The 72,089-nt window shown below is 40.6% G+C and overlaps 3 protein-coding genes, 1 long non-coding RNA gene and 3 pseudogenes across 5 annotated transcripts in view; 6 read left to right on the top strand and 1 right to left on the bottom strand.

The window, feature by feature from the left end:
- The first annotated feature begins 11,305 nt into the window (after positions 1-11,305).
- On the top strand, positions 11,306-13,593 carry LOC115555913 (uncharacterized). The gene is made up of 7 exons (XM_030372962.1): positions 11,306-11,473; positions 11,690-11,970; positions 12,291-12,355; positions 12,482-12,630; positions 12,916-12,945; positions 13,049-13,131; positions 13,275-13,593. Exons 1-7 carry the CDS (start codon positions 11,419-11,421, stop codon positions 13,347-13,349), a joined length of 738 nt encoding a protein of 245 aa, XP_030228822.1. The 5' UTR covers positions 11,306-11,418; the 3' UTR covers positions 13,350-13,593.
- Positions 13,594-15,757: 2,164 nt separating this feature from the next.
- LOC115555844 (5-hydroxytryptamine receptor 3E-like) lies at positions 15,758-21,174 on the top strand (annotated as a pseudogene).
- A 1,901-nt stretch (positions 21,175-23,075) lies between these two features.
- Positions 23,076-27,039, top strand: LOC115555846 (5-hydroxytryptamine receptor 3E-like; annotated as a pseudogene).
- Positions 27,040-28,461: 1,422 nt separating this feature from the next.
- Positions 28,462-32,643, bottom strand: LOC115556339 (uncharacterized). Its single transcript, XR_003978967.1, has 4 exons — positions 32,304-32,643; positions 30,827-31,031; positions 30,376-30,465; positions 28,462-29,409 (listed from the first exon to the last, which is right to left on the bottom strand). It is a non-coding gene; the product is annotated as an uncharacterized LOC115556339 (long non-coding RNA).
- Positions 32,644-33,506: 863 nt separating this feature from the next.
- LOC115556334 (uncharacterized) lies at positions 33,507-41,905 on the top strand. The gene is made up of 11 exons (XM_030373541.1): positions 33,507-33,642; positions 33,727-33,776; positions 33,874-34,000; positions 34,162-34,233; positions 34,320-34,405; positions 34,848-34,990; positions 35,421-35,556; positions 39,357-39,450; positions 39,565-39,643; positions 39,861-39,940; positions 40,122-41,905. Exons 1-11 carry the CDS (start codon positions 33,620-33,622, stop codon positions 41,098-41,100), a joined length of 1,869 nt encoding a protein of 622 aa, XP_030229401.1. The 5' UTR covers positions 33,507-33,619; the 3' UTR covers positions 41,101-41,905.
- On the top strand, positions 41,124-50,502 carry LOC115555847 (5-hydroxytryptamine receptor 3A-like; annotated as a pseudogene).
- Positions 50,503-51,994: 1,492 nt separating this feature from the next.
- LOC115556335 (uncharacterized) overlaps positions 51,995-72,089 on the top strand; it is a 25,929-nt gene continuing 5,834 nt past the window's right edge. The window contains exons 1-11 of one of the 2 annotated variants that reach the window (XM_030373542.1): positions 51,997-52,149; positions 52,233-52,282; positions 52,380-52,506; positions 52,668-52,739; positions 52,827-52,912; positions 53,345-53,484; positions 53,909-54,044; positions 57,835-57,928; positions 58,043-58,121; positions 58,339-58,418; positions 58,601-60,250. In XM_030373542.1, coding sequence (XP_030229402.1) covers positions 52,127-52,149; positions 52,233-52,282; positions 52,380-52,506; positions 52,668-52,739; positions 52,827-52,912; positions 53,345-53,484; positions 53,909-54,044; positions 57,835-57,928; positions 58,043-58,121; positions 58,339-58,418; positions 58,601-59,579 — 1,866 coding nt within the window. In that variant the 5' untranslated portion in view covers positions 51,997-52,126 and the 3' untranslated portion in view covers positions 59,580-60,250. Of the gene's footprint in view, positions 52,150-52,232; positions 52,283-52,379; positions 52,507-52,667; positions 52,740-52,826; positions 52,913-53,344; positions 53,485-53,908; positions 54,045-57,834; positions 57,929-58,042; positions 58,122-58,338; positions 58,419-58,600; positions 60,251-70,352; positions 70,425-70,510; positions 70,597-72,066 lie in introns of those variants that run through there. The other variant, XM_030373543.1, reaches the window with a different exon arrangement.

Raw genomic sequence — 72,089 nt, forward strand, 5'->3', positions numbered from 1 at the left:
CCTATGGACCTTGCCCAGCAGCACCGAGTGTTACAGGAGATCAACTCTTTTCTGTTTAAATCTTTTCCTGCTGGCCTCTGACTGTCTGTCCAGGACGGACTATCCTGTAAAGGCAGCTGAAGCCCGACTGCGTCTCAAACCCTCTTTTTTGTTGGAAATGAGCGCCATAAAACTCTGACTAAAAAGAACAGCGAAGGTCTGCCCACTGTGGTGGCTTTAGAAAGTTTAAACATCAGAATGAAACAATAAAATAATTGAGGCATTTGCTCTTACCAATACACATAAAAAAAATTGCCTTGGGGTAGAAGATAACTTGGCACTACAACACTTTGGGTTTCTGATACAAACAAATGTGGTTCTAGCGCTAAGCTCGAAGGTCTTTCCCCTTAATATTTGCATCCCGGCAAACATTGATGATTGGGAAAGACTGCATAATTTCTGCTCTTTGGAGGAGGGGATGAAAAGTAACTCGTATGAAAAATCCCTCGATGATTTGACCCTCTAACCTCTTCTACAGTGGTCTACAACCCAGCCACCTGTTACATGTATTCATTATTTCTGTGTGCCGTTGTGCCTAAGATATGTTTGTGTTTCGTCTATCTGTTTCATGTTGCGTTGAGATGTCCTCTGTGGTTTTATTCACACAGCGTGCATAACATACATAGCATTTGTTAGTTTAGCGATCTGGGCCCGAGCACTCAGCTCTATCCAGGCTCGTCAACTCCAATGACCTTTGCCCTGTGCCCACTGTGGGTTTTAGTCTGACGAATTGAAAGTTGTTACATCACCCCCCGCTCCCTGCCATCCTTCTCTTCACTCTCTCCTTTCGCCTTCAATTGACTCTCTTCATAGCAGCCTCTCTCTCTCTCCAGGCAGTATCCTGTGCTGACCTACTGGGCTGGAAAACCTGCTGACTGTGCGCTATTTATTTGGCTTTGTAAACCTCTCAACCCTGAAAGCACAATGTAAGAGAAGCAGCCAGTGTCTTATACGGCGATGTTTTGGGGCATTTTTGTTTAACTTATGTTGTCTTTTATTCACAGGAATTTGGTCGCTTTTTTTTTCTGCCTTATTTAGGTTATTTTATATTATTTTATAACCCTGTGATCTCAGGGTTCGAGATATAGATATAGAGAGACAAAGAGATAGAGAGAAAGAGAGAGAGAGAGAGAGAGAGAGAGAGAGAGAGAGAGAGAGAGAGAGAGAGAGAGAGAGAGAGAGAGAGAGAGAGAGAGAGAGAGAGAGAGAGAGAGAGAGAGAGAGAGAGAGAGAGAGAGAGAGAGAGAGAGAAATGTATATTTGTGATCGAGTTATGGTACACATTTCCAAATGAGCATGTCAATCTGCTGTCCCATTAATATTTCTAACTATCTGCACACTATTTTGCCGAAGACTTAAACTTTCTGTATGAGAGAGATAAAACAGGCTGTGCACTTGGAAATCAACTCGCAAACTGTCTGTGACGTTGATTTGGTTCAAATGTAAGTGCTACAATAAGTAACAGATCAAGAGATAAAATAAAATATCATATCATTAAAAAACAGCAGGGGACGCAGTGGCTGTACATTCCCAGTGCTGTCTTTCCGTTGGTGTTGGTTCACCTGGCTGAATGCCTATGGCTATTTCTATTATTATACATTTCGTTTTGGTAATTCTTTAAAGAAACTATGCTTTGGCATTCGTGCCACTTATCGTGTTCGAGCTCACTGCATTTCAGGCTAAACACATAGACGTACAGTGGACACAGCGTTTACAACAGGCAGACACCGCCACCTAGTGGAATAAATCTGCTAGAGTTTAAAGGAGACATATTATGGCGTTTTCCCAACAAGTAAACATAGTAAAAGAATCCAGAAAACGTGTTTTTGAAGCTGTTTGCTGGAAATAGCTTCATGGGGAAAAAGAATCTCGCCTACCGCTATTCCCCTCTGTTTCAGTCCCTTCAGTGTCTTTAGCATTAATGCAAATGAGCTGCTGCCCATTGACCAATGCAGTAGGGCCGAGCTCTCTGAGTGGCCAACGACATGCGTCGCGACGTAGGTCGCATTGGTCGCGACGTAGGTCGCATTGGTCGCTGTGTTGGTCGCTCGTCTGGCTGCTTTCAGTCGCTGTGGTCACTGGCTGGCTCGCTCAAAGTCTATATAATCAGTTGATTTGCATGTTATTAACGTTTTTTTTGCGACAGTTGAAGTACCAGAAAGCCATGCTCTCTGGCGAAAGCTACCTACAGCTCTTTATTGCTAATATTGTTTTAATATTTTTCTATTGAAGTACAGTTTAAATGATGAAATTGTTGGTCTATCAGTATCAATAAAATATATTCGTTGTAATTTGGGGCGCATTCAAATAATGTATTTTATATATAATATAGCCTATTTGTTTTGTTAAATGTCATTAAGCCTAATAACGTATATTATGCAAAGTTCTTCGTTATAGAGTGATAAAGATAAATATAAGTGCAATATTTTGAAGCCAATGCCACAGTGGTACTAGCGGTAGTCACGCTAGGTTAGTAATCATGTAGGCTGGTGTACGGTTCTCTCCACGGACGGTCATATTTTTGCTCTTTTAGTCAAACTTATTGACGCAATCGGCCTCTTTCATTTTAAAATTTTTGTATGTTTTAGTACGATGGTATGATAATTAGACGACGTAATGACGGGCTGCGACGCCTGGCTGGTATCGGCTGGCTGGCTGCGACGACAGGCCTGCCACGGCTGGCCGCTGTCTGCCGCTGGCCACTGGCCGCTGGCTGCGGCTGGCAGCTGGCTCTGGCAGGCTGACCGACTAGGTCGCAACCATAAAAGCGTCGCGACCCTATTGGCGGCAAATAGGTCGAAACCAACCAGAGGTATGGCTGAATGAGCGACCTGTGGCAGCCAGCCATTGTCACCATGGCTGCTACCATGACCAAAAGCCTATGTTATCAGCTAACATCTCATTGAACAGAATAAATATACGTGCGTCAGTGTAATAAAAACGTACATACAATAATATATAGCTTAGATATTGATAGACCAATAGGCCTTTTTATTATATGTATAAATAAATAGGCCTATTGGTCTATCCATCTATATTTAATTAATTTTGAATTAACTTTGTAATACAGTGATGTTTACAATATTTATATTGATATAGCCTATTGGTTTGATAAATGTCAAAGACTTATAAAATATCCTACGAAGAAAGTTATAGTGTAATATACTTTGATATAAGTTTAACAAAACAAATAAAAACTCTAATTCACAGACCCAATACCGTAAAAAAATAGTAAAAATAAATATATAATGTGTCACGAATCATGATAGTCAAGTATTCAAATGTATAAACCAAAGAACAAAATATGAAAATTGAAATTAAAGTTATTTTAATGCCCAGTGGGCATCTGGTAAGGATGCCCACTGGGCGCCTTCCTTGGGAGGTGTTTCAGGCACGTCCAGTGGGGAAGAGACCTCGGGGTAGACCCAGGACTAGGTGGAGAGATTATATCTCAAAACTGGCCTGGGAACGCCTCGGGATCCCCCCGTCAGAGCTGGTCAATGTGGCCCGGGAAAGGGAAGTCTGGGGCCCCCTGCTTGAGCTGCTCCCCCCGCGACCCGACCCCGGATAGGCGGATGACGATGAGGACGATGAGGATGAGGAAATTAAAGTTACAATTTTCTAAAAAAAAGTGTCAATAATAATAGTAGGCTATAGTAATAGCATAAATGCACAATTTAAAGGGGGCCAGTGACTATACAAATCTATAGTATATAAAAAGTGTGTGTAAAGTGGCCCAATCATCAAGTATGTATGCTAACTCAGAATGTTTTGCAGCCAACAGACCAAAAACAAAAACTGTAATATACTCTGATGTACAGCATATGATAGAATCCAACCACTTTCCATATTATAGGCACTATGTATTCCTGGGACCAGGGAGCACAATTCAGGAAGGTGGAATGAATAAATACGCACGTTTTGCCAAGGCCGAAGTTTGACTAAAAGAGCAACAATCGATCTAAAGAGAATCAATCACACAACCCCTTGATTGCTACCATAGCATCACTACCACTTACACCACTGTGGCTTTTATGTTAAAAAACAACAGTGTTACCCCTTATGGTTTTTTTCATGATGACCAAAGAAAAACGACAATGTCACCCCTCATGTTTCATTTGATAAAAACGACAGTGTTACCCCCTATGATTTAATTGATAAATATCGACAGTGTTACCCATCATGTTTTTTTTCATGACGACTAATAAAAAATGACAGTGTTACCCCTTATATTTTTTTTCATGACGAACAATAAAAAACAACAGTGTTACCCCTTATGTTTTTTTTCATGACGACCAATAAAAATCAACAGTGTTACCCCTTATGTTTTTTTTCATGACGACCAATAAAAAAACAACAGTGTTACCCCTTATGTTTTTTTTCATGACGACCAATAAAAAACAACAGTGTTACCCCTTATGTTTTTTTTCATGACGACCAAAGAAAAACGACAGAGTCACCCCTCATGTTTCATTTGATGAAAACGACAGTGTTACCCCCTATGTTTTAATGGATAAATATCGACAGTGTTACCCGTTATGTTTCATTTGATAAAAACGACAGTGTTACCCCTTGTGTTTTTTTTCATGACGACCAAAGAAAAACAACTGTGTTACCCCTTATGTTTTTTTTCATGACGACCAAAGAAAAACAACAGTGTTAACCCCTATGTTTTATTTGATAAATATCGACAGTGTAACCCCTTATGTTTTTTTCCCATGATGACTGATGAAAAACAACAATGTACCCCTTATATTTTATTTGAGAAAGACGATTTTTTCTTTTTTTTATATGTTTTTTTTCATTACGACCAATAAAATACGACAGTGTTACCACTTATATTTTATTTGAAAAAGACAACAGTGTTACCCCTTATGTTTTTTTTCATGACGACCAATAAAGAACAAGTATTACCCCTTATGTTTTTATTCATGACGACCAATAAAAAAACAACAGTGCTACCCCTTATGTTTTTTTTCATGACGACCAATAAAGAACAACAGTATTACCCCTTATGTTTTTATTCATGACGACCAATAAAAAAACAACAGTGTTACCCCTTATGTTTTTATTCATGACGACCAATAAAAAAACAACAGTGTTACCCCTTATGTTTTTTTTCATGACGACCAATAAAAAACAACAGTGTTACCCCTTATGTTTTTTTCATGACCGCCGATAAAAAACGACAGCGTTACCCCTTATGTTTTATTTGTCAAAGACAACAGTGTTACCCCCTATGATTTAATTGATAAATATCGACAGTGTTACCCATCATGTTTTTTTTCATGACGACTAATAAAAAATGACAGTGTTACCCCTTATATTTTTTTTCATGACGACCAATAAAAAACAACAGTGTTACCCCTTATGTTTTTTTTCATGACGACCAATAAAAATCAACAGTGTTACCCCTCATGTTTTTTTTCATGACGACCAATAAAAAAACAACAGTGTTACCCCTTATGTTTTTTTTCATGACGACCAATAAAAAACAACAGTGTTACCCCTTATGTTTTTTTTCATGACGACCAAAGAAAAACGACAGAGTCACCCCTCATGTTTCATTTGATGAAAACGACAGTGTTACCCCCTATGTTTTAATGGATAAATATCGACAGTGTTACCCGTTACGTTTCATTTGATAAAAACGACAGTGTTACCCCTTGTGTTTTTTTTCATGACGACCAAAGAAAAACAACAGTGTTACCCCTTATGTTTTTTTTCATGAAGACCAAAGAAAAACAACAGTGTTAACCCCTATGTTTTATTTGATAAATATCGACAGTGTAACCCCTTATGTTTTTTTCCCATGATAACTGATGAAAAACAACAATGTACCCCTTATATTTTATTTGAGAACGACGATTTTTTCTTTTTTTTATATGTTTTTTTTCATTACGACCAATAAAGAACAACAGTATTACCCCTTATGTTTTTATTCATGACGACCAATAAAAAAACAACAGTGTTACCCCTTATGTTTTTTTTCATGACGACCAATAAAAAACAACAGTGTTACCCCTTATGTTTTTTTTCATGACGACCAATAAAAAACAACAGTGTTACCCCTTATGTTTTTTTTCATGACGACCAATAAAAAACAACAGTGTCACCCCTCATGTTTCATTTGATGAAAACGACAGTGTTACCCCCTATATTTTAATGGATAAATATCGACAGTGTTACCCGTTATGTTTTTTTCATGACCGCCGATAAAAAACGACAGTGTTACCCCTTATGTTTTATTTGACAAAGACAACAGTGTTACCCCTTATGTTTTTTTTCATGACGACCAATAAAGAACAACAGTATTACCCCTTATGTTTTTATTCATGACGACCAATAAAAAAACAACAGTGTTACCCCTTATGTTTCATTTGATAAAAACGACAGTGTTACCCCTTATGTTTATTTCATGACGGCCGATAAAAACCGACAGTTACCCCTCATGTTTATTCCATGTTGACCAAATAGTAACGACAGTGGTACTCAAGTCAACATTTTTGCCGGGATCCGAACCTGAGCTGTTTAGAGCGTTAACCTCCGAACTTATCAATGCACCATCAAGACACCTGAAAAAGTCATCACAAAGGTTTACTTGACTTTATAATTAGCATGAAATAGAGATAAGAGTCTTCCAACAGAATACATCAACCGGACTAGAACCCAGGTCTCCAGGAGGAAAGCTCACAGCTCTCTCCACTTCCCACTGAGATTTGTAATAAAAATATGTCTGAGGTTATATATGACGTTTAAAATGAAAGATATTGTGTCTTCCACAAAAAATTGAGCCGCGGTCTCCAGTGGGTTTAGGCAGAGTGCACTCCACACAATAATCAATCAAGAGGATATAAATGACATTAAAATGTATCTGTGCATTTCTATTATTTCCCTTATGGTTTTTTTCATGTCGACCAATAAAAAACGACAGTGTTACCCCTTATATTTTATTTGACAAAGACAAGTGTTACCATTAATGTTTTTCTTCATGACGACTGATAAAAAACAACAGTGTTACCCCTTATGTTTTTTTTCATTACGACCAATAAAAAACAACAGTGTTACCCCTTATGTTTTTTTTCATGACGACCAATAAAAAACGACAGTGTCACCCCTTATGTTTTTTTTCATGACGACCAATAAAGAACAACAGTTTTTATTCATGACGACCAATAAAAAAACAACAGTGTTACCCCTTATGTTTCATTTGATAAAAAACGACAGTGTTACCCCTTATGTTTCATTTGATAAAAACGACAGTGTTACCCCTCATGTTTCATTTGATAAAAACAAGTGTTACCCCTTGTATTTTTATTCATGACGACCAATAAAATAACAACAGTGTTACCCCTTTTCTTTTTTTTCATGTCGACCAATAAAAAACGACAGTGTTACCCCTTATATTTTATTTGACAAAGACAACAGTGTTACCATTAAACAACAGTGTTACCCCTTATGGTTTTTTTCATGACGACCAATAAAAAACAACAGTGTTACCCCTTATGTTTTTTTTCATGACGACCAATAAAGAACAACAGTATTACCCCTTATGTTTTTATTCATGACGACCAATAAAAAAACAACAGTGTTACCCCTTATGTTTCATTTGATAAAAAACGACAGTGTTACCCCTCATGTTTCATTTGATAAAAACAACAGTGTTACCCCTTGTGTTTTTATTCATGACGACCAATAAAATAACAACAGTGTTACCCCTTTTCTTTTTGTTCATGACGGCCGATAAAAAACGACAGTGTTACCCCTTATGTTTCATTTGATAAAAACGACAGTGTTACCCCTCATGTTTCATTTGATAAAAACGACAGTGAAACTTACCCCTTGTGTTTTTTTTCATGACGACCAAAGAAAAACAACAGTGTTACCCCCTATGTTTTATTTGATAAATATCGACAGTGTTACCCCTTATGTTTTTTTCCCATGATGACTGATGAAAAACAACAGTGTATTTATATTTATAACCCTTATATTTTATTTGAGAAAGAATTTGTATTTATTTTTTAATATTTATTTTTTCATTACGACCAATAAAATACGACAGTGTAACCCCTTATATGTTATTTGACAAAGACAACAGTGTTACCCCTTATGTTTTTTTCATGACGACCAATAAAAAACAACAGTATTACCCCTTATGTTTTTATTCATGACGACCAATAAAAAAACAACAGTGTTACCCCTTATGTTTCATTTGAAAAAAACAACAGTGTTACCCCTTATGTTTCATTTGATAAAAACGACAGTGTTACTTACCCCTTGTGTTTTTTTTCATGACGACCAAAGAAAAACAACAGTGTTACCCCTTATGTTTTTTTTCATGGCGACCAAAGAAAAACAACAGTGTTACCCCCTATGTTTTATTTGATAAATATCGACAGTGTTACCCCTTATGTTTTTTTCCCATGATGACTGATGAAAAACAACAGTGTATTTATATTTATAACCCTTATATTTTATTTGAGAAAGAATTTTTATTTATTTTTTAATATTTATTTTTTCATTACGACCAATAAAATACGACAGTGTTACCCCTTATATGTTATTTGACAAAGACAACAGTGTTACCCCTTATGGTTTTTTTCATGACGACCAATAAAAAACAACAGTATTACCCCTTATGTTTTTATTCATGACGACCAATAAAAAAACAACAGTGTTACCCCTTATGTTTTATTTGATAAAAACGACAGTGTTACTTACCCCTTGTGTTTTTTTTCATGACGACCAAAGAAAAACACCAGTGTTACCCCTTATGTTTTTTTTCATGGCGACCAAAGAAAAACAACAGTGTTACCCCCTATGTTTTATTTGATAAATATCGACAGTGTTACCCCTCATGTTTTATTTGATAAATATCGACAGTGTTACCCCTTGTTTTTTTCCCATGATGACTGATGAAAAACAACAGTGTATTTATATTTATAACCCTTATATTTTATTTGAGAAAGAATTTTTATTTATTTTTTAATATTTATTTTTTCATTACGACCAATAAAATACGACACCCCCTATGTTTTATTTGATAAATATCGACAGTGTTACCCCTCATGTTTCATTTGATAAAAACGACAGTGTTACCACTTATGTTTATTTCATGATGGCCGATAAAAACAACAGTGTCACCCCCTATGTTTTATTTGATAAATATCGACAGTGTTACCCCTCATGTTTCATTTGATAAAAACGACAGTGTTACCACTTATGTTTATTTCATGATGGCCGATAAAAACCGACAGAGTTACCCCTCATGTTTTTTCCATGTTGACCAATAAATAACAACAGTGGTACCCCTGTTGAACCTGAGCTGGTTAGAGTGTTAACCGCCGAACTTATCAATGCACCATCAAGACACCGGGCCCCCCGGAGCTGCCGGACTGCCGCCAGACCTCCCCCCGCCGGAGCTGCCGGACTGCCGCCAGAGCTTTGGCGGAAGTCCAGCAGCTCCACCAGACTCCCTGCCAGGCAGTCACATGGCAACCTGACAAATTCCCTGCTTCGGAAATGCGCAAATATCTCCGCCCAGCGCTTGTCCGCTGTATGCGTGTGGGAGTACCAGAGACCCCAAAAAACACCCCAAATCCCAGGAAGTGTTGTTTTCATAATATGTCCCCTTTAAGATAATTCCGATTAACTGTAATGGGAACTGCACATCAGAATGCATAATTTTTTGTATTGACTCTACTTTTTTGTTGCCGTAAATATATTGTAACCTAGGCTAATCAAATCTTCGTTTTGCCCTGTCTCACATGAGAAATGCTGTGAATGTTTTAAACACAATGTCCCTCCCCATGATGACAAATCATGTCACGATTAATTACAAAATAATTTCCCAAACACAATTCTATACTACTTCCGAAATGGAGGCATTGGTTTACTTTGAGTTAGGCACTCAAGTGAATGCATATAGTATCTCCTTTTGATATAAATCTTTCTCAGGACTTTCACAAAGTATCTCACACACACACACACACACTCTCACCCCCTCGCTTTCTTTCTCACAAACACAGACACATTCCCATAGCCACGTACATATATACTGTTTTTTCTGTTCCCAATTAAAAAAAAACAGAAAAGTATGTGTGGAGAAAGAGAGAGACAGACACAGAGAGAGAGAGAGAGAGAGAATTTCAACAATGTCAACAAGGAAGAAGGACTGTAGAAACAGAAGTCCCCTTCTCAAATGTTTGTGTCCTTTGGTGACACAGAACTACCAAGTAATTTGGAACATCTTGATGCAATACATGATATAGGGTTAGAGAACAGACACACACACACACACACACACACACACACACACACACACACACACACACACACACACACACACACACACACACACACACACACACACACACACACACACACACACACACACACACAAACACACACAGCCATCCTTTCTTGTGACAACATCCAACACCTTTACACAATATTATCCAACACCTTTTCATAACATTATCCAACACACATTATCCAACACAACACAACGTTATCCAACATCTTTACACAACATTATCAAACACCTGTACACAACATAATCGAACATCTTTGCATAACATTATCAAACATCTTAACACAACATTATAAAACACGTCTGCACAACATTATCGAACATATAAGTTATTACGTAATAAACAAAACAAATAGTATATTGTTGACACAATATACTATTTATCTGATTGTAACCAGAAATTGTTCACGTTGTAACGTGAAACAATTCACGTGATAATGTAAGCATCCTTATCATACCGTACTCAATAACAGCCAAAGTGGAACTTAATCGTTTTAACAAGCCAAATTCCACGTTGTTTTCTATTTTATTCTATTTCTATTCTATTTTTCTATATAATCACGTTATAACAATATATAATGTATCACTTTATAACAACATACTATTTATCACCTTATAAACTGAAATGTTTCCCATTATAACGATATGTTATTAAGTGATAAATAGTATATTATTACAAGGCGACGTGATTGCATGTCGCAATAACTTAAAAATATCTTGTTATAACATGAAAAATGTCTTGATATAACAATAAACCATTCAACTATTAACGTGATACTAATACGTTGGTTGTTTCCGGGCGTGGCAGAACAACATAAAAAGCCATTCCTTTCTTCCAGTCGGGTGAGATTTGTCTTTCAGTCTGGGTTCAATTACAGATTTACCGGTCTTTCAAAAAGACCTAAAATAGACCTTCCAACATACTGAACCATACATTCCTGTTGTCCATTTGAAGATAGTGGTGTAGATGAACCGGTCTCGCAGCACATCTAAAACAGCCTTCCTTGAAACATTTCTATTGTCGAGCAATAGACACCTTGAGCTCTTCATTTTACGAGGTCGCTGGGATGTTTGTTAGACTGCTCTTCTCCATCTGCTTGCTGGTGGGGCAAAGGGCTCATGGTGAGTTATCAATGTGTTTGTGTTATTAATTGATGACTGTTGACTTGGGTTTCATTCATCTAACTTCCTCACAGAAATATCGAACTTTGAGCTTTCGATGTTTATTTATTAACCGTGCAACACGTCTGCTTATACAATGTGACCATTGCTCATTCGGAAGGAAGCCTAACCCTACTTTTCCCTCATGTCTATTGTTCTTCTAATGGGGGTATGTAGCCCAAACTACACCCTCTTCAAAAAACATAACAGAGGTCACTGCCCAATCGGTGTTCCTTTCTACCGATGGAACTACTCCTGCAACATTCAGCATCATCATATCCAACACAACATCTCCACCAGTGGATGAGATTCTTCTAACAACTCAAAATACAACTAATGAGTCAGCGACAGGAAGCAGCTTTCTTTTAAAGTTCACGCTGGTAACAGCTTTCGATATCAATCTGTTAAACAGATCCTCTGTGGAGTTCCAGACATTTAAAAACCAAACGGAATCTATTGTAAGTAAAACGTGGCAGAGTTCTATGCTGTGATTTGTAATACATATCCTCCATATATATATAGTAACTGTTTATGTACATGTGGATTTTGACGTGAAATGAGCTTTACCTAATTTCTTAATAATAATCTCACATTTTATAATCTCATATTTCAATATTATAATAACAATAAAAAACAATAATATTGACAACTTGTCTCCAAAAGATTTAATCAAACGCCATCTCATATATGATGAAAAACTGTTGAGGGAAACTTTGTACACATGTGAATCTTTGCTGTGTACATATTGAATTTAAACCCTTTCTTTTTCGTTTCACAGCTGAACTACATCTTATCTTCTCGATATGGCAATCTTTTCAATATAGCTACGGTCAACAGCTTCGGGTGAGTGATATAAAAGCTGTATTTTCCCATTGGAATCATGATTCAGTACTGTAACTATCCAATATTTGTGAATGTTTTTAAATGTCATTTCATCATTTGTACTATTATTTGTGTTTTTGTTTGCAGCCCGGGTTCTGGGACTGTGGTGAACGCTGACCTGGATTTCAACAATGAAGCTGGGATTTCAGCCGATGCAGTGAAAAACACACTGGCATTGGCTGCATCAGAACTAGATTTACCCATCGCAGTCAATGTTTCTTCCATCAATGTGATAGGTGTGTAGGAATTAATGCCTGGAATATCACAACTAAACGGTTTACAGTCCCATTGAATGTCTCTTCTATCGCTGTGAGACGTGTGTAGGCATTCGTGTCTGGAATATCACAGCTAACCCTCTCTCTCTCTCTCTCTCTCTCTCTCTCTCTCTCTCTCTCTCGCTCTCGCTCTCGCTCTCGCTCTCTCTCTCTCTCTCTCTCTCTCTCTCTCTCTCTCTCTCTCTCTCTCTCTCTCTCTCTCTCTCTCTCTCTCTCTCTCTCTCTCTCTCTCTCTCTCTCTCTCAGCACGGAGTCCAGTCATTGAACCAAGTCAAAGTATGTCCCTAATTATATGAAGTATGACAATCAGTGTGTTTTATTTGTGTGTGAGTGTGTATTTCAACGTTCCCACTAAATCACCTCCTCTCCTCCTTCCTAGATTCAACAATAAAAGTGTTTGCTGACGTGAGGATCTTCAGCTCCATAAAGCTGAATGCGAGCAACTTAGGCTTTATGATTGAGGTATTCTCAACGTACTTTATGCAGAAGAGAGATGGGCATGCATATATATATATATATATATATATATATATATATATATATGTACCCTATGTTGTGACTTGAGTTAAAGTGTTTGTGGGCTTTCTTTTCATGTCTCCTTTCAGGTATTAGGGAGCAACATTGGCCCACTGCAGGTCACTGTTAAGAAAATTGTAAGTTGCCTTGGAGACCAGTGTTGATACCAAGAGCCTGCTGAGTCTGCAACAACCCTTCAACCAGGGGGATCATATGAATAAACATTATTAAACAAAGCGTCACTGTGCTTGTAATGATACTATAATATAAATGCTGTTTCTAAAAGCTCAGTGATACCAGTGATCACTTTCATTCATTGTATAAATTAGCTTTGGCCTCGTGCCACTCGGCACGAGACACATTTGTGGGAGAATATATGATATTGAAATAAAGACTGCTCTAAAGTTCTCTGTGAGGATCGTTGTGTTTTTACAACTTCCAACAGTTCTGTAGAAATTTGGAAGGATAGCAATCCAGAATCAATCCCAAATATTGCAAACTCCGTTACATTCTAAACTTGCAGCCTAGCTTTTTAACACTTGGACGGCATGGCATGGAAGAGCTAATTCCCAGCTGATTTCTGAAGTAAGATTGTATTTACACAAGCTGCGTCGGTGTAATGACTTTGTCAAATGGACTCCCGTATGGCTGTAATTGAAGATGAAATAATACAGCTAAAGCGATGATGACATCTGCTGGACAAAACCCAAAACTGCATCAAAAACAATTATCTGATTTGATAAATCTTCTAAACCATTTCTATTTCACTCAACAAGCCAAATACAATGTAAACGTAGGTCAGATTGCAAAAATAATGAGATAGCGGATATGTATACATATATATATTTAACACAAATTGCTGGCCGAAAGAGAAAGGGTAGGTTCTGAGTTTATTTAAATCTCTAAACCTGTTTGGAGATAATTCTCTACACAATTGAATCACCATGCAATAACCTTTGTTTAATTGAATTAAACATGAAGGTTTTTATCAATAGCTAGCCTGGCCTTAATGTGAATTTTCAACACCTTTCAACTTCCAGTGAACACAGCACTTATTACAACATGTGAGCAGGCTTGGTTAAGTGAGTCGAGATTATCTTCATGCACAATATTAGGAAGTGGTGAAAGTCCAGTAGTCTGTTCAGCTTCTATCACGCCAGAGCTTTAAATAATCAAAATGCATTTTAATAACTTTGTAAGTAATTCATTATTAAAGCGATCAATTAGATGTCATTTGTATTTCAATACTTGGTTGGGAAGGAAATTAAAATGTCAATATTCTAAATGATTATTAGAGTGATAGTAGGCACTCGCTCCAGGGCCAGTAGTGTGTTAAGTGTGTTCAAGTTATCAAATCGCACAAAATGAGTTCTCTTTCCAAATCCACCCCAGTATATCCGCTGAATAATTTGCTGAATAGTCCTTGAAAGGTTAGACCTTAACTCTCTTATTTTAAGTACCGGCCTGTGTTCAGCTGTAGTTGTTCCTCTTTTATCGTGACTTGGATGTGGTCCGTTGGGTAACACTGCATGAACACAACTCTTGTTTGTGTTGCCGTCTGCACGGTGGTCCCAATCAACCACGGCTGCAGGCCTATTTCAGGAACTTGATACCGTTGTGGTGACATTTTGACCATCCGTGAGGCCCATTCTGGTAGACAGGAGATGTTGTCTGAAGCTAGTTTGTATTTACCAACCTATATGAAAAGTAGCACCCTGCACAAACCACTTTATTTGTACAAGTGGGTTTTTCAAGTCACCCCCAGCTCATATTACTATATATATCTTTGTTGCACGTGCAGTATGTAAACCTGCAAAGGCATCTCAACTCAAGGTTAGTTTAGTTTTTTCTTTGTTTTGTTGATTTTGTAGATGAATGCAGAATTTTGTCCAGACAAAATGTGTATGTTCTCATGATTTAATATTAAAGCAACCCTTCTTTGTATAATACATTCATTATGTTTTCTTTAGAAACCAAGATACCTGGTTTGTAGTGACAACAGAAGTGGTCAATTGCAAGATCATGGCAGCCCTACAATTCAAGGTTAACACTATATATCATTTTAAGTTAGTTATGGCAGTTAAACAATGTCATATTTACTTGTGGCTATTCTATTGAAATTCTGTATTTAAGTTTTTTTTTTTGAAACTTCAGCTTTTGGCTGGGCCTTTTGAGGCCCTGATTTTCATCATCTTTACTGTCACCCAAGGTTAGTACCTAGAAACTAGTGTTTTTAATTATTTATAATTGTATGTCCCTGATTGCATAGCATGAAATTAATTGTTATGTTGTATTTCTCAAAGGTTCAGTGTGTATAATTAGTGTCATTCAGCAAAATAGATAAAAAACGGATAGCAATTGAATATAATATTCAAAATGCGTATAATCCCATGAGAATCAGAATTCTCATGGGAACGTTTTCATTAGAGTGAGCCCTTTATGTCTACAAAGGTATTAAGTTTGTTGGTAATGGGACAAATCCATACCTAAAAATCCCTAGTTGTCCGATGGATGATTTGGTATTATTTTCATGGAGTAAACAATTGCCCTTGTTTATTCGTTGTTGCTGTTGTTGCTGTTTTTGATTTTGTTCCCAGTTCAGTGCTGGGCCCCACCGAACTGTCCCAAACCCACGCCCTCTGGCCTGCTGAAAGCCCTCTCACCGGTCTTTAAGATACAGGACGTACGACCTGTCAGGAACTTGAATGATCACACAGAAGTCTCTGTGGCCATTATCCTGTATGGAATACTGGGAGTGGTATGTTCAATTGTTAAATCTATAACAATTGTAAGACGATGTATTTGATATAAGAAAGAGCATTTTGAATTGAGTTCTCTCCTTTGAATCCCAACTTTTATGGAAACATTTAAATGTGAAACAGTAAAACATCTTACTGCACCATTGCGTAGTTTGCTATGGCGAAAATACCTTTTCAATTTACATTTTGTCCAATTGTTGTCCTCTTTTTGTTCAGGATGAAAAAGCTCAAGTCTTGAATACCTATATATGGCTAGAAATGGTAGGTATAAACACCAAGCGATCAAAATAGACATTCTTGTGAATATTTCAGGTAAAGCAAAATGACAAATTGCATATTATATTCAAATCTGTAATTTAGGCATGGAAGAATGAGTTCATCAGCTGGGATCAAGAGAAGTGTGGTACTGATGAGATCTCTCTACCTAGAAGCCAGTTTTGGGTACCAGATCTGGTCATCAATGAATTGTAAGATCTATGTAGAACTGCAATAACTAAGTGTAAAAAAACATGCACAATACAGATGGCTCAAATCACCTTACTGCCTGATGTTGTTTGAACCTAAAGGTAAGAGAATTCATGTACGTTGCATTAAGAAAATACATACCACTGAATGGTCACTGGTTGGTAAGCATCAATGCGTGATCAGAATCAGAATCAGAAAGGATTTAATTGCCAAGAAAGGTTTTACACCAACCAGGAATTTGGCTTGGTGAATAAGGTGCATACATTAAGACAATAACAATGAACAATGAACAAACAGTGATATATATATAACACAATATAAACAAACAGGGACATAAGTGATAGGATAAAATAGAATAAAATAGAATAAATTAAAAACTAAAGTAAAAGCTACTTAAAAATGTTTAAGAATTTACAATTTGGTGATGAGTATGAGTGCTAGAGTCAGTGTCAGTCAGATATACCATGATATTGCTATCATCCTAATTTGGATCCAGCAGTCCCATTGTGCTATAGCAGAACTTCTGGGGACAGACTCCACAGGGCCTGGGCCGGGAACCACCACATGCATGGGTGGAGTTGCGCCTTTGTTCATTATCTCCTTATGGAGATATTCGACTGTAGAATATCATGGGGCATGAGTGGGCGAAGCTCTCAGAAGTCTACGTAATTTAATTAGTGTATTTCTAAAGTGGCCAGTCTACACAGTGTTGATTTTAGACTTTAGAAAATAATCTTATTCTGGTTTTTTGAAACTACTGTCATCCTTTCTCCACAAATTATCTGAGCATTGTGATTTAACATAAAACCAGATTTGTTGTCTTCAATGAATGACTATTTCTAAATTGTTTCTACTTCTCTGACCATTATAAGCTTCATGTAAAAGTATGTATCAGGCCAAGTGTTGACAGATATGTTTTTTCTCTCACGCAACAAAATCTTGCTGTTTTTTCTAACATAGTTGGAAAATGCTCTTGTTGCTTTCTTACAGTATGAATGAGAACACAGCCCCATTTGTGCCTTATCTGCATGTCCAATCTGATGGCATGATCCACGACTACATGCCGCTCCGAGTGCTGAGCTCCTGCAACCTGAACATCTACACCTTCCCCTTTGATGTCCAGAATTGCACTTTCACCTTCAACTCCTACACCCACAAAGGTAAGGCAAAACAAAAACAAAAGACTCCCCAAAGTAGTGGTTTGACAAAAACTGGACGACTTATAATCATCACTCAAAGTAAAAGTCAAACTGACTTCATATTTCAAGTAACCAACATGTGGACATGTTTTATACCTATTTTTGACATGTTTTTATATCTATTACCATTAATTATTGTTTTGATGTGTAAATATGTTGGTTAATATTGTTTTTATTCAGTAAAGGTTTGTCGATGGGCTTCAATCACATGCTGAGCCAAAGAACAGTTGGAGATTGTTTTGTCCTGGGAGGCAAATTTCTTAAATGGTTGACAGTTGAAAAACGATAATTTGTGGATAGTGATCCGGCCTGAAATCTTTTTTTATTTATTTTTCCGAGCACTTTGATTGGCTTTTTTCTGTATTTTGTTATGGTTTATTTTGTTGATATGATTGCATTCTGGGAGTATTTGGTATTGTGGTTGTAATTTGGTAGCCTTATGGGAACATAGTTCTATTTTTGATAGTTAGGGTTAGGGTTAGACCCTAACTATCAAAAAAAACAACATACAACACAGTTGTATGCTTAGTTTATGAATGAACTTTGACACATCGGTTACCTTGTCCTCTCTATCTAGTCAGGGACATCAGGCTAAAGCTGGCCAGGTCAGCAAGTGCAATTCTGAAGAATTCTTTGGATGAGATGAGCACTGTGGGAGAGTGGCAGCTCATCAACATCACTGCTTATAAAGGAAACTCGAGTTATGATGAGCTCATATTTCAGGTATGTTTACGAACATTATTTATAACTAAAGGAATAACAAAATGGTTATTGGATGATTATTAGAAAAAAGTAGATAAAATAATTGTGTCCAAAGAAGGATACCGTAAAGTCAATAATGATTCAATGAATAAACAATGAATATGGTAGAAAAATATTAGTTTGAATCATTGCCAAATATTCAATTGGGCCTAACTAATTGGGAAAAAACGTAATTGTCCGTACTCTAAACTGTGTACTTTTTTCTTAACACATCACAGATCCAAATAAAGCGTTCGTCTGCTCTCTATGTGGTCAACCTGCTCATCCCCAGCTGCTTCCTGATCACAGTGGACCTCTTCAGCTTCCTGCTACCCCCACAGAGTGTGGACCGCTCGGCCTTTAAGATGACCCTCATCTTAGGCTACACCGTCTTCCTGTTGCTAATGAATGACTTGCTGCCGGTCACCGGCCACACCATACCACTCATAAGTCAGTAGTACTCTTTTCCCTCAGAGGGAGGTCAAAAATTAACTTATATTACTTGAATTGAAAAGTAACCACTATACTCACACTCTCACCTATTTATCCTCAGATGTTTTCTTCGCTCTTTGCCTGGCTCTGATGGTTGCCAGCCTGTTGGAGACAATCCTCATCACCCACCTCTTCTCAAGCTCCAGTCGCTTTGCTTCTGTCCCCCGCTGGGTGAGAGTAGTGGTCCTTCAAACCCTGGGTTGTGTTGGTCTGCCTTCAAACCCACCACAAGACAATTCAACAGGTATGTTGTTGTTAGGCTAGGGTTAGATTATATTGACAAACTGAATGCTTGATATTACTGTAATAGACACCCACAACCAAACTACAAGCGGCATATTGTTCTGCACATCTCTCCAATACAGAGGCGCATCCCGATGCTGTGAGCGAGGAGGTCAAATCGGGTAGGAATGCTCCCTCAGCCCTTCAGCTGGCAGAGTTGAGAGAGTTGGGGAGAGACCTCCGGGCGATCCGGCTACAGGTGGACCAGCAGCTGAGTGGGGACCAGAAGTCTGAGGAGTGGATCCAGGTGGCTTCCATCATTGATCGCTTTCTGTTTTGGTTCTACGCTCTCTTCCTATTAGTCAGCTGTGTTACTATGATCTGCTTCTGGGTACGTTCATACAGGTTATGAAATGGTTTCTCAGAAAGGTTTCACTTATACGTCATTGATTGCTTCCTGTCAGTCAGCTCTATACGTTTTTTAGGTCCTCTGTGTGTCATTAAAGCAGCAGATCTACTTCCCACTACTTGGCATGCATGTATTTTGCGTGAGGGGGGGGAAGAAAGAGAGAGAGAGAGAGAGAGAGAGAGAGAGAGAGAGAGAGAGAGAGAGAGAGAGAGAGAGAGAGAGAGAGAGAGAGAGAGAGAGAGAGAGAGAGAGAGAGAGAGAGAGAGAGAGAGAGAGAGAGAGAGAGAGAGAGAGAGAGAGATTCTTATCAGTCAGCTGTATAACTAGGATCTATCTCTGGGTTTATCATTAAGGTCATAGAACAATGTATTTTGAGATCTTTTCAATATGATTAATATAATGGCTGTTAACCTTAGTCATTCCTTATTTCTACAGATTATTTGACATGGATCTATTTCAATTGGTCAATTTAGTCAGTGTGGATATCTATTGATGGTTGAGGTTTGGACTTGGATTTATGTTGCATAACTGTTGTACCTGTCATGTGTTGATTTACTAAATAAAATGTCTGAAATTAAATCGACTTACTTTGGAATAACTTTTTGCATAAGGCACAAACTATGTTTGTCATGACTTGCGTGTCACTCTTACGTAATATTAACTACTATACTATTTTAGATGTCGGAGGAATGGAGTATGATATGAGTAAGTTCTGTACAATTGTGTATGTAGGTGTCGCTAGGCCTGTCTAAAGCCGCATATTTTTTGTGAAAGCCCCGGATCTATTCTCGTTTTTTGCAGTGTTGCATTTCTCTGTGCATCATTGAATGTTGAGAGAGAGAACCGGTTACAGGGCTGTTCATTGCACTACACTGCATGGACTGTATCTTATAAGTGTGTGTGTTTGTGAACAACATTGGACTGTATCTTATAAGTGTGTGTGTTTGAGAACAACATTCAATATTATATACACATGTGAATTAGTCTGCTTCTACTCAATTCGAATACTTAGACTAGCAACTACAAAATAAAGAACAACATGATTCAGAACGAATGTGGAAAGTAAATAAAGTTTTTTTTTAAGAGTGCATAAAAATCCTAAGAATAGAGCTTGTTTATACAAGCTGCTAAAAATAGCAGGAGGATCCCAGGCTTTACTGACAGAATGTGGGAAATAATTTCCCATATTAATACAATCATAATAATAACATGTTATTGTAATAACTACGAATTAAAGGGTATTCAGCCATTCATGTTAATCATTTTATAATCAATCTAAGGAACAATTACCACAGAAAAGAATGAAATATAGTAAGAAAGAACGAAGTCAATGTAAAAGTGAGGTATGTGCGATACTAAGGGGAAACAAGAGAAGCAGGCACAGGTGTTGCTATAGATTATTCACCATTAAGACCGGGGTAAAATGGCAACATGCGATGTAGAAATACGATAACCTCAGATGAAGATAGTAATGTTGTATGGAAAATATTTGGTGAGACATGCAAATGATTGCAGGGTGACGCAAAACTTTAAGCTTCACCATAGAAGGAGCTTGAGAACACCCATGCATGAGAACACCCAAGCCATCGCTAGAACCTACCCTGGAAGGGAAAGGCCTGTAGCAGATTTACTGGTCCCTCATGTTCTCCTGGGTCAGAAAGTCAGCGACCATTCTCCCTTGGTAGCTAAGTTTGCTGAGTGAAAGTGCATTTATGTTTTCTCCAAAAAAAATACAATAAAAGAAGACTCATTATTGAAGTTCAACTATAAAATCTACAAACCTTATTATTACAAGGGCAGATGCCAGATATGAACATAGCATCACACATATTGCCAATCTGCATCCTCCAATCTGATGCCCAAAGGGATGTTCATTTAATTCCCGAAGTAGAGTCCGTCGGTGGTGGAGTACAGACACCTGACGTTATTGAAATTGATCATTTCAATAACGATATACCTTGGAAAGCTGTACTTCAGGTGCACCATTGACCATAACGGTTTCGTTTAATCTGTTGAACATCTTTGAATACGCTTCTTCTTTACGCTTATTGAGTTAGGAGTGTATTCCTTATGGTTTAGAGTGTATTTCTTATAGTAAAATAAGTAATCTTGTAAGAACAGTGTGTGTTGAAGATTGAAAGACATCTGTCCTTGCAAAATATGTATAATACAAATGCAAATAGCTGATGGTATGATTTAAATGAGATGATTAGGAAATGACCAAAATCTCAAATTGATTAAATTTAATGAAGCGATCTTCAGGGGTTGATTATTTATATGATTATATAATATGATTTAATTATGAAGGTAAATATAACCAATCATTGTAAAAGACATCTCTTTATAATTAATAATTCATTCGTAGGGTTAGTGATAGCCCTTACCCTAGAATAAACCATATAGGCTATTGCGTCTTACTTGAAAAAAATGAATGCAGAATAATAGACATGCAATCATAATATGAATCAACAATTGATTAAACATGATTGATCACCTTGAAAAGCAACTATTCACAAGATGTAATATAGATGCAATAGTTAGTATAGTTAGATATTAGTATAATAACTCACCCCCAGGGCATTTATCACCATGGCAACTGGTGGACAAAGTTGTGAAATGCTAATGTTTTCCTTCAAACAGCAAGCAGGAGGCAGGACCCCAAACTGATACATATCAGGGTGTACTCCCGGATTCATTCGATTATCTGTGAGTATCTGGAAGTATACTGGATCATTCCAGTCCAGATACGCCTCTTGCACCCAGTTTACACTCCAGCCATCACCAAGGAAGAGGTTAAAGTGTATTGAGGTCACTGACCTCAATACTAGAATCACTGGAACCAACTAGGGTCGGTTCTGAATTTGCAGCTTCTCGGAATTTGTCCCAAATGAATACGAATTTGATCATCAAATCCTCTTTTATGTATTATGTTGTGAACATGGACACTGCAAGAGAATAAAACAATTGCAGTGGACTTATCTTTTGATGCCAAATTTTGTGATGCCGGCCCTAACACTAAGCTGCATGTTCCAGGGTTTTCTGAATTTGATACCGATGAGTTAGCTTTTCCCCATCTGCACGATACATTCTGATCAACTAAAACTCCAAAACATGTCTTAAGCCCTACTTTGAATTGAGCAACCGATAAGTAAAGTAGCACTCTGCAGGAGAAACCTCTTGATTTGTACAAGTGGGGTTATCAAGTCACGCTCAGCTTAAAATAATGCTATATATACACCTTTGTTGTTGATGCGATTTTTTTAACTGGAAGAGCATTTCAACCGGGTATGTTTATTATAACAGTTTCTGTGATTTTGTTCACTTGAGCTACGTTTTGAACAATCAATTGACTACAAAAATGTAGACAATATGTTTTGATATTCTTATGATTCTTCTTTTTAATAATCTATTTTCATTTGAACCAAGACAGACGAAGAGCAGCGAATTGCAAGATAATGGCTGCCGAACTGCAGGTTAAGAGTATAGATCATTTTGAGAGAGTTTTGGTTGTTACACAATGTAAAATTGACTTGTTTTGTTAGTTAATATTGTCGTTAACACTCAGTTTTTAATCAACAGCTATCTGCCAGGTCATTTTTGACCATGGTATTCATCATATTCTCTGCCACACAAGGTGAGTAAATGGAACCAAAAAGCATTACAACTTAAATAATACTTAAATATGTAAGAAGGGAGATGTTTTTCCTCTGCAACCATACAGGTTTGGCTGAAATATGACATAGAATACATTAGTATATTGCATTTTTTCAAAATGTCATCATTAAAGCTATCTATATTCTATTAAATATGAACCCCTTTAAATTAAAAACATTAAAAATAAACTTTGGTAGTATGATGGACAGCAAATCTTCAATTTTAATTAGTCTTTAAGTTAATATGAATTGACATGCTTAATCTAAAAACATCTTTGATATTCATAGTCCACATGCCCATATGACACAAACCAGAGAAGGCATTATTGTGGAGAGTTTGCCAACATTTGTCCATTGGTTGCAATTATGGTTAATTTTTTGTTTGTTTAAGGTTTTGGACAAGTCGATTCAGGGAAGGAAGTGGCACTGGAGACTGAGGTGGTCGTGGATGAAGTTGTAAAGGAAGAGGAAGTTGGACAAGTCGATTCGGGGAAGGAAGTGGCACTGGAGGCTGAGGTGGTCGTGGATGAAGTTGTAAAGGAAGAGGAAGTTGGACAAGTCGATTCGGGGAAGGAAGTGGCACGGGAGACTGAGGTGGTCGTGGATGAAGTTGTAAAGGAAGAGGCGACTGTATCGATAAGTGACAGTAAAGGGGTTAAACATCTGCTGAGTTGTTCTGAGCCCAGCTCTTCCGCCCTCCTGGTAGCACTGTCACCTGTCTTTGATTTACAGCCCATACGACCCGTCAACGACATGGTTAATTTCACAGAGGTCTTGGTATCTTTTACCCTGTATGGAATTCTCGGAGTGGTATGTTCTGTTTAAAAACTATTCAATGTTACGATTCAATGTTCAAAACTATTGTCATAACAAATACTAAATGTCATGACGCGGACATGAGACAACATTTTGAATGAAGATTGACTTAACTGATTACCATAGATACATGGGTTGGAAAATTGTGTTTATGAACTTATCTTATGAACTTCAATCAAAATAAGTGTTATTATTTATAAGCATGTTGACTTTTAGCACAAATGTTCAGAGATACGTAATCAGAATACAATTGGCTATTGTAGGCTGATAAACATATTTTACAATTCTGTTTTTTCCAGGATGAAAAAGCTCAACTCTTGAACACTTATATTTGGCTTGACATTGTAAGTAAAAAATAATATAGCAATTCATTATCTCAATATTTCTGTTAAAGTGAATACCCAAATTAAATATTTGAATTCATTAATTCATTCATTATTTATTAAATTAAATCACATATTAGCCAATAGGCCAAATGCATTCAATAGTTTGTGGTTCCTCCAGGGATGGAAGAATGAGTTCATCAGTTGGGATCCAGAACAGTGCGGCACCGACCAGATTTCACTACCTAGAAGCAAATTCTGGATACCAGATATTGTCATCAATGAATTGTAAGATCCATACACAATTGCAGTCATTGTGAAATGCCAAGACAAAAACGGATGTCTCAAAGTAAATAAATCGTCATCATTGGGTGGTTAGATCTTAAGATGCATACATTGGGCGGCTTATTGCTGGCAGGCGGGTTGGCTGGTAATCGGAAGATTGCTACTTGTTGAGGTGTCCCTGAGCAAGACACCTAACCCTGCAGGCATGGTTGACACCGCTGTCGTTGTGTTAATGTCTGTATGAATGGGTGAATATTAGGCAATTTTGCAAAGTCCTTTGAGTGGCCACTGGTTAGAAAAAAGCTATATAAATGCAGTTAATTTACCATTTACCATTTGGGACTGAACTATTCCATTGCGGTCATCCCAACTGCTACTTTATTTTCCTAAATTGCTGTTACTCCTTGACCAATGTGCAATACAAGACCATTGATGATAATTACCAACATATTTATATTAATGTTCTACTTAAAGATGTAAACATTGCTCAAACTGAGTGCATGTATGTTTTTGTTGCTGTCTTACAGTATGGCTAAGAACACAGCCCCAGCTGTGCCTTTTGTACATGTCCATTCTGATGGTTGGATCTACGACTTCAGCCCAGTCAGAGTGGTTAGCTCCTGCAACCTCAACATCTACACCTTCCCCTTCGACGTCCAGAACTGCACTTTCACCTTCGGCTCCTACATGCACACATGTAAGACACCGCGTAGATAAACAGATATTCTCCACATTTCAGTTAGAAAAGAGTAACCCATATGCATTATGAATAGCCATCCTCATTTAGGATTTTCTAGTGTGAGACTACCAATAGACCACGGTTGTGCAACCTTCCTTCTAATTTGACCATGGTAAGACAAAGGAATATACTTTTGGTGAAATACATTTCTGACCCAGCATCAAAAGAGAAACCCCATGCCTCTTTCTTTTCAATCGAACCAGCTCTCGATTGGATCGAGTTCGTTAGTTGGGAGTAAATCCAAAGAAAAAACACAATACCTTCTTTTGTTTTAGAGCTTCATTGGGATTGTACTATTTCTTAACAATTTACTAAAACTATGTGCGAACTGCGCAAGCTCGTGACTTGACAGATTGACAACTTGCAATGAGACAAAGGATAAAGAAAGAGCAAGAATATAGATGGTTACGGTTGTGTCTGGTTGTCTCTTTAGTCTGGTTATTCCTTCAGATTATGGTTGTATTTGTGTTTGGTTGGTGTATTTTGGGTGAAGGGGTACATGTGTAACATCCTGCCCTTTCTTCTCTTATGCAATGCTCTACTCAATCAGCCAAGGACATCAGGGTTGAACTGAACATTCCCATAAAGGAGATTCTGAAGAACTCAATGGAAGTGATGACTACTGTAGGAGAATGGCAGCTCATCGATATCATTGCTTATAAAGAGTCACACGATGCAGAACCACCGTACGGAAGTGATGAACTTGTGTTTCACGTATGTTTGAATAAAATGATATATTCATGATTAGAAAATGTAACATTATGCATTTCTTCATGGTGACATGGTCAAGTTAATAAAGACTGTTTATATAATGATAATATTTTAAATGCCCCTGTTAAGAACTATCTTTTTTAAACCCCATAGATTGGTCTGAGGCGTAAGTCCACTCTCTATGTGGTCAACCTGATCATCCCCAGCTGCTTCCTGATTACAGTGGACCTCTTCAGCTTCCTGCTACCCCCACAGAGTGTGGACCGCTCGGCCTTTAAGATGACCCTCATCTTAGGCTACACCGTCTTCCTGTTGCTTATGAATGACTTGCTGCCGGTCACTGGCAACACCATACCACTCATAAGTCAGTAGCACCCTTGTTCAGAGTGAGGCTGACATCAACTTATATCGCTAGAAATGAAAAGTAACCAGCATACTAACACTCTCTCCTATTGATCCTCAGATGTTTTCTTCTCTCTCTGCCTGGCTCTGATGGTGGCCAGCCTGTTGGAGACAATCCTCATCACCAACCTCCACTCAAGCTCCAGTCGCCTGGCCCCTGTCCCCCGCTGGGTGAGAGTAGTTTTCCTTCAGACCCTGGGATGTTGTGTTGGTCTGCCTTCAAAGCCACCAAAAGAACATTCAACAGGTATGGTGTTGTTAGGCTAGAATGTACTGTTCAGCGTTCCAAAACAAACAACAAAGTACAAAATGAGGCTAGATGTACACACTTAAACGTGAAAGACCTCCATTACCATACAGATCCCAATGATGCAGTGGAGGAGGGCGGCGTTTACATGAATCCTCCAGGGGGCAAACATCTAGTAGACACAACCCTGGACGCACTGAGGAAGTTGGGCAGAGACCTCCAGGCCATCCGGCGGCAGGTGGACCGGCAGCAGAGAGGGAACCACAACTCTGAGGAGTGGATCCAGGTGGCAGGCGTCATCGATCGCTTTCTGTTTTGGCTCTATGCCGTCTTCATAATAGTCAGCTTTGTAGTCATGATTTGTATCTGGGCCTCTTCATACAGCAAATAAAATAATGTGTTTAGATAAGGGTTCCATAAATGTTATATAGCGGCCAAGATTTGTGTTGCCTTTTGTAGTCTTCTAGGTATTCTTTCATTATATTCGAAATGCATTTGAGTACGTTTAGTCAGTATGATTGTTACTTAGGAGAGGTTCAATACACCATTCCAGGCATCACTTTTTGTTTGATTAATGCTATGCTTTAAAATCTGCCATCGTCCAATTTGATTGAATCAAAATAAAACATTTTGATAATTTTGTTTTATTTTACAAAAATGACTTGCATATATGTTGTTGGTGATGTTATTGTTATGAATTATTTTAATATGAACAACGGAGAGTAATAGGGAAGGGTCTGAGTTTATTTGTAACCCGTAAAGATATTTAATCACCATGCATTTGATAACCTTGATTTAATGAACGGAACAGAAAATGTTGTATAGCTTGCTAGACTGGCTTTAATGTAACCTTTCAGCAAAACACCACTTCTGGAAATTTGACTTTAATACATAACGGTGTATATTTTCGAAGTTTTGCAAACAACAACATGTGAACATTGTGGGTAAGTGTTGTGTTTTTAAGTTGAAAAGCATGCATTTGACGCTGATTGCAGGATTGGTGCCTGATTCTGCGTCAAGTGCTCTGTTAGTTTGTCGAGGCTCTGTGAAGCCTGGTCTACTATGCTGTAGACACTGTCAGTTAACTTCCATATTAGATCTATCAATTGCTGTTTGCTGCTTTTGAATAAACAGAGCCGTTTATAATAGGCACATAATGCTTGAGCCTGACTTTTGATTGTCATACAGTACACTCCCCAGCAGTACTATCACTGAATACTTCAGACCCGCTGTAGCACCAGCAAGACAAATCACCACTGCTTCCACTCAACGCTCAGTGAATGGTGAGATAATAGGCATGAGGCAGAAAGCTATTCTGCTCGAGTCTCTGTGCATTCTGTCTGTACACTGTAAAAAAAAAAAAGTTGTTACAACTAACAAAAGTTAGTGTCCGGGCTGCCTTAAAATGTTGTTAGCTGAACTTGTGAAGATTAGTTGAGACAATTGTGTAATGGTTCAAAACAAATAAACTTTTCTAGTCAAATAAAATGAACCTTTAGTTTACATAACTTAATCAAAATTCAGTTCCTATAGAATTATTTAGTTGAGTCAACACAATCTTAATTTATTTCAACTGGAATTCCAAAGCTGAAAAGAATTAATCTACATTTCAGTCTACCTACAATATCTAGTTTACCTAATTTATGTTATGTCAACTTCATTATACATTTCTATTTGAGTCAACTTTCATAATTGAGTTCTTAAGATTACATTTATACTACATAATTGTTAATTCTCTTTTAACTTTATTTTACATTATGCTTAAAGATCTCATCTCTATAGGTTATTGGTTGTTCCAAAGAAACCAAATCAATTCCAGTTCTTCAAAGCTTTAATAAACCAGATGGGCAAGGTAAACACAGCAACACATCCCATCAAGTACAAAACGTCCCCAAAAACAGCACAAGCTTATGGGTAAAACATCTCCTCTTTAGAATAACACAAATGAGTACTCATTACGTCCATTGAGTACCAGCAAGAGAAGGATCCCTACTGACAGGCAATGACAAGATGAAGTGAGGGGAAGTGAGGCAGGCGGGAGAGAAATATTTAAACAGAGGTGTGTGTGTGTGTGTCACTGTTTTATTAAAGAGAAAATAAAACATTAATTAGCAATATGGGAGATGAGACCAGAGGAAGCAGATATGGGATGTATACAAAAAAAATGAGAGAGCCGTGTGTGTGTGTGTGTCTATTTAGAATATTACAATAACACAAATTAGTTCTCTACTCATTACGTCTGTCATAACATGAGAAAAATATAAAATAAAATGATGCAGAACCAAACAGGTCAAAAAGACTTTCCAGGAAAGACCTCAAACCCAGTCTACTTCTGTCAACTCTTGCAACTGAGAATGTCAGTGACCATTACAATAGCAATGAACTAGTAACAGATAGTAGTAACAGAATAGTAGTAACAGAACTCAAAAGAAAACTCTCAGTCTCAGTGTAGTGTCTACACAGTTTTACGAAAAAGTCTATTCCTCAGTCCATGAACCCTGGCAGAGCAGTTCTCACTGCCGATGTTCATGAGAACCTTCTGAATGACTTCAAAGGTGTATTGCAGCTCCTTCGGGTAGTCAATGTTCAGTGCATATAGCAGCCCCATTAACATAACTACTGCATGCGAGTAGTCCTTGATTCCATGCAGAATGATCTGTTCCTCTAGGACCACCGATATGTCAAGAAGATCCTCTCCTTGTTTGACTACGACAATGCCGACATTCATTCCCCTAGTCATGCTGTCCTCCATGTCTGTGGGCTTCACAAAGAAAGGAAGATATATTTGAGCATTACGTTTTTTTTTGTATTCTTCAGTATTTGTCTAACTGTCTATGAGAAAGAAGAACAGGTTTGGCATTATGGCATGCTGTTTAGGAAATTAAATATATCTGGAACGAATGTTTGAATATATTGAATGAAAACTGACGTCATGAAGGCACTGGCGCCATCTTTCGTATGGGCAGCTTCTACCTGAAGTGAAATTTCGACCAACATCTCTCCTTCAAGAATGATGCATAATGTTCTTTCAGCAATGTTTTGTTAGGGTTAGGGTTAGCGAACATGATTACTCATAAGAGGGTGTCCCGGCTGGGGGCTTCGCAGCCTGGTGCGGCGGCTGTGCTGTCCTCGGGCACGGAGCTCTGCAGAGAGTGATCGGGGACGGGTCGTTGGGAGTGGGCTGCCGGCCGTTCAGGACCTGTACAGCCAGTGCTGCGGGGGGAGGGCACGGCGCGTCCTCTCTGGCTCAGGCCATCCCAGCCGCAGTCTGTTCATGCTCCTGCCGTCAGGCAGGTGGGTTAGGAGCATCCAAACCAGGACCAGCAGGTTCAGAGACAGCTTCTACCCGCACGCCATCAGACTACTGACCTGCCTCAACCACCGCTACGAAGCCCCCAGCCAGGAGACCCTCTTATGAGTAATCATGTTCAACAAAACATTGCTGAAAGAACATTATGCATCATTCTTGAAGGAGATGTTGGTTGAAATAACACTTCAGGTAGAAGCAGATAGGCCCATACGAAAGATGGCACCAGTGAGTCCGTTTTCATTCAATATATTCAAACATTCATTCAATATATTCAAAGTAAATTTCCTAAACGGCATGCCATATATTGTAACCAAAAAGATTGGGTGAATAAAACGGGGACAGTTTTCCACAGGCATTAAAACATTTACAGCCAGCAACAGTTTCATCAATTCATTCAGTAACAATAACTAAGCTTACCTCTGCAGTCCTGAGGAACTTTGAAGGATCTTCACGGAGGAAATACGGCAGGCCCCTCAGAATGACATCCTCTTTTCTTTGGTTGGAATTCTGTTAAGAGACAGAATACACAATTAAAGCAACTAGCCAGTCAAGTAGATGTAGCCATGAGGACACCTCACTTCAATAACAATCAACGAACAGTAAGAGTATAAGTATGTGTGAGTTAGTGAGGTTGCTGCTGATAACAAAGAGAGTTGTGATATCGACTTTTGTGTGATGAAAAAATGGAGTTAACGCTTGATTTAAAAGCACAACTATTAAAAGGGCAAATTACAGTTTCCTTATTTCTCAAATGTGTGCCAAGATGACGAAAGTATAGTTTAACGTCTGCAGGTTCTTCAAAGTCACATAAATGGCATCTAATTCTGAAGTTCACCGGTTCACTGCTACTAAATCCATGTTGCCTCACATGTGTTTGGAGAGCCTTTTGTGATGGGAAATAGCACACACAATCGCTGTAAATGCAGGGGAGAGCTAGTCTTCTTCCATAGTGACCATGTCTGGATCTGTAGTGTTCTAGGATTCTTCGACGATTTCTTGTGACGTACGTGTAAAACGTACATATCCATCTCATTGATCAAGAGGAGGCGAAATGGAGCATATCAGACCAGGACCTAAAAGATAAAATGTCATGTCAGTATAATGGCAAGAGTTACAATACACCCTACAATTGCAACACAATCAATTTACAAACAGTTAATACGGGCAACAATGCAAATTAATATGGTGAAATGACAGTTTGTGTGTGTCAACATTCCATTACAATCCTCATCACACTGAAATTAGAGTAGGGTAATTGTTTACAATTTTTAAGGCTACTACTGCAATAGAACTTAATGTTTCTTTCCAATCATGGGAAAGTTTCAGTGTGACAGAGACACAAGCGTCCTCTCAAGTACAGTAACTCACTGTCACTCCTGTGTTGGGCTTTGACTCCGAACTTCGTTATTCGTATATAATTCAAATATCAAAAAATAAATCAAAATTCGAACGAACATTAGGCAGCCCTTAATATTCGAACCTGTTATGGGCAGGCCATGAGGGGGAGACGTCGGAGAACTCGACTGCAGTCTATTCATAATATTGTAATGACCACGGAAGAGGCAGTGAATGAAGTATTGATTAGACAGCGATTTATCAGAAACAGGTGATTAAGGGCTATACAAATACAATTTAATTTAATTGAATATTTCTCTTTTCTCTGAATAAAGTAACAGCACAGTAGAGAAAGCGCTGTGCGCCGCTCTGTCTGTGCGCATGCGTGGCTCCTTCGGGAGCGTGTCTATGTTCCCCGGGTCCTATGTTCCCCTCTTTGTATGAGACTGGGGAACATAGGACCCTTTTAAAAAAAAAGGGTTCTATGTTCCCCGGTCTGTTACTTTTTCCACCATTACTGCCAAATTCCGGCCGAGATAACTACCATTGCATGTCTTCACCTTTTGTGGAAGAGGGAGAGACGTCGGAGAACCTTTTCCCAGAAAAGGGTCCTATGTTCCCCGCTTTTCCCAAAAAGGGTCCTATGCTCCCCGGTATGTATGGCTACAGGGGAACATAGGATCCTTTTTGGGAAAACCGGGAAAATAGGACCCGGGGAACATAGGGATGACCTCTCTTTTTCGCGCCGTGACATTGTCAGTTATGAATGTGTTTTAGTTTTTTAGTAACTACTTACTAATTTTGTGAGAAATTGGACGTGAGACCTAGAGTCTCATGGTCATCATGACATACCCCTGAAAAACCTATCCATCCGAGCTGGGCTGAAACTAGCTAGCTGTTACCACGAGCTACGTTAGCTACTGCTAAGTTAGCTACTGCTAAGTTAGCAGTAGCTAACTTACCAAGTTAGCAAAAGACAAGACAAAACACATTTAATTAACTCAACCCACCGTGATGACAAACTGTGGAGCAGGCACCAGTTTCTTCCTGAGGAGAAAGGAGAGTGTCTCTTCTCTGTGCGACGGCTGTGGGTTTCTCCGTCACATTGAGCTCATCTGCCCGGTGCACTGCTCGGCCATCAGCTCGGCCTCGCGCTGGAGATAGAGTGGCGGGGTCACGCGCGACACGCAGTTACACTGAAGTTTCACTATATCAGAGATATCCAGAAAAGGCTTTAAAAAATAGTTTTCTCTCTTTTATTTTCAAATAAACTATCTATTTTAGAGATCTCTGATTCTAGCAGGGTAATCCAAACTACCGAACCGACTTCGATATGGTGAAAATGAGCGGCAGCAGAAAGGTTTTTTGCCTGTCAACGGTTTTTTTGGACTGTCATTGGCTGACGTAGGCAGCCAATGACAGAAGCGATTATCCGTACATCCTTTTGACTGACATTCTTAATTTCAATTGAATCATGTTTCTTAGTTTGAAAACTTTTCACTAGTTGAGAAGACATAAACACAAAATTCTGAGTTATCCCAACTGTTTCAATAATTTGTAGTCATACTGACAATGAATTAGAAGTTATCATGACTAATGGGCACAACTATTTTTTACAGTGTAGAGTAATACCAGACCTCTAGAATCTCCTCCCTACTATGCACCCACACAGAGTTGTTTCTCATGGAGCAGAATATCCGCTTGATTAGCCCCATTAATCAGAGTGACGAATGAATTTTGAAACCTGCCGTTTTTTTGAAACCTCTTCTCCATGGACCGTGATTGGACAACACAAAAATAGAGACGATCGCCCAACCCTACAACACACAGCGAGCAATAATAGGTATATCATATAATTAACTTTGTCATATTGAGTCAATTAGGGGGAAGATAAGTCAGGGTTTCTTTTTTGTTCTGAGGTTTGCTTGGAGCATTTGTCTACTTAATACCCATAACTTTTGTAAATTAGCTCTGCAAAGTATTTATTTGTCATTTCTGGTTTAAGTAATGAACTATGAAGGTTATGCGAAATAGGATACTGACCATCAACAATTACATGTATGCATGTAGACTATTGATGCTTAATTAAACCTATTATTATTAGAAGTAAATTAAAAAAGTTAAAAGTAAAAAATCCTCCAGGAATTACACACTTGATGATTCATTAGATTCTCTGGAAACGTGATGCAGAACTTCCTCCTTCTCCAATGTAAAAAGGAGGGGCATTTCCATTGGGTCTAGCCAAATTTATAGCATCAACGAAACGCAAGGACGCACAAGGAAGTGGTTTCGTTTTCAGGAAACTTAACAATACTTTTAGTCGACAATGGAGCGGATACCAGGTTTACGGTAAACTAAGATTGTGTACCAGTTTATGTGAATGCATTCAGTGTAATAATAATGGTGTGACATGTTATTCTCTATTGGATTTAGGTTTTACTTTGGCGTTTTCCTTCTAAACTGTATTTCTATGGCAGCGCAAGGTAAGAAAGTCTTCCATTGAAACCTACTCAGTGAGATTTGCGGTGTTTCATTTTTCCTTACTTGTAATACAATGTTAATATCGTTTTGAAAACACAGGGCTCAATCTTCACTGCGACAACGACTTCGACAGGCTGATGATGTGTGCGTTCAATCCCCCGCCCGACGATCCGAGCTGCGCTGAGTACACACTCAACACCCGAGTGGAAGGCACACAAAGATACACGTAATTATTAATGCCAAACATTAATACATTGATTTGAAAATATGAAATGCCAAGTAACATTGTAGGCCTAGGTCTATAAACATTCGTTCATGATTCATAGTGACGTCACTATTGGAAGTTATTAAAAAATATAAAATATTGTGCTTTATTTTACTTTTCAGTGAGAGGAGTTGCAATTTAACACCGGACCCAGTTCGGACGGGAAGGTGCAGTTGCTCGTTGGACATCAATGGGTAAAGATTTTATTTTACAAATCGCACATATCTGTTGAATAACTATTATTGAATGTGCTTCTAACTTTAACCTGCTTTTTTATGAGGTTTAATGTGGCGGACATTTACAATACAACGCTGCAGAAAGCTGGGGCTCTAGTGGAGTTCAAAAACATCTCAGCTTACGACAACAGTGAGTTTAAGCAAGCAGTTTCATACCTGAAAAAAGTCATACCTGCTCCATAGGCTAAGGACCAGTAGGCCTAGCCTATGTTTCCTCCAAGTGACATATACACATGGACGCAGCATTGGCCTGTACATGTCTATGGCATCCTCTTCTCATGACTGACCTGTCACTCTGTATTCACTGTCTAATAACCCCTCATCTTAATAACCTGTCTCTGTTTTAACCGTGCCTGCTCTTTAATGACCTGTCTCTGCAGCCACTGTCTATTACCTATACCTGCTTCTTAATTATGGATGTATTATCATTGTCTAACACCTACCTGCTCCTTCATTAATATCTCTGTTTTAACTGTCTTACCCCTACCTTCTCTTTAATGACCTTTCTTTGTATTCGCTGTTTAACCCCTACCTGAACTTTGTCTATATTCACTGTCTAATCTTTACCCCAGTAAAACCCAAAGCCCCATGTATCACTTCGGTGACAAGAGAAAATGAGAATTATCTGGTGATGTGGGACACAAAATACGAAAAAAAAAAAACCTTCAAGCTGACGGTGTTGCTGAACTACTGCAAAAAAGGAGAGAACGGCACGGTATGTCCATTTACACAAGAGACCCCGGTTCAAGGCCTACATAACATCCATTGACATCTACATGTCAGTCACTTTCTAATTTCATCACTGAAGTCGATCTCTCTACAGACTCAACCACACAAAGGCAGAATATCCTGTAAAAAGTACCATTACAAAAGTATAAATGACCCAATGTAATGTAAATGTGTCGGTAATAATTGGCTATTTGTGGAATTTCCACATGTGTAGAAATGTCGTTGTTGGTTATTCAGGTGTATTTGGAAAAATTGGTAAAGGTTTGGATTCTTCTGTTGGTGTTAGGATTTAATTCCGTGCTGCCTGTCTTGGTCAAACAAAGTGTTGGCTGGAGCCTAACATAGGCTGTAGATGAAACCCAGACTGATATTTATTTCTGAACCATGCCGTTGAAGCTGTAGTCTTTCTGTTGCAGAAAGTGAACGTTTCGTCCATGGAGTCTTATGAGATTTTGGGCAAGTCCCTGGAGCCGAGTACAGAGTACCTGGTCAGCGTGCAGAGCTACTCTGCGTTCTACAGTGAAAGAAGTGGAGACCTGACATTCACCACCCGTAAGATCTAAACCCCCTATCTCTGGTCCCTACCTATCAGGCTACTGCCGGCTCTGCTACCTAAACTCCTGCTGGTCTCAGTTCCATCCCTCTCTATCTCCGCCTATCCCGGTGTACGTACACAGATTCTAGTGGATGATAATGAGTATTATCGGATGGCATCTGCAAGAAACTGTATATATATGTGCATCCTATTCGTGGTATCAAACAAGCTTCATAAATGCAGTAAATTTCCCACCAGTTAATGAAGAAATTGTATATACTAGTGGTAGGAAAGGCTCAGACGTTTTTCTCATATATATATAAAATACCGGTTTGAATGATTTCTTTGAATTCAAGGGTTAAAAGTCCCATGGCATGAAAATAATTTCCTGAGGTTTTTCTAACATTCATATGAGTTCCCCTAGCCTGCCTACGGCCCTGTCATGCCAAATTTGTACCGGCTGCCAAATTTTTACCGGCCTACGTCATCAGTTGTTGACAACTTGACAACTGATTTGATTGGGTTGTCCGTTGCCGGGCAGGTTTCAAAAAACATCTGCATCTGCATCTGCAAGAAACTGTATATATATGTGCATCCTATTCGTGGTATCAAACAAGCTACATGAATGCAGTAAATTTCCCACCAGTTAATGAAGAAATTGTATATACAAGTGGTAGGAAAGGCTCAGACGTTTTTCTCATGTATGATACAATACTGGTTAGAATGATTTGTTTTAATTCAAGGGTTAAAGGCCCCATGGCATGAAAATAATTTCCAGTGGTTTTCTAACGTTCATATGAGTTCCCCTAGCCTGCCTATGGCCCCCCAGTAGCTAGGAATGGCGTTAGTTGTAAAACAACCACTAGGTATCCTGCTCTACCTTTAAAAAATGAATGCTACACCCTCCGATTTCAAAATTGTTCCCATATGTCGTCATAAGGGGCCAAGTTACCTCCCCTTTCTCTGCCTTGCCCGCCCAGAGAATTTGGCCTGCCAATGAGACAATGAGCTACGACCGTGCAAGCACCACGTGTGTGTGTGTGTGTGTGTGTGTGTGTGTGTGTGTGTGTGTGTGTGTGTGTGTGTGTGTGTGTGTGTGTGTGTGTGTGTGTGTGTGTGTGTGTGTGTGTGTGTGTGTGTGAATACACACACTGTAACGCAAGTGTTCTTTGTTATATATTTGGATAACCGTTCTGCTGTTGGTGTTATGGCGTATAACACGACGGGTTCTCTGACGTCGCTGGTATTTCCACAGAGAGACTCGTAGTGGGGTATATCTCAGCCAAGGTTGAGCAGGAATTGGGGGAAAGGAACTTTGGCTTTGACTACCTGAAGTACATGAGCCGCGACATGGAGGAGAAAGGGATTGTTGCCCGCGATCGTCTCCCGCCGGAACCCCGCTGCCCGCTGCCGAAGCCACGGTGCCTCGGCAGCGGGCAGCGGGGCTCCGGCGGGAGACGATCACGGTCAACAATCATGGGCAAAAATCCCTTTCTCCTCCATGTCGCAGCTCAGTGTACTTTCAGATTGATGTGGAAGTGGAAGAACCAGAGAAATCGGAAAACCCGACGCAGTCGTTTGAGATTCATAATATCGTCTGGAGGCGCACACAGTTTTTGGCCGTGATAATATATTAGATGATATAGATATCTATGTTTAATATGATATAATTTAGTCCGGAGCACCCGGACTGTTCTAGAATATTTACAGAACACAGCCAAAAGCTGTGTGCGCCTCGCCATTGTGATACATCCGCTGTAAACGCGAGCGCATGGTACCGTGGCCGCAAGTTGCTCAGAGCCACACCCCTATCCTCCACCTTGACCCGTCTCTAAAAAACGGCACGTTTGAGGAAAGCTCATTGTGGGACTGGCTCGTAGTGGTTGTAATTCTGCACCAAGGCTGAATTTCTTGAACGTCTTCAAGTACTGTATTAGGGGCCCACTAAAAGCTATATAAAGTAGCATGCCATGGGATCTCTAATGATCTACGTGGAGAAAACAGTACATTTTTATTTTGTAATAAATATGTCTATTTATAATATGAATAAAAATGAATAGGAAAGTCTCTCATGGAAATCCGTTGAGAAAGCTAATCGTTACATTACTTTTGATCAAGAATACGCACGGCTCCCCGTTTACTTGTTTCTGTCTACAAGTTTGTCTTGGCCTCTATTATTGCAGCAACGTTGCTGTATCACAGTTAGGGGTCAAAGCAGACAATGCGGTGTATATGCAGTAGCGTACCGTGGGGTTTAAGTCAGGGCCTTCCGTAACAAACTCCACCAACGGCAAACCCCCAAACACTCAGACATGCACACAAATTTCCTATTCAGTGCCAATACAGCCACAATGCGCTACTGCATAACATCCACAACAAGACAGTTGATCTTCAGCAACAACAACAGCGCACACGCACACCACTTTGCATTACCACAGAGCTAGAATAATGCAGCATCACCATCAGATCTTTCCTTATGTCACTCCGCAACCAGATTGCACATCACACACATGAAACAAAAACAAGTGTTCACAGTTATTGTTATTTTCACCGGATGCCTTCGCAACTTCAACGGATTCAAAAAAGTAGCCTATAGCGTCAATAGTACAAGTGCAACGCCAGTTCATTAACAAAAATGAAACATACAAGTAGGCCTTTATGCCACATATTTTACAACAGCTATTCCAGGCAGAATATTAAGCCAACAGGAGTAGTAGTGAACGGGTTCATTTAATAAGCTTATTAAGTGGCATCCACACACAGCATTACCATTAAGCCTACTGCCCAAATTCCAGCAATATATTTGCGTTTCCAACCATTTAAAAAAATGTGTTATAGTACCACAACAACATTATCGCTCCTACACAGTGCAAAGTAAAACTCGCCCATCACCCATGGCCTGATGTTTTAAAGCTGCCTTGGTGAAGCTGTTAAGACTGCTAAATCCGGCGCTGTTCCATGTCCCCTCACTGATGTTGAACAGCAAACACAGCGAGTAGAATAGGTTGTTCTGAACGGTGCTAGCCGCTAGCCAGTCATAGCGGCTGTAGTTGCACTCTGTAAAGTGCCGCACAAAACCTTTACCGGCCTGGGTCAGCCCATCCAGCTTCGGTGTAGGACTTCCTCTTGAAATTAAATCTGTCTTCTCTCCAAAGGATTGCCTTGAAGAAGGCAAACGAAGAAAATCATTAACAGGATCGCTAGGTAGGTGCTGTGAAGGCGGTGGCCAAAGAAGTTCACTATCAACGCTGTACCGCCAACGATTCAAAATTTGCTGATGACATCACCGGGGGGCCAGCGCCGGCATATTGCTGGGACCTGGGGCCGTTCTATTACTACACATCAACATTTGATTGGCTGATTACACACGTCAGTCAAATTTATTATCGAATGGGAGGTGGCAGCTTCAGCGAAAGGCTAGCAGTACTTTTAGTGCTGGCCCCGCCGGTCCATGTACCCTAGCTGTGATGCGTATTCAGCTGAGCTCAGCCTTACAAAAAAAACGGTTTTCCTTTTGGAATTATGTACTGAAAAAAATATGGAATTAAGATGTGTTCAGACACAAATTAATATAATTTTGAAAAAAATTATATCGATATATTATTTAGATTTTGACAGGTCCAGCAGAGAAGCCCCTGCTGGCCCTGACGGCCCACCAGTGCGTATATGTCTCTGGGCTAATCAACAGACATACATAAATGCAGTAAATTTAGCATTTTCTTCGAGTTAATGAAGGAATGGTATAAACTGGTAGTGGGAGACGGTGAAAAGATTATGATGTTTTTCTCATACATAATATCTGCATGTTCTTTTTCAGCTGTGTCACCTACCACCATTGCGGTTGCGGTCATTGTGAGTCTGTGTGTTGCTGCTTATATCATCACCAGTTTCCTGTATCTATTCTGCACACGGTGAGATGCCCTTATCCTCACAGTTACTTGTGTCATGATGTCATCAGTAAACTTTGTTAAAAGATGATATGAAAAAGGTTTTTATAAAATTCTATTTGTTCCATTTGTCTCTAGGTTGAAGGAGAGTTGGTGGGATAGCGTTGGCGACTATAAAAACTCAACTTTGTTATTCATGGTCCCAGGAGATCACAAGGTACACAGCTTTATGGAATTTCACAAACACAGGCCACTGTTGTCGTTGGTGAGGGGGACATTTTCAGTCTTTTGCAAACTGCCACCTCACCACTAGTTACTACTAAATTCTACACAATGGACCTTTGACCAATAGGCCAAATCTTTTAAGAATCATCATGGGATATAAAACGGGAGGATTCACACATTGTTTTAACAATTTTCCGACCGTTTCACAGGTGCTTACGCCGCAGGAAACTACCCTGGACTCTGTCTATGTTGAGGCCTGCAAAGAGGACGAATTTGACGAAAAACCATTGTGGGTTAATATTGCTGGCCCTCTTTTGTTTCAAAAAGTCTTCACTGTCCTGTACATGAAATTCAACAAACTGTTATACGAAAATACCGTAGTCACAGGAGTGAGAATGATGATGTCACTCCATTAAATGACTCTCGAAACATCACAAATTACAGTCTTCCTCTCCTGCTTTATCTTCCAGGGACAGCGGTGGTAATTCCCTTCAAAGTACCGGAGCTGAAAGCGTGTCCTCGTCTCTGGATGACTCGCAGAAGGTCTCCATTGACCTAATCTCCGATGTGGAGGAAGCCATGCGTATGGCCTTCCCCCAGCTCTCCACAGCTCCCTGCCACATCGTTGCCCACAGCAACACTGGTTACAATCCAATCGCTGGGACCTCCAGCCCCTCCGTTTTTGAGAACATGACATATTCCATGTCTTCTTCTGGGACCCAGGGGTTATACGCTGCCAACCCGCCTGCTGTACTTAGTGAGTCCTTCTACAAACCCAGAATGTTGTGGGGTGGGGTACACAACCCTTTTCCAGATTCTCAGGTGCCTTTTTTCCAGCTGACTGGACAGAGGCAGCCTTTCGATCCATCCCATATGAAAACTGACCTTTCCTATCAGTCGCGGAACACTGAATCGGGGAGCCTATCCCAATCAGAGGCTCTGCAGGTAGACCTCTCGTATAGCTGTTCTCCGGGTGACACCACTTCTTCCTCCGACCTGCATGGCTTTGGCTCCTCTCAGTCTGGTGACAACTTGAAAGAGTCACTCCTAGTTGGAGAAGGTGACCGGTCCAGCATGATGGAACGTGTTTCCGTTGAGGAGAAACCGTCATTCAACGTCTGGGTTTCAAATCCTTCTGAGGCGTCCTGCCCTTCCCCTGCATGCAGCCTTGTTTCCTTGGACGATGACTTTCAAGAATTCCAAAGTATGATGAAGCGACCAGGAGTGCTCATTCCAACGGCAAACGACAGTAGGCCCAGAGGTCGGCCGGACAAGCTTCCTGAGACTCCCTACTCTGGAATGCCTCAAAGAACCATAGAGGGAGCAAGCACCTTAACCCAAACAACACAAGCAGCCCAGGGTATTCTGGACACTCAAGGCAACAAGGTGTCTCTTCTGTCTGTGGATCAGCACAAGCTAATCATTATCAGTGATTATCATAGTGTTTAATTAGGTCTGAGACCGTCGACTTAATGGACACTAAGAGCCTCAATGTAAAGAGATTTAAGTTGTATTGAATTGAGAGCAAGGGCACAAAGCGTGGACCAATGAACTCAATGGTTATAACATGGAACCCGTGGTTATGTTCATTTATATATGTAATATAAAGTATGTGACACAAAGTAAACACATTTTGTGTGTGTTTACTTTTGTGTCAGAGTAGAGATGGTTGTGTCAGAGTAAAGATGGTTGGTTTTTGTACAGTGGACAAAACATTTCATGGACTTTTATAAATATAAAGCACTTTCATATTATATTTTTAACTTGGAATGTTATAATAATGATCTTATAATGTTATAAACGAGAAATAAAACGTGTACTGTAACTTTTCATTCAAAAAGTAAAGATGGAACAAGATGGAACCATTGGGTGACAAGATGCAACAGGTGCATAAATGCACTGTTTGCCTTTGATGATGATGTTAATCATGTCAATTCTAACCCTCTCTTTTGCACGGTATAATAAGTATCTCTTTGCTTGCATCGAGCTCCTTCGAGAACACGCAAAGCATTGTTTATGCAAACAGTTTTCAACGTATATACCTGGTCAATCTATGCAACACGAGCTATTAAACCAAATGTACACTAGAGGGTGATTTAACATTCTAGAAAATATAAACAGTGTTGAGCTCCCTCAACTGGACATGGAGTGTATGTTCTCTAGAGTTTTGTAGACGTGTGCTGTTGAATTTGTTTGGTCTTATATTCAATTTCAATTAAATATCTACAATAAAAAACTATTATAGTAATCCAAAGCTCTGTATTTAGTTCATCTTACTTGAGGTGAAAAATATCTGCCGTGTCGGTGAGAACATTTTAAGTGTCTCGGTCCTTTCCTAACCCAAGTGTAATCGACTCCAACGTCTGTGAATGGTGGTTCATCTGGAGAGACTCTATCCGAGGGTAGATCAGCCATCTGCTGTTGTCCAGGAATAGCATTTATACGCCGACAGAAAACACATTGAGACAGGATTTTTCTGATCAATACTGTGGCACCAGGAATCCAATATTTCTGACATAGTCTGGATAGCGTATGGTTTCGACCACCATGTCCCACCTCCATGAATGTGTCGTAGAATGAGGTCAGCAATGTGAAAGTCTTTGGATAGAATGACAGGATGTTTAATTTCTTCTGGCATTGCAGCTCTGCTTAAGCGACCAGGTATGGAAGAATGAGTTCATCGGCTGGGATCCAGAGCAGTGCGGCACAGAAGAGATAACGTTACCTAGAACCCAGTTTTGGACACCAGATATGGTCATCAATGTATTGTAAGATTCATGCACAACTACAATAATCAAGTGTGAAACACAGAGACGAAACGTATGGATCAAATGTTGTCATTGTCTTATGGTGTTCCATAAGTTTATGCCTTTAGCTCCAATGATCTACAAAATGTGAACCAAATTATTCCATTGCTTTTATCCACACTCATGTGAACCTCAGGAGTGGAAAAATGTCTATTCAATTAAGGAACGTACTTATTTTCCTAAATCACCGTTACTCCTCTAACCAATCAAATCTCAAAAGTGATATAACTTTGATATAAAATAATAATAATAATACTGATCTCATATCTAAAGACGTAAACATTGCTCGAAAGAAGTGTGAAATGTGTTTTTTTGCCGTCCTACAGCGTTTCGCAAAACACACCATTTGTGCCTTATGTACATGTCAATTCTAATGGCAAGATCTACCACTACAGCCCTGTCAGAGTGGTTAGCTAATGCAGGCTGTACATCTACACCTTCCTCTTTGACTTCCAGAACTGCAATTTCACCTTCAACTCCTACACCCACACAAGTAAGACCCCACATGGATAGAAAAATCAATGGATGCTCTGGAATGCATGCCTCTTCAGCTTCCTGCTACCCCCACAGAGTGTGGACCGCTCGGCCTTTAAGATGACCCTCATCTTAGGCTACACCGTCTTCCTGTTGCTTATGAATGACTTGCTGCCGGTCACTGGCAACACCATACCACTCATAAGTCAGTAGTACCCTTGTTCAGAGTGAGGATGACATCAACTTGTATAGCAAGAACTGAAAAGTAACCAGCATACCAACACTGTCTCCTATTTATCCTCAGATGTTTTCTTCTATCTCTGCCTGGCTCTGATGGTGGCCAGCCTGTTGGAGACAATCCTCATCACCCACCTCTACTCAAGCTCCAGTCGCTTTGCTTCTGTCCCCCGCTGGGTGAGAGTAGTGGTCCTTCAAACCCTGGGTTGTTGTGTTGGTCTGCCTTCAAACCCACCACAAGACAATTCAACAGGTATGGTGTTGTTAGGCTAGGGTTAGATTATATTGACAAACTGAATGCTTGATATTACTGTAATAGACACCCACAACCAAACTACAAGCGGCATATTGTTCGGCACATCTCTCCAATACAGAGGCGCATCCCGATGCTGTGAGCGAGGAGGTCAAATCGGGTAGGAATGCTCCCTCAGCCCTTCAGCTGGCAGAGTTGAGAGAGTTGGGGAGAGACCTCCGGGCGATCCGGCTACAGGTGGACCAGCAGCTGAGTGGGGACCAGAAGTCTGAGGAGTGGATCCAGGTGGCTTCCATCATTGATCGCTTTCTGTTTTGGTTCTACGCTCTCTTCCTATTAGTCAGCTGTGTAACTATGATCTGCTTCTGGGTACGTTCATACAGGTTATGAAATGGTTTCTCAGAAAGGTTTCACTTATACATCATTGATTGCTTCCTGTCAGTCAGCTCTATACGTTTTTTAGGTCCTCTGTGTGTCATTAAAGCAGCAGATCTACTTCCCACTACTTGGCATGCATGTATTTTGCGTGAGGGAGAGGGAGAGGGGGAGAGGGGGAGAGGGAGAGAGAGAGAGAGAGAGAGAGAGAGAGAGAGAGAGAGAGAGAGAGACAGAGAGAGAGAGAGAGAGAGAGAGAGAGAGAGAGAGAGATTGCTTCTTATCAGTCAGCTGTATAACTAGGATCTATCTCTGGGTTTATCATTAAGGTCATAGAACAATGTATTTTGAGATCTTTTCAATATGATTAATATAATGGTTGTTAACCTTAGTCATTCCTTATATATACAGATTATTTGACATGGATCTATTTCAATTGGTCAATTTAGTCAGTGTGGATATCTATTGATGGTTGAGGTTTGGACATGGATTTATGTTGCATAACTGTTGTACCTGTCATGTGTTGGTTTACTAAATAAAATGTCTGAAATTAAATCGACTTACTTTGGAATAACGTTTTGCATAAGGCACAAACTATGTTTGTCATGACTTGCGTGTCACTCTTACGTAATATTAACTACTATACTATTTTAGATGTCGGAGGAATGGAGTATGATATGAGTAAGTTCTGTACAATTGTGTATCTAGTTGTCGCTAGGCCTGTCTAAAGCCGCATATTTTTTGTGAAAGCCCCGGATCTATTCTCGTTTTTTGCAGTGTTGCATTTCTCTGTGCATCATTGATTGTTGAGAGAGAGAACCGGTCACAGGGGTGTTCATTGCACTACACTGCATGGACCGTACCTTATAAGCAGTGCTTAATTTGAGGGGGAGCAAGGGGGAGCGCGCTCCGGAAGCTCTGACGTGCGCTCCGCCAGCTGGATCTGGAGTGAGTGAGTGTGAGTGTGAGTGTGAGTGTGAGTGTGTATGTGTGTGTGTGTGTGTGTGTGTGTGTGTGTGTGTGTGTGTGTGTGTGTGTGTGTGTGTGTGTGTGTAATACTGTGTGCATGTGTGTGTTTTGTTCAGATGTGCAGCAAGAGAGGTTGGACTTGGAGTGACGCGAGTCGGTTGAGTGATGTGTGATAAATCTGCGAGGAGTTAGCGAAAGTGGCTGCGGAGAAGAGGGGCAAGAAGGCCAAAATGAACTTTATTATTATTATGGTTTTTGTGGTATTCTGGTATTGTTCTGGTTAATAATATGTATCTATTTGTTAACGTGGCCAAGTTGTCATGCCAGATTGTTGTTCTAACTAGGCCTACTGTATAATCTATGAGGTAGCCTATCTATTTGTTTTCATCTTTTGATGCGACGGAGATCCATTTTCAAGGACTTGGTGTATTTTGTTGTGTTGAGAATACAATGACTCAATGACGCACCTGCGAGTGCATGACATTATTCCTCAACTGTTAGTAAACAACGGTAAACTTTATAACGTGTGGCTGTGTGTCTCTCCAACCTAACATATGTTTACTATTTTTTCTGGGTACATCCCCATTCACAAGGCTTTAGTAGGCTAATTTCTTGCGATGTTGACTAAATAAGCCTACAGCATTGAACATGAGATTTTGTGTGGGTTGTACGAAAGCGTCCACCACAGCCCCCCCCCCCCCCCCCCCCCCCCCCCGCCTCTTTTTTCCTACTCGTCCTCAGCGCTCCGGGAGCTCCCACTTGACAAATTATTTTAAGCACAGCTTATAAGTGTGTGTGTTTGTGAACAACATTGAACTGTATCTTATAAGTGTGTGTGTTTGAGAACAACATTCAATATTGTATACACATATGTGAATTAGTCTGCTTCTACTCAATTCGAATACTTAGAATAGCAACTACAAAATAAAGAACATGATTCAGAACGAATGTGGAAAGTAAATAAAAAATTTTTTAAGAGTGCATAAGAATCCTAAGAATAGAGCTTGTTTATACAAATCTAAAATAGCAGGAGGATCCCAGGCTTTAAAGGCTTTTAATTTCCCATATTAATACAATCATAATAATAACATGTTATTGTAATAACTACGAATTAAAGGGTATTCAGCCATTCATGTTAATCATTTTATAATCAATCTAAGGAATAAGTACCACAGAAAAGAATGAAATATAGTAAGAAAGAACGAAGTCAATGTAAAAGTAAGGTATGTGCGATACTAAGGGGAAACAAGAGAAGCAGGCACAGGTGTTGCTATAGATTATTCACCATTAAGACCGGGGTAAAATGGCAACATGCGATGTAGAAATACGATAACCTCAGATGAAGATAGTAATGCTGTATGGAAAATATTTGGTGAGACATGCAAATGATTGCAGCAGGGTGACGCAAAACTTTAAGCTTCACCATAGAAGGAGCTTGTGTGTCCCCATTACCAGCGATGAGAACACCCAAGCCATCGCTAGAACCTACCCTGGGAGGGAAAGGCCTGTAGCAGATATACTGGTCCCTCATGTTCTCCCGGGTCAAAAAGTCAGTGACCGTTCTCCCTTGGTAGCTAAGTTTGCTGAGTGAAAGTGCATTTATGTTTTATCCAAAAAAAATACAATAAAAGAAGACTCATTATTGAAGTTCAACTATAAAATCTACAAACCTTATTATTACAACTTTGCAATGAAGCGCAGTAAAGGGGCAGATGCAAGATATGAACATGGCATCACACATATTGCCAATCTGCATCCTCCAATCTGATGCCCAAAGGGATGTTCATTTATTGCCCGAAGTAGAGTCCGTCGGTGGTGGAGTACAGACACCTGACGATATTGAAATTGATCATTTCAATAACGATATACCTTGGAAAGCTGTACTTCAGGTGCACGATGGACCATAACGGTTTCGTTTAATCTGTTGAACGTCTTTGAATACGCTTCTTCTTTACGCTTATTGAGTTAGGAGTGTATTCCTTATGGTTTAGAGTGTATTTCTTATAGTAAAATATGTAATCTTGTAAGAACAGTGTGTGTTGAAGATTGAAAGACATCTGTCAGTGCAAAATATGTATAATACAAATGCAAATCGCTGATGGTATGATTTAAAAGAGATGATTAGGAAATGACCAAAATCTCAAATTGATTAAATTTAATGAAGTGATCTTCAGGGGTTGATTATTTATATGATTATATAATATGATTTAATTATGAAGGTAAATATAACCAATCATTGTAAAAGACATCTCTTTATAATTAATAATTCATTCGTAGGGTTAGTGATAGCCCTTACCCTAGAATAAACCATATAGGCTATTGCGTCTTACTTGAAAAAAATAAATGCAGAATAATAGACATGCAATCATAATATGAATCAATAATTAATTAAACATGATTGATCACCTTGAAAAGCAACTATTCACAAGATGTAATATAGATGTAATAGTTAGTATAGTTAGATATTAGTATAATAACTCACCCCCAGGGCATTTATCACCATGGCAACTGGTGGACGAAGGTGTGAAATGCTAATGTTTTCCTTCAAACAGCAAGCAGGAGGCAGGACCCCAAACTGATACATATCAGGGTGTACTCCCGGATTCATTCGATTATCTGTGAGTATCTGGAAGTATACTGGATCATTCCAGTCCAGATACGCCTCTTGCACCCAGTTTACACTCCAGCCATCACCAAGGAAGAGGTTAAAGTGTATTGAGGTCACTGACCTCAATACTAGAATCACTGGAACCAACTAGGGTCGGTTCTGAATTTGCAGCTTCTCGGAATTTGTCCCAAATGAATCCGAATTTGATCATCAAATCCTCTTTTATGTATTATGTTGTGAACATGGACACTGCAAGAGAATAAAACAATTGCAGTGGACTTATCTTTTGATGCCAAATTTTGTGATGCCGGCCCTAACACTAAGCTGCATGTTCCAGGGTTTTCTGAATTTGATACCGATGAGTTAGCTTTTCCCCATCTGCACGCTACATTCTGATCAACTAAAACTCCAAAACATGTCTTAAGCCCTACTTTGAATTGAGCAACCGATAAGTAAAGTAGCACTCTGCAGGAGAAACCTCTTGATTTGTACAAGTGGGGTTATCAAGTCACGCTCAGCTTAAAATAATGCTATATATACACCTTTGTTGTTGATGCGATTTTTTTAACTGGAAGAGCATTTCAACCGGGTATGTTTATTATAACAGTTTCTGTGATTTTGTTCACTTGAGCTACGTTTTGAACAATCAATTGACTACAAAAATGTAGACAATATGTTGTGATATTCTTATGATTCTTCTTTTTAATAATCTATTTTCATTTGAACCAAGACAGACGAAGAGCAGCGAATTGCAAGATAATGGCTGCCGAACTGCAGGTTAAGAGTATAGATCATTTTGAGAGAGTTTTGGTTGTTACACAATGTAAAATTGACTTGTTTTGTTAGTTAATATTGTCGTTAACACTCAGTTTTTAATCAACAGCTATCTGCCAGGTCATTTTTGACCATGGTATTCATCATATTCTCTGCCACACAAGGTGAGTAAATGGAACCAAAAAGCATTACAACTTAAATAATACTTAATATGTAAGAAGGGAGATGTTTTTCCTCTGCAACCATACAGGTTTGGCTGAAATATGACATAGAATACATTAGTATATTGTATTTTTTCAAAATGTCATCATTAAAGCTATCTATATTCTATTAAATATGAACCCCTTTAAATTAAAAACATTAAAAAAAAACTTTGGTAGTATGATGGACAGCAAATCTTCAATTTTAATTAGTCTTTAAGTTAATATGAATTGACATGCTTAATCTAAAAACATCTTTGATATTCATAGTACACATGCCCATATGACACAAACCAGAGAAGGCATTATTGTGGAGAGTTTGCCAACATTTGTCCATTGGTTGCAATTATGGTTAATTTTTTGTTTGTTTAAGGTTTTGGACAAGTCGATTCAGGGAAGGAAGTGGCACTGGAGACTGAGGTGGTCGTGGATGAAGTTGTAAAGGAAGAGGAAGTTGGACAAGTCGATTCGGGGAAGGAAGTGGCACTGGAGGCTGAGGTGGTCGTGGATGAAGTTGTAAAGGAAGAGGAAGTTGGACAAGTCGATTCGGGGAAGGAAGTGGCACGGGAGACTGAGGTGGTGTGCGAACTGCGCAAGCTCGTGACTTGACAGATTGACAACTTGCAATGAGACAAAGGATAAAGAAAGAGCAAGAATATAGATGGTTACGGTTGTGTCTGGTTGTCTCTTTAGTCTGGTTATTCCTTCAGATTATGGTTGTATTTGTGTTTGGTTGGTGTATTTTGGGTGAAGGGGTACATGTGTAACATCCTGCCCTCTCTTCTCTTATGCAATGCTCTACTCAATCAGCCAAGGACATCAGGGTTGAACTGAACATTCCCATAAAGGAGATTCTGATGAACTCAATGGAAGTGATGACTACTGTAGGAGAATGGCAGCTCATCGATATCATTGCTTATAAAGAGTCACACGATGCAGAACCACCGTACGGAAGTGATGAGCTTGTGTTTCACGTATGTTTGAATAAAATGATATATTCATGATTAGAAAATGTAACATTATGCATTTCTTCATGGTGACATGGTCAAGTTAATAAAGACTGTTTATATAATGATAATATTTTAAATGCCCCTGTTAAGAACTATCTTTTTTAAACCCCATAGATTGGTCTGAGGCGTAAGTCCACTCTCTATGTGGTCAACCTGATCATCCCCAGCTGCTTCCTGATCACAGTGGACCTCTTCAGCTTCCTGTTACCCCCACAGAGTGTGGACCGCTCGGCCTTTAAGATGACCCTCATCTTAGGCTACACCGTCTTCCTGTTGCTTATGAATGACTTGCTGCCGGTCACTGGCAACACCATACCACTCATAAGTCAGTAGTACCCTTGTTCAGAGTGAGGCTGACATCAACTTATATCGCTAGGACTGAAAAGTAACCAGCATACTAACACTCTCTCCTATTGATCCCCAGATGTTTTCTTCTCTCTCTGCCTGGCTCTGATGGTGGCCAGCCTGTTGGAGACAATCCTCATCACCAACCTCCACTCAAGCTCCAGTCGCCTGGCCCCTGTCCCCCGCTGGGTGAGAGTCGTTTTCCTTCAGACCCTGGGATGTTGTGTTGGTCTGCCTTCAAAGCCACCAAAAGAACATTCAACAGGTATGGTGTTGTTAGGCTAGAATGTACTGTTCAGCGTTCCAAAACAAACAACAAAGTACAAAATGAGGCTAGATGTACACACTTAAACGTGAAAGACCTCCATTACCATACAGATACCAATGATGCAGTGGAGGAGGGCGGCGTTTACATGAATCCTCCAGGGGGCAAACATCTAGTAGACACAACCCTGGACGCACTGAGGAAGTTGGGCAGAGACCTCCAGGCCATCCGGCGGCAGGTGGACCGGCAGCAGAGAGGGAACCACAACTCTGAGGAGTGGATCCAGGTGGCAGGCGTCATCGATCGCTTTCTGTTTTGGCTCTATGCCGTCTTCATAATAGTCAGCTTTGTAGTCATGATTTGTATCTGGGCCTCTTCATACAGCAAATAAAATAATGTGTTTAGACAAGGGTTCCATAAATGTTATATAGCGGCCAAGATTTGTGTTGCCTTTTGTAGTCTTCTAGGTATTCTTTCCTTATATTCGAAATGCATTTGAGTAAGTTTAGTCAGTATGATTGTTACTTAGGAGAGGTTCAATACACCATTCCAGGCATCACTTTTTGTTTGATTAATGCTATGCTTTAAAATCTGCCATCGTCCAATTTGATTGAATCAAAATAAAACATTTTGATGATTTTGTTTTATTTTACAAAAATGACTTGCATATATGTTGTTGGTGATGTTATTGTTATGAATTATTTTAATATGAACAATGGAGAGTAATAGGGAAGGGTCTGAGTTTATTTGTAACCCGTAAAGATATTTAATCACCATGCATTTGATAACCTTGAATTAATTGAACGGAACAGAAAATGTTGTATAGCTTGCTAGACTGGCTTTAATGTAACCTTTCAACAAAACACCACTTCTGGAAATTTGACTTTAATACATAACGGTGTATATCTTCGAAGTTTTGCAAACAACAACATGTGAACATTGTGGGTTAGTGTTGTGTTTTTAAGTTGAAAAGCATGCATTTGACGCTGATTGCAGGATTGGTGCCTGATTCTGCGTCAAGTGCTCTGTTAGTTTGTCTAGGCTCTGTGAAGCCTGGTCTACTATGCTGTAGACACTGTCAGTTAACTTCCATATTAGATCTATCATTTGCTGTTTGCTGCTTTTGAATAAACAGAGCCGTTTATAATAGGCACATAATGCTTGAGCCTGACATTTGATTGCCATACAGTACACTCCCCAGCAGTACTATCACTGAATACTTCAGACCCGCTGTAGCACCAGCAAGACAAATCCCCACTGCTTCCACTCAACACTCAGTGAATGGTGAGATAATAGGCATGAGGCAGAAAGCTATTCTGCTCGAGTCTCTGTGCATTCTGTCTGTAGAGTAATACCAGACCTCTAGAATCTCCTCCCTACTATGCACCCACACAGAGTTGTTTCTCATGGAGCAGAATATCCGCTTGATTAGCCCCATTAATCAGAGTGACGAATGAATTTTGAAACCTGCCGTCTCTTCTCCATGGACCGTGATTGGACAACACAAAAATAGAGACGATCGCCCAACCCTACAACACACAGCGAGCAATAATAGGTATATCATATAATTAACTTTGTCATATTGAGTCAATTAGGGGGAAGATAAGTCAGGGTTTCTTTTTTGTTCTGAGGTTTGCTTGGAGCATTTGTCTACTTAATACCCATAACTTTTGTAAATTAGCTCTGCAAAGTATTTATTTGTCATTTCTGGTTTAAGTAATGAACTATGAAGGTTATGCGAAATAGGATACTGACCATCAACAATTACATGTATGCATGTATACTATTGATGCTTAATTAAACCTATTATTATTAGAAGTAAATTAAAAAAGTTAAAAGTAAAAAAATCCTCCAGGAATTACACACACTTGTGTACATGTGTTTTACTCGGTGTATATAACACACGTAAACACAAAGTATTATTTCAGGTTCGCCGAGTCAAACCTGACCATAAATAGCTGGTCCTTAGTGTTGCTGACCGACTGCTGATGATTCATTAGATTCTCTGGAAACGTGATCCAGAACTTCCTCCTTCTCCAATGTAAAAAGGAGGGGCATTTCCATTGGGTCTAGCCAAATTTATAGCATCAACGAAACGCAAGGACGCACAAGGAAGTGGTTTCGTTTTCAGGAAACTCAACAATACTTTTAGTCGACAATGGAGCGGATACCAGGTTTACGGTAAACTAAGATTGTGTACCAGTTTTGTGAATGCATTCAATGTAATAATAATGGTGTGACATGTTTTCCTCTATTGGATTTAGGTTTTACTTTGGCGTTTTCCTTCTAAACTGTATTTCTATGGCAGCGCAAGGTAAGGAAGTCTTCCATTGAAACCTACTCAGTGAGATTTGCGGTGTTTCATTTTTCCTTACTTGTAATACAATGTTAATATCGTTTTGAAAACACAGGGCTCAATCTTCACTGCGACAACGACTTCGACAGGCTGATGATGTGTGCGTTCAATCCCCCGCCCGACGATCCGAGCTGCGCCGAGTACACACTCAACACCCGAGTGGAAGGCTCACAAAGATACACGTAATTATTAATGCCAAACATTAATACATTGATTTGAAAATATGAAATGCCAAGTAACATTGTAGGCTTAGGTCTATAAACATTCGTTCATGATTCATAGTGACGTCACTATTGGAAGTTATTAAAAAATATAAAATATTGTGCTTTATTTTACTTTTCAGTGAGAGGAATTGCAATTTAACACCGGACCCAGTTCGGACGGGAAGGTGCAGTTGCTCGTTGGACATAAATGGGTAAAGATTTTATTTTACAAATGGCACATATCTGTTGAATAACTAATATCGAATATGCTTCTAACTTTAACTTGCTTTTTTTATGAGGTTTAATGTGGGGGACGATTACACAACAACGCTGCGGAAAGCTGGGGCTCTAGTGGTTTCCAAATACATCTCAGCTTACTCCAACGGTGAGTTTAAGCAAGCAGTTTCATACCTGAAAAAAGTCATACCTGCTCCAGAGGCTAATGACCAGTATATGTCCTCCAAGTGACATATACACATGGACACCGCATTGGCCTCTAAATGTCTATGGAATCCCCTTCTCATGACTGACATGTCACTCTGTATTCACTGTATAATAACACCTCATCTTAATAACCTGTCTCTGTTTTACCCGTGCCTGCTCTTTAATGAACTTTCTCTGCAGCCACTGTCTAACTACCTATACCTGCTTCTTAATTATGGATGTATTATCATTGTCTAACACCTACCTGCTCCTTCATTAATATCTCTGTTTTAACTGTCTTACCCCTACCTTCTCTTTAATTACCTTTCTTTGTATTCGCTGTTAAACCCCTACCTGAACTTTCTCTATATTCACTGTCTAATCTTTACCCCAGTAAAACCCAAAGCCCCAAATATCACTTCGGTGACAAGAGAAAAGGGGAATTATCTGGTGACGTGGGACACAAAGTACAATGACCCCTCCTTCGAGCTGACGGTGTTGCTGAACTACCGCAAAGAAGGAGAGAACGGCACGGTATGTCCATTTACACCAGAGACCCCAGTTCAAGGCCTACATAACATCCATTGACATCTACATGTCCGTCACTTTCTAATTTCATCACTTAAGTCGATCTCTCTACAGACTCAAGCACACAAAGGCAGAATGTCCTGTAAAAAGTAGCATTACAAAATTATAAATGACTCAGTGTAATGTAAATATGTCTGGTAATAATTTGCTATTTGTGGAATTGTAGATGTAGAAATTTTGCTTTTACTCAGGTATCTTTGGAAAAATTGGTAAAGGTTTGGATTCTTCTGTTGGTGTTAGGATTTAATTCCTTGCTGCCCGTCTTGGTCATACAAAGTGTTGGCTGGAGCCTAACATAGGCTGTAGATGAATCCTAGACTGATATTTATTTCTGAGCCATGCCGTTGAAGCTGTGGTCTTTCTGTTGCAGGAAGTGAACGTTTCGTCCATGGAGTCTTATGAGATTTTGGGCAAGTCCCTGGAGCCGAGTACAGAGTACCTGGTCAGCGTGCAGAGCTACTCTGCGTTCTACAGTGAAAGAAGTGGAGACCTGACATTCACCACCCGTAAGATCTAAACCCCCTACCTCTGGTCCCTACCTATCAGGCTACTGCCGGCTCTGCTACCTAAACTCCTGCTGGTCTCAGTTCCATCCCTCTCTATCTCCGCCTATCCCGGTGTACGTACACCGATTCTAGTTGATGATAATGAGTATTATCGGATGGCATCTGCAAGAAACTGTATATATATGTGCATCCTATTCGTGGTATCAAACAAGCTTCATAAATGCAGTAAATTTCCCACCAGTTAATGAAGAAATTGTATATACTAGTGGTAGGAAAGGCTCAGACGTTTTTCTCATATATATATAAAATACCGGTTTGAATGATTTCTTTGAATTCAAGGGTTAAAAGTCCCATGGCATGAAAATAATTTCCTGAGGTTTTTCTAACATTCATTTGAGTTCCCCTAGCCTGCCTACGGCCCTGTCATGCCAAATTTGTACCGGCTGCCAAATTTTTACCGGCCTACGTCATCAGTTGTTGACAACTTGACAACTGATTTGATTGGGTTGTCCGTTGCCGGGCAGGTTTCAAAAAACATCTGCATCTGCATCTGCAAGAAACTGTATATATATGTGCATCCTATTCGTGGTATCAAACAAGCTACATGAATGCAGTAAATTTCCCACCAGTTAATGAAGAAATTGTATATACTAGTGGTAGGAAAGGCTCAGACGTTTTTCTCATATATATATAAAATACCGGTTTGAATGATTTCTTTGAATTCAAGGGTTAAAAGTCCCCATGGCATGAAAATAATTTCCAGTGGTTTTCTAACATTCATATGAGTTCCCCTAGCCTGCCTATGGCCCCCCAGTAGCTAGGAATGGCGTTAGGTGTAAAACAACCACTAGGTATCCTGCTCTACCTTTAAAAAATGAATACTAAGACCCTCCGAATTCAAAATTGTTCCCATATGTCGTCATAAGGGGCCAAGTTACCTCCCCTTTCTCTGCCTTGCCCGCCCAGAGAATTTGGCCTGCCAATGAGACAATGAGCTACGACCGTGCAAGCACCACGTGTGTGTGTGTGTGTGTGTGTGTGTGTGTGTGTGTGTGTGTGTGTGTGTGTGTGTGTGTGTGTGTGTGTGTGTGTGTGTGTGTGTGAATACACACACTGTAACGCAAGTGTTCCTTGTTATACATTTGGATAACCGTTCTGCTGTTGGTGTTATGGCGTATAACACGACGGGTTCTCTGACGTCGCTGGTATTTCCACAGAGAGACTCGTAGTGGGGTATATCTCAGCCAAGGTTGAGCAGGAATTGGGGGAAAGGAACTTTGGCTTTGACTACCTGAAGTACATGAGCCGCGACATGGAGGAGAAAGGGATTGTTGCCCGCGATCGTCTCCCGCCGGAACCCCGCTGCCCGCTGCCGAAGCCACGGTGCCTCGGCAGCGGGCAGCGGGGCTCCGGCGGGAGACGATCACGGTCAACAATCATGGGCAAAAATCCCTTTCTCCTCCATGTCGCAGCTCAGTGTACTTCAGATTGATGTGGAAGTGGAAGAACCAGAGACATCGGAAAACCCGACGCAGTCGTTTGAGATTCATAATATCGTCTGGAGGCGCACACGGTTTTTGGCCGTGATAATATATTATATGATATAGATATCTATGTTTAATATGATATAATTAAGTCCGGAGCACCCGGACTGTTCTAGAATATTTACAGAACACAGCCAAAAGCTGTGTGCGCCTCGCCATTGTGATACATCCGCTGTAAACGCGAGCGCATGGTACCGTGGCCGCAAGTTGCTCAGAGCCACACCCCTATCCTCCACCTTGACCCGTCTCTAAAAAACGGCACGTTTGAGGAAAGCTCATTGTGGGACTGGCTCGTAGTGGTTGTAATTCTGCACCAAGGCTGAATTTCTTGAACGTCTTCAAGTACTGTATTAGGGGCCCACTAAAAGCTATATAAAGTAGCATGCCATGGGATCTCTAATGATCTACGTGGAGAAAACAGTACATTTTTATTTTGTAATAAATATGGCTATTTATAATATGAATAAAAATGAATAGGAAAGTCTCTCATGGAAATCCGTTGAGAAAGCTAATCGTTACATTACTTTTGATCAAGAATACGCACGGCTCCCCGTTTACTTGTTTCTGTCTACAAGTTTGTCTTGGCCTCTATTATTGCAGCAACGTTGCTGTATCACAGTTAGGGGTCAAAGCAGACAATGCGGCGTATATGCAGTAGCGTACCGTGGGGTTTAAGTCAGGGCCTTCCGTAACAAACTCCACCAACGGCAAACCCCCAAACACTCAGACATGCACACAAATTTCCTATTAAGTGCCAATACAGCCACAATGCGCTACTGCATAACATCCACAACAAGACAGTTGATCTTCAGCAACAACAACAGCGCACACGCACACCACTTTGCATTACCACAGAGCTAGAATAATGCAGCATCACCATCAGATCTTTCCTTATGTCACTCCGCAACCAGATTGCACATCACACACATGAAACAAAAACAAGTGTTCACAGTTATTGTTATTTTCACCGGATGCCTTCGCAACTTCAACGGATTCAAAAAAGTAGCCTATAGCGTCAATAGTACAAGTGCAACGCCAGTTTATTAACAAAAATGAAACATACAAGTAGGCCTTTATGCCACATATTTTACAACAGCTATTCCAGGCAGAATATTAAGCCAACAGGAGTAGTAGTGAACGGGTTCATTTAATAAGCTTATTAAGCGGCATCCACACACAGCATTACCATTAAGCCTACTGCCCAAATTCCAGCAATATATTTGCGTTTCCAACCATTTAAAAAAATGTGTTATAAACTATAGTACCACAACAACATTATCGCTCCTACACAGTGCAAAGTAAAACTCGCCCATCACCATGGCCTGATGTTTTAAAGCTGCCTTGGTGAAGCTGTTAAGACTGCTAAATCCGGCGCTGTTCCATGTCCCCTCACTGATGTTGAACAGCAAACACAGCGAGTAGAATAGGTTGTTCTGAACGGTGCTAGCCGCTAGCCAGTCATAGCGGCTGTAGTTGCACTCTGTAAAGTGCCGCACAAAACCTTTACCGGCCTGGGTCAGCCCATCCAGCTTCGGTGTAGGACTTCCTCTTGAAATTAAATCTGTCTTCTCTCCAAAGGATTGCCTTGAAGAAGGCAAACGAAGAAAATCATTAACAGGATCGCTAGGTAGGTGCTGTGAAGGCGGTGGCCATAGAAGTTCACTATCAACGCTGTACCACCAACGATTCAAAATTTGCTGATGACATCACCGGGAGGCCAGCGCCGGCATATTGCTGGACCTGGGGCCGTTCTATTACTACACATCAACATTTGATTGGCTGATCACACACGTCAGTCAAATTTATTATCGAATGGGAGGTGGCAGCTTCAGCGAAAGGCTAGCAGTACTTTTAGTGCTGGCCCCGCCGGTCCATGTACCCTAGCTGTGATGCGTATTCAGCTGAGCTCAGCCTTACAAAAAAAACGGTTTTCCTTTTGGAATTATGTTGTAAGTACTGAAAAAAATATGGAATTAAGATGCGTTCAGACACAAATTAATATAATTTTGAAAACAATTATATCGATATATTATTTAGATTTTGACAGGTCCAGCAGAGAAGCCCCTGCTGGCCCTGACGGCCCACCACTGCGTATATGTCTCTGGGCTAATCAACAGACATACATAAATGCAGTAAATTTAGCATTTTCTTCGAGTTAATGAAGGAATGGTATAAACTGGTAGTGGGAGACGGTGAAAAGATTATGATGTTTTTCTCATACATAATATCTGCATGTTCTTTTTCAGCTGTGTCACCTACCACCATTGCGGTTGCGGTCATTGTGAGTCTGTGTGTTGCTGCTTTCATCATCACCAGTTTCCTGTATCTATTCTGCACACGGTGAGATGCCCTTATCCTCACAGTTACTTGTGTCATGATGTCATCAGTAAACTTTGTTAAAAGATGATATGAAAAAGGTTTTTATAAAATTCTATTTGTTCCATTTGTCTCTAGGTTGAAGGAGAGTTGGTGGGATAGCGTTGGCGACTATAAAAACTCAACTTTGTTATTCATGGTCCCAAGAGATCACAAGGTACACAGCTTTATGGAATTTCACAAACACAGGCCACTGTTGTCGTTGGTGAGGGGGACATTTTCAGTCTTTTGCAAACTGCCACCTCACCACTAGTTACTACTAAATTCTACACAATGGACCTTTGACCAATAGGCCAAATCTTTTAAGAATCATCATGGGATATAAAACGGGAGGATTCACACATTGTTTTAACAATTTTCCGACCGTTTCACAGGTGCTTACGCCGCAGAAAACTCCCCTGAGCTCTGTCTATGTTGAGGCCTGCAAAGAGGACGAATTTGACGAAAAACCATTGTGGGTTAATATTGCTGGCCCTCTTTTGTTTCAAAAAGTCTTCACTGTCCTGTACATGAAATTCAATAAACTGTTTATACGAAAATACCGTAGTCACAGGAGTGACAATGATGATGTCACTCCATTAAATGACTCTCGAAACATCACAAATTACAGTCTTCCTCTCCTGCTTTATCTTCCAGGGACAGCGGTGGTAATTCCCTTCAAAGTACCGGAGCTGAAAGCGTGTCCTCGTCTCTGGGTTACTCTCAGAAGGTCTCCATTGACCTAATCTCCGATGTGGAGGAAGCCATGCGTATGGCCTTCCCCCAGCTCTCCACAGCTCCCTGCCACATCGATGCCCACAGCAACAATGGTTACAATCCAATCGCTGGGACCTCCAGCCCCTCCGTTTTTGAGAACATGACATATTCCATGTCTTCTTCTGGGACCCAGGGGTTATACGCTGCCAACCCGCCTGCTGTACTTAGTGAGTCCTTCTACAAACCCAGTATGTTGTGGGGTGGGGTACACAACCCTTTTCCAGATTCTCAGGTGCCTATTTTCAAGCTGACTGGACAGAGGCAGCCTTTCGATCCATCCCATATGAAAACTGACTTTTCCTATCAGTCGCGGAACACTGAATCGGGGAGCCTATCCCAATCAGAGGCTCTGCAGGTAGACCTCTCGTATAGCTGTTCTCCGGGTGACACCCCTTCTTCCTCCGACCTGCATGGCTTTGGCTCCTCTCAGTCTGGTGACAACTTGAAAGAGTCACTCCTAGTTGGAGAAGCTGACTGGTCCAGCATGATGGAACGTGTTTCCGTTGAGGAGAAACCGTCATTCAACGTCTGGGTTTCAAATCCTTCTGAGGTGTCCTGCCCTTCCCCTGCATGCAGCCTTGTTTCCTTGGACGATGACTTTCAAGAATTCCAAAGTATGATGAAGCGACCAGGAGTGCTCATTCCAACGGCCAACGACAGTATGCCCAGAGGTCGGCCGGACAAGCTTCCTGAGACTCCCTACTCTGGAATGCCTCAAAGAACCATAGAGGGAGCAAGCACCTTAACCCAAACAACACAAGCAGCCCAGGGTATTCTGGACACTCAAGGCAACAAGGTGTCTCTTCTGTCTGTGGATCAGTACAAGCTAATCATTATCAGTGATTATCATAGTGTTTAATTAGGTCTGAGACCGTCGACTTAATGGACACTAAGAGCCTCAATGTAAAGAGATTTAAGTTGTATTGAATTGAGAGCAAGGGCACAAAGCGTGGACCACTGAACTCAATGGTTATAACATGGAACCCGTGGTTATGTTAATTTATATCTGTAATATGAAGTATGTGACAAAAAGTATACACATTTTGTGCGTGTTTGCGTGTGTCAGATTAGAGATGGTTGGTTTTTGTACAGTGGACAAAACATTTCATGGACTTTTGTAAATATAAAGCACTTTCATATTATATTTTTAACTTGGAATGTTATAATAATGATCTTATAATGTTATAAACGAGTAATAAAATGTGGACTGTAACTTTTCACTCAAAAAGTATAGATGGAACAAGATGGAACCATTGGGTGACAAGATGCATCAGGTGCATAAATGCACTGTTTGCATTTGATGATGATGTTAATCATGTCAATTCTAACCCTCTATTTTGCAAGGTATAATAAGTATCTCTTCGCTTGCATCGAGCTCCTTCGAGAACACGCAAAGCATTGTTTATGCAAACAGTTGTCAACGTATATACCTGGTCAATCTATGCAACACGAGCTATTAAACCAAATGTACACCAGAGGGTGATTTAACATTCTACAAAATATAAACAGTGTTGAGCTCCCTCAACTGGACATGCTGTGTATGTTCTCTAGAGTTTTGTAGACGTGTGCTGTTGAATTTTTTTGGTCTTATATTCAATTTCAATTAAATATCTACAATAAAAAACTTTGGGTTACTTGACAGACAGGTCGGACTGTGCCACAGGGTCCCGCCCCCTGCACTTATACAGTCGACCCGCCCTCCTCAAATCATTCTATACCGGTTTCTTTCCGTGTAAATGCAAGGAGGGACGTGTTGGTGCAACACCTCACTCTGTCATCAAAGAACCAGGGATTACGTTAAGTAACCCAAAGTTATTTTTCTAACTTCGCTCGGTGTTTCACTATGGGAGATATAGACCACTCCCGTATTGCATATGTCTCCCGAAAAAATGCAAATTGAGCCAGGCAGCAAACATTACTTTGAGTCTGGAGAGATCGTCTCCAGCACGGTGAGATCGTCTCCACAGATGATTTACCCCATGGCCTTGGGTTCTCTGACCTAGGCTGTTGGTCGGCCTGTGGGCCAGCTGCGTGGGCTGGTCTGTAGGCTTTCTGAGGCCTGTTTCCCCCTTGTTTTCCCCTTGCTGCCGCCGTGGCGGCCGCAAAGCCTGACCTCGCTGGTTGGGGTGGGCGGGGAGACTGTTTTCGGGGAAGGCAGAGATCGAAGGCCTCTCCTTCCTGTTTCCTGAGAGTGCTGGTCTCTCTCATCTTTTCCAGCGCTGGACCAAACAGACCCTTGGTTGGGTCAAATGCAGCATCCATGACCTCGGCTTTCTGCGCGTCACTCAGTCCGGAGAGACTGAGCCATAACGCTCTCTCACCCGAGACTGCGAGTCCCATGACTCGGCCACAGCCCTGAACTGCGCCCCGTGAGGAGCGTAGGACCAGGTCATTGACGATGCAAATTTCATCCCAGGGGGCAGGGTTGGGTGACCCAGAGTCTAGCTGGCGACCCATTTCCTCAGACAGTAGTGTCATGGCATTGAGCGAACATACCGACTGCGCTGCATAGAGTAAATTCCAAACTCGAGTGATCGAAGGAATTCCTCGAGGATCAATCGAGTACTCGTTAAATCAAATCTATTTTTAGAATGCAATGCATCTGCAGCAGGAATAGGCCTGATGATGAACGGCAATAATACCAACCAAACATGTAATGCTTATTCTCCATCAAAACAGTCAGAGTTATCAGAGTATTCATTATTTATTTTTGCAAACGTTCAAAACACATTTCCCTTACAAAAATAAATATGCGTCTCACAATTTAAATCACGTCGAACCAAGGCCTGTAACAGTTTTAAAAAAACGAAACAAGTAGCCTAACCATTGCAAATAAATGCTTAAAGCTGCAAATAAAACGGCAGCAAATGGACTATGGAAATACTCAGCGTTGTGATCTTCTCTACACGCCCGGGATTACAGCTGCGTCTTGCGGCGGTGAAAATAGCCGACACACTTTCACTTTCACCGTTGCTGCGGGTCTGCTTTCCCGAACTCACTGTTGTGTTTCAGGAGCATATGTTGCCGCATAGTACTTTCTGGTAGCTCGATTTCGCTTGGCATATTTTACATTTCACCTTATGATCTCCTATTTCTTTAAAGTATTTCAATTCTTCGCTGCGGTTTGCTTTAACCGCCATCTCTTAACTTTTTGAATTCTGGCGTGCCTGCACACGGCACGGAACGCGCCATGGAAATGGATGCATTTAATTTTCTTTGTGCCCACGTCATGCGTTAGTGGCGCCGACAGAAAATTGATACATTTGCTTCAGAAAACTTTGTTTGTGTGTGTATATGCAAACTCGAGTTTGCCTGTCCACCAACCGAGTTCATTTGTAACGAGTAGTACTCGAGTAATCGATTCCTCACGCCCATCCCTTTATACATCCTCTGGTAAGTGGAAGAGGTGAGGAGGTCCATCTTACCAGGCAGGGAGATGCCTGAAGAGGCGGAGAGAGAGCGACGGTTTGGGTGGAGGTGGTAAGCCACTGAAGGCTCCACAGCTGGGGGTTCGGCCAGCCACAGCTCACCCATCCCGTGGATCTCCAGCTTTGAGCAGCCCTTGGTTGGAAGATTGCTCTTAAATGGCCTGGACCAGTAGCAGCTCATTTTCTTCATGCAGATGGGAACTGCTGGTAAGAGCTGCTTAGAAGGCGGCTGGGCTGGTGGGAGCCTCTTGCCGTCGTACAGGTCTCTCTCTGCCCCTTCAGCCTCCGGGGCTGCAGGCCATTGAATGCCTAGTTTTGCAGCGGCCCGTTTGCACACCTCATACAGGTTAGGCAAGGCAACCTTGCCTAACCTGTACAATTGTCTACCGGTTGTACAGCGTCAGAGGCGCTAGGGGGTCTGGACAGTTGGACCGGAAAAGTGGAGTCGTCCTCCTCCTCCTCAATTCCGTCCATGTCGAGGAGGTCAAAGTTGGCATCGTCGTCGCCCTCTGCGTCCTCAGCGCCCGGTTCCGCCTCGAGAAGTAAATCATCGAATAGCGGGAGCACGAGCGGGGATGCCGCCTCCATTATGTCCGCCCAGCTCGTTGTCGCGTGGGACTGATGGGTGCTAGTTGAGGCTATAGCGGGGGCACCCGCCAGGCAGGGATCCTGGTTGGTAGCCACCGTCACCCTTAGCCTCCTTTCCAGAATTTTCTCCGGCATCGATGTGCAGTGAGTGCATGAATGCGGGTCCGCTAGCGAAGCTTGAGTGTTTTTAATGCCCATGCACGCTATGCACATGGGGTGGGGGTCCCGGCCTGATATGGAGGCCCCACATGACGCGGGGCACAGGCGGGATACAGTCTCCCTAGCCTTCGGCTCCGACCCTTTGGCGGGGGTGGCGAGCAAAGGCATACCGCAGAGTTCACTCGCCGTGATGCGTTCGTTATACTCCGGGTGTTTTGGCTCAGCCAACAAGCTAATGTGTACTGTGCCGTGGTAAGCTCGCCTTGACGCGTTAGCCGATAAGCTACACCGTAAACCAGTGACACCTGTAAACAAATACAGGGTAACCGGAGAAGCAGCTCGCCTTTTTGCGGACACTGCCCAGCGGGTGTAGTAATAATTCATTGAATTTATTTAGCGCTTTTCTAGACACTCAAAGACGCCTACAGTGAAGGGGGGGGGGGGACCTCACTAACCACCACCAGTATGTAGCACCCGCTTGAGGTGGAGAGTGAGGGATGAGGTGGAGAGAGAGGGAAAAGAACATTTAACACTACTATGGACCACATGTAAACCCTAGTTTAGTAACAGATAGCTTCTTACAAAGTTATTACTCAGCCGAACCAGGTTAAAAGCCTACGACTGCGTTCGACGACGGAATCCTTGACGGCCCGTCTGTGAACTGTTAAGCAGTTTAAAGCTAACCTAGATGAGCTGAGGGAGCTTGAGTAGCTTTCTCACGGGAAGAAAGCGAGAATGATTTGAGGAGGGCGGGTCGACTGTATAAGTGCAGAGGGTGGGACCCTGTGGCATAGTCCGACCTGTCTGAAAACCTTTAAGTAGCCTACTGAGAATCCACAATGGATAAATATTTAAAAAGGCCTAATACTGATAATCCTAAACAAAGCGGAAAAGTTAGGAGGTACGATGAAAACGACATTGTCTTTGGATTTATGATGTGATGTGCGTTGTGCCGATGTGCGTTGTGTGTCTTCAAGTGTTAGCGAACGAATCAATGAAGCCGGCTAAGCTAAAGCTTCATCTCCTAACCAAGCACCCCGAGTACAGTGATAAATCAAAGGAATTCTTTGTGAGGAAAGTTGAAGAATATATCCATCAACGATCAAAACTCACTAATTTGGCCACAACGTCTGAGAGGGCACAGAAGGCTTAATTTTTAGTGGCTCAGCAGATAGCAAAATGCAAGAAACCTCATACCATCGCACAAGAGCTGATCCGCCCAGCAGCAGTGAGTATGTGTGAGATAATGCTCGGGACAGAGGCAGCAAATAAATTAAAAAGCATACCCCTCTCCGATGACACCGTGAAGCGGAGGATCGATGACCTGTCGGATGATATCGTATCGCAGCTTCTGGGGAGACTTTGTTGCAGTGAGGTGCAATTTTCCATACAGTTGGACGAATCAACTGATGTGGCTAGCGCAGCACAGCTAATCACTCTTGTCCGCTACCCGTGGGATGGAGCCATTCTGGAGGACTTCTTGTTCTGCAAAGAGGTCCCTGGCAGGACAACCGGCGTGGAGGTATTCAAGATCCTGAATGAGTTTTTTGAGTTCCATGAGCTGAGTTGGGGGAAATGTGTGGCTGTTTGCACTGATGGAGCTGCAGTAATGACGGGCCGAAAGAGCGGCGTTGTCGCTCGGATAAAGGCAGTAAATCCAAAAGTGAAATCTGTGCACTGTATGCTGCACCGGCAGGCGCTCGCCTCCAAAGGTATGGAACCAGATCTGCACTTTGTGTTGAGTACAGCTGTAACTGCAGTTAATTTTGTTAAGTCAAGGGCATTGCAGTCACGTTTGTTTGGGAAACTTTGTCGGGAGATGGATGCGGGCCATGGCACACTGCTTGACCATTCTGAAGTAAGGTTGCTCTCTTGTGGGAAGGTGCTTCAGCGGGTATTCGAGCTACGCAGCGAGATGTCAGAGTTTCTCTGGACTGAAAAGCCCGACCTCGCAGAGTTTTTTTCCGACCCGGAGTATGTTGCCAAATTGGCATAACTTGTGGATGTATTCAGCATTCTCAATAGCCTCAACCTCTCCATCCATGGACGCTATGCATCCAGGGGTGGACTGGACACCTGGCATACCGGGCATTGTCCCGGTGGGCCGTTGACCCAATGTGGGCCGTTCCGGTCGGCTATGTTTTATTTTTTTCTCTCTCTCTAAATTCCCTCCAATTGGGCCGGCCAATGGGCTACAGAGGGCTAGCAGTGTGTTGCCAGCATCGACACATATTATTGGTCTATGGGTTACACATAGGTTTGTCATTGTCAATCAATCATGGGCTGACAGGCTCAGAGGGCCCTGACAGTGCTGTCAATCACAACACAAACCAGGGTGGGCGGGACCTCCTGGCATGGGCCGGATTCGCAGGAGTCGGGACGGAGCTGAAAATGGCTGCTTTCACACCGCCGCGCGGCAACTCGCCGCCTCCATTCATTTCAATGAGGGAAGAACAGCAGAGGGGAGTCGGTTACAAAAGAAAACCAGAAAGCGGTTGCCGCCCACGTGAACGTGCACAGATTATGCCCTACCGCTCAGCTTACCGTAATCTTTCAATTAATTTATTGTTTACTGAGGTGATGACTATTTCATGTGGTGAGAGGAATGCAATATGTGTATGTTTAAAGGTTTATGTGAAGAAACATACTATATGTGTGATGACAATTGGTAATTCATAAATGTCTCTTTATATTCTCTGCTACCATCATCTCCTGTCAAACAGGTTTTCCTGACCTGCTAGAAGTTCTTCTATGATGCGAGAGAGCGAGAGAGCGAGAGCGAGAGAGAGAGAGCTTCTCTTGACTTTGTGAGTTTATTATGCAACTAGTTTTTTCTCAGATTGAAACAAAAGGTCTATTAAGTTCAATTAACAGTTATGCAGGTAGGCCTTATGGCTCTTTTGAGACTGAAGTCATCCTTCATGACGGATAAATTTGTTCACTAAGTGTCACTCCATCAAAAAAAAGGCTACATGGCTACATATACTTGTCAGTACACAGATACTGAGTACAAGTTCTGTTTGCTGTTTCTTGCAGGTCATGAATTTGGTGAGGAGTGTAGCTGGCTGCGGACGAGGAAGTAGGGCAATTTACATATTGCCCTAAATATAACCATAAATAGAGAATTGAAATTTTTTCTATCTATAGCTGTGTGAAAAAGTCTAAGACATGAATTATAGGTCTGAATAGATATGCATTCTCATATACGTGTATGTGCACATGTATACATACATGTGCACATGCACGTATATGAGAAAAAAAGAAAATCTCTATTTATGGTTTGACTGATGACTGAGTCACAGTTCAAACAAATTAGTTTCAGCTCTAATGCTGCAACTGTCTGTAATATGTTTCTATTTAGATTATTTGTCAGGATATTTTGTTATTATTGTCCGAGTCTGGTTTTAACTATGCTGGGCTTACACCAAAATATTTTCCAAGTCCGAGACAAAAAACTGCAAGAGAGAATTTAGCGTTGGATCAAGTGTGATATTTAACAAGGGTTTTGTAGATATGTAGATATGGGGCAGGGGTTGACACTAACGGTTGCCCGCTTGCCCGGGGCAAGTAAAAAAAATATTTGGGCAAGTTGAGATTTTTTCTGGTTGCCCGAACGGGCAAGTGGATTTTGGGTGGATGTTAATATAAAAGCTATTTATTCAAATGTTTTTAGAAACTGCAGAACAACCTTTTGTTCCTCAAAACCACACAAAATAGAAGTATTTGCAATTGATCAGCGCGCTGTCTTCTCTTCTCTCGGAAAAGCGAGTTAACAGACACGCATCGCTTCAGTGCGAATATAGCCCCGCCCTCTGTCACTCACTCGCAGTGCGGTCTCTGGCAGTGATTCGCTAAAGGTTAGCCAACACAGCTAGCATCTCAAGTGCAGCACCTCCGCGAACGGTTTAGGTAGAAGTTAAATGGAGTAGTGATGGAGGAGTGCAGTTTGGAAGTACTTTGGATTGAGGCAAATTATCAAGGAAAGTCAAGAACACGGTTTTGGGTTTCATAACTGTGCACATGCACAGCAATAGCGATCTTTTTCACGAAATTGGACCCCACAAACTATATATTACATGAAAGCTGAGCCTCCACTTATTCCAACAGTCCAAACCATATCATTCTGTGACTAAAACTCGCAAATAACAAATTAAGAAGAAACGTCCCCTTTTCTTTAACAACCAAAAATGAAGTATTACCTTTGTGATTTTTGTCCACAAAGTTGATTCTGATCTAATAAAACCACCATTAACAGATTATCCAGTATCTGGGCCAAATTTTGCAAATTAACATGGTGTTTTCAATCAATGAATAAGAGAAGGTTTCTTAGGAAATAGGTAAATTGCCTTCAATCAGAAAACATATTCTTCAGCGCAATCTAGTGGCCATATATTTATTTGCGAGTGTTTGGCTTGGTGCATTCGATTGCCCTGAACTTTAAATAGAGGTGTCAAGTGTCAAAATTGTAAGATATCTACCTTTATTTGTGTCTCATAGTAAGACAGTGCTCCCAACTGATAACGACCAACTGATACTGATAATTATTTCAGGTGGAAATGTTATCTTCCACTTATGCTGTGTTCCATGGCTTTATTCACTTTAACCAAGTATTATCCCCATTGAATATTTCACTTGCACAACAATCTTTCTTTTGGCCCAAAGATGACATTATCACCCTTGCAGTTGTGGAGATATAATCTATTTACTTTGGTTATGTTCTTTCCTGAAAAAAACTTTTCCCCTGATATCAAAAATGGTATAGAATATGGATCTTTTTCCAGGAATAGTATTGAAGTTAGAAAATCCAGTATCGTGCCTTAGTGTCAACCCCTGTGGGGGGTGGAGATGCAGCGACCACAAGAGGTCTGTTAACTTCCTGTTCGGGTTTGACACCTTTCTTGTCAGCAGCATCAGAGACACAAACTTGGAAAAACAAAAATCTGTACTATTATTCGGATGTATGTACTTGATTAAATTGTTTTAGTCAAGTACATACAGGGTTCTTCCCGTTCGTCTCGTCCCACCCTCAGTGCTGATAATGTAGTGGGCTGGTCTGGACAGAAAATGCCAGGGCTGAATTTTTGTCCCAGTCCAACCCTGTATGCATCCATTCTTGCCATTAGCGGCAAAATAATTGCTTTTATGAGGAAAACTGAGCGATGGAGAAGAAAACTCCAAGATGGAGTGACCGACATGTTCCCGCAACTCACGGATTATCTTCACGCAAACAACCTCAGTTGCTGCAGTGAAAGAGGTTAGCCATCCCCTCACCTCACTGCACTCAGCAAGCACTTCAATTCGTACTTTGCGGACGTGAACACTGATGCTTGGGACTGGGTGCGAGATCCCTTTGCTCCAGGAGTAACATGTAGCGGCCTCACTAGCAAAGCAGAGGATGAGTTGGTGGACTTATCTTGTGATCGGACTCTGAAGGCCCGATTCCAGCAGGTGAGCCATGTAGACTTTTGGCTCTCCCTCTCACGTGAGTATCCTGAGCTCACAGCACAGGCCATGCAGGTATTGCTACATCATCGTTCTCAACTTTGACTGCAATGAAGACAAAGTACAGAGCTCGTCTCCATGTGGAGAGTGATCTTAGAGTCTGTTTATCGTCCATCACGCCAAGACTGGACAAACTAGGTAGTGAGAGACAGACACACCCATCTCATTAGTGACACATTAAGCTTCTTAATTAATGGGGTGCCTATTCATCTCTCTTTCTGCTTAAGTGTATGCGTTATTGTCACCTTGTATCAGTGCTTTTGTATCGTCTGTTAACACTTGATTTGATTAATTAAAGAGTTGATGTTGCACTTGTTACATTGTGTTCCACTGTGTTTCTACAGTTAAAAGTATCTCTCTCTCTCTCTCTCTCTCTCTCTCTCTCTCTCTCTCATCTCTCTCTCTCTCTCTCTCTCTCTCTCTCTCTCTCTCTCTCTCTCTCTCTCTCTCTCTCTCTCTCTCTCTCTCTCTCTCTCTCTCTCTCTCTCTCTCAGATTTAGCATTGATTCATAATTTACCTACTAAAACAATTGTCTCTCAATGCATCAACTATTTTATTTGTTCAACAGTTTATTGTCTGTTACATCAATGTTTTTTGTACTGATCGTTGTCACTGTCCTTCATTGTTATTTGCTGAAGAAGAATTACCAAATGGCCCAACTATTTGTGTGTATGTGGGCGAATTTTTTATGAACACATTTATAAAAAAATCAATTAAAAAATGTAAAATCTATTTACATATTGTAAAGTTTTGCCAAAATGCAATAAAATACTTATTTAAAACTATTGTGGTATTAGCACTGAATGATTGAAGCATAAAAGAGTTCAAAAGCAGATAGAACAAATAGACATGAGCCTATATGATTACATTTGTGTTGTGGTTAAAGAAATTCTGCCCTATGGGGGGTTCCCGGCCCCATATAGTTTGAGAACCCCTGAAATCGGATACTGACCATCAACAATTATGTGTATGCATGTAGACTATACATTTATGCTTAAACCTATTATTATTAGAATAGAAATGCGCACTGTGCACACACATTAACAACGCATTATGGCCCCCTCTGGATTTCTTTTTCACGCAAGTTAAAAATTCATAAAACCGCCCCTGGCCTCATAAACGCCAGGAATTACACACACTGGTGTCTACGTGTTTTACCTATAACACATGAATACACCAAGTGTTATTTCAGGTGTGGCGAGTCAAACCTGACCATAATATAACTTGTCCTGTCCACTGCTGATGATTAATTTGATTATTTATAAAATGTGACACAGAACTTCCTCTTTAACCAATGAAAGAAAGGAAGGGCATTTCCGTGGGTCAACTTTATACAAGCGATATCTACACACAAGGACGCAACAGTTGGGTCAGTCCGAAAGCGGTTTCGTTTTCAGGAAACTCAACAATTTTAGTCGACAATGGAGCGGATACCAGGTTTACGGTAAACAAAGATTGTGCACAAGTTTATGTGAATGCATTCAGTGTAACAATAATGGTGTGACATGTTTTCCTCTATTGGATTTAGGTTTTACTTTGGCGTTTTCCTTCTAAACTGTATTTCTATGGCAGCGCAAGGTAAGAGAAAGTCTTCCATTGTAACCTACTCAGTGAGATTTGCGGTGTTACATTTTTCCTTACTTGTAATACAATGTTAATATCATTTTGAAGACACAGGGCTCAATCTTCACTGCGTCAACGACTTCGACAGGCTGATGATGTGTGCGTTCAATCCACCGCCCGACGATCCGAGCTGTGCCGAGTAGGCCTACACACTCAACACCCGAGTGGAAGGCTCACAAAGAGACACGTAATTATTAATGCCAAACATTAATACAATGATTTGAAAATATGAAACGCAAAGAAACATAGTAGGCCTACTACCCACATTCGTTCTTGATTCATATATGAATCACGAAAAATATAAAATATTGTGCTTTATTTTGCTTTTCAGTGAGAGGAGTTGCAATTTAACACCGGACCCAGTTCGGACCGGAAGGTGCATTTGCTCGTTGGACATCAATGGGTAAAGATTTTATTTTACAAATCGCACATATCTGTTGAATAACTATTATTGAATGTGCTTCTAACTTTAACCTGCTTTTTTATGAGGTTTAATGTGGCGGACATTTACAATACAACGCTGCAGAAAGCTGGGGCTCTAGTGGAGTTCAAAAACATCTCAGCTTACGACAACAGTGAGTTAAAAGGGGTAGTTCGGAATTTTGGACATAGGGCCTGATTCCGAAGTGAGCATTGGTATTCTATATCACTGGAGACAGTTTTCAACACATTTCATTCAGTCCTTCTAGTTGCAGAGTTCGCTCGTGCTAGGCTAGCGCAAGTCAACGGGCAATGCTAGCCTGCTATTAAAAACAGTCCCACTCCACAGTACACCCGAGGTAAATCAATTATAACGCCAGACTATAGAATTAAATGTCTGTGTTGATAGAATAATGTTAGAAATAAAACTAACCTTGCATCGCATGAATCATCGAGGGACTACTTTCTCAGCAGAAGCGGAATTCTACTATGCGCTGGTTAGGTTTGTAACCGAATCACGACAGAAGAACGTAAACAGAGAAGCGTGGGACAGAAGCGCAATTGAACGACTAGGCAACATGATGGTTCAGTGTGCTTTTAGAAATTGTAGAAATAAACGGTACAGATGGCCACCACAAAGTTTCCACCAATTTCCAGTGTGAAATCCAGAAAGGACTCAACTGTGGCTTGTTGCTGCTGGCTTTGACATCAAAACACCGGCTCGTACATGTACGGTTCGTTGGATACAACAAATTCCTCACAATCGTCTTCAAAAGCAGATGCATCGCTAACTCCTCCAAACGTGGCCATATCTTGTTAATTTAATACGCCTTCGTTCACTGTACTCGGCGTTTGGAGCAATGACAGCGGCAGGTAACCTAGGTGTCAGTCCGCCGCTGCCGTAGCCTACGTACAGGAATATAAACACTGCTGCTGAGACCCCGCAATTCCCTCAAAATGCAATGCAATGCAAGGTTGGTTTTATTTCTAACATTATTCTATAAACAGACATTTAGATTTATAGTCTGTCGTTATAATTGATTTACCTCGGGTGTACTGTGGAGTGGGTAAGACTGTTTTTAATAGCAGGCTAGCATTGCCCGTTGACTTGCGCTAGCCTAGCACGAGCGAACTCTGCAACTAGAAGGACTGAATGAAATGTGTTAAACGGTCTCCAGTGATATAGAATACCAATGCTCACTTCGGAATCAGGCCCTATGTCCAAAATTCCGAACTACCCCTTTAAGCAAGCAGTTTCATACCTGAAAAAAGTCATACCTGCTCCATAGGCTAAGGACCAGTAGCCTATGTTTCCTCCAAGTGACATATACACATGGACGCAGCATTGGCCTGTACATGTCTATGGCGTCCTCTTCTCATGACTGACCTGTCACTCTGTATTCACTGTCTAATAACCCCTCATCTTAATGACCTGTCTCTGTTTTAACCGTGCCTGCTTCTTAATTATGGATGTATTATCATTGTCTAACACCTACCTGCTCCTTCATTAATATCTCTGTTTTAACTGTCTTACCCCTACCTTCTCTTTAATGACCTTTCTTTGTATTCGCTGTTTAACCCCTACCTGAACTTTCTCTATATTCACTGTCTAATCTTTACCCCAGTAAAACCCAAAGCCCCAATGCTC

This window comes from Gadus morhua, chromosome 12 (assembly GCF_902167405.1).
Source record: "Gadus morhua chromosome 12, gadMor3.0, whole genome shotgun sequence".
NCBI classification, from domain to species: Eukaryota; Metazoa; Chordata; class Actinopteri; order Gadiformes; family Gadidae; genus Gadus; species Gadus morhua.

Coding starts and splice junctions, on each gene's coding strand:
- LOC115555913 (XM_030372962.1), top strand. CDS start 11,419: ATGTTTGTTAGACTGCTCTTCTCCATCTGCTTGCTGGTGGGGCAAAGG. Junction 11,474..11,689: donor GGTGGGGCAAAGGGCTCATG/GTGAGTTATCAA, acceptor GGGGGTATGTAG/CCCAAACTACACCCTCTTCA. Junction 13,132..13,274: donor ACTTAGGCTTTATGATTGAG/GTATTCTCAACG, acceptor GTCTCCTTTCAG/GTATTAGGGAGCAACATTGG.
- LOC115556334 (XM_030373541.1), top strand. CDS start 33,620: ATGGAGCGGATACCAGGTTTACG. Junction 34,406..34,847: donor CATCTCAGCTTACGACAACA/GTGAGTTTAAGC, acceptor TCTTTACCCCAG/TAAAACCCAAAGCCCCATGT. Junction 34,991..35,420: donor AAAAAGGAGAGAACGGCACG/GTATGTCCATTT, acceptor TTTCTGTTGCAG/AAAGTGAACGTTTCGTCCAT.